The sequence below is a fragment of the Polypterus senegalus genome, chromosome 7 (genome assembly GCF_016835505.1).
Source record: "Polypterus senegalus isolate Bchr_013 chromosome 7, ASM1683550v1, whole genome shotgun sequence".
Classification (NCBI taxonomy): domain Eukaryota; kingdom Metazoa; phylum Chordata; class Cladistia; order Polypteriformes; family Polypteridae; genus Polypterus; species Polypterus senegalus.
This window is the reverse complement of record NC_053160.1, coordinates 82,388,472-82,460,560: the sequence shown is the minus strand read 5'-3', so window position 1 is coordinate 82,460,560 and position 72,089 is coordinate 82,388,472. Positions and strand designations below refer to the sequence as shown.

Sequence of the window (72,089 nt, the reverse complement as noted above, 5' to 3'; positions counted from 1 at the left end):
GATGCATTGTGAACTTGAAAAAACATGGTCATTTTTTTTAGTATAGAGGTTATCGACAGGTTACAGTGTACCAACTGTTTTCTTTCTCGAGTACTTACCTTTGTTAGCCAATATAACTATATATCTATAAAAGAGCCAGAGTTATAGCCTATGACATTGAAGTTTCATTCGTTTATTGTTTATTGTAAGTCAATAATGATTAGATATCACCAACACACACTCACAAGTGCAAGGATCCATATCAGCTTGTTACAAGAGACTCTTTGTTTATTCTACTTTATTCACCCAATCAAATCCAGCAAGACCTGCAACGCATTAAAAAAATAAAAGTGTTCCAGATAAAAAGCCATCTCAGAAAATATCTCTGAATGTAGGCTTAGCACAATTTATCTTGTGCTATTACTAACCAAATTCTATTCTGTGCTCTTTATTCTTATGAGTTTTGGTCAAACTAAAAATCTAAGTGGACAACCTTGGAAATCTTTGAATAGGTCAGTTTTGGAAAATAATCTACCATCAAATGGCACAATGGAGTTACTTTCATGATGAGACCCACTTTCACAAATAGTGGGCTTATTTTAATTTTTCTTCTCTGAAGTACAACTTTGATGGTTTTCTGTCTTCAGGTTCTTGGAACAAAAGCACACCAAGAAACCTGGAGTTAAATACAACTATGACTGCCTGTCTATCTCCAAACTGATATCTTTTTCGATCTTTGTCCTGATTTGACTTTCCTTTTCACTTTTTTCATTCTAGATGTTGGCCACTACTCTCTTCTTAAACCACAAACCACAAAGTCATCACCTCAGATCACCAAAGTACCCCTATTAATAGATTTATATTCCTTAGTATTCTACTTCCACAAAAATCTCCCCAGAGTACAATCTGCAGATTAAATACATAAAATAGGTACATTATATAGCTTTTTTTTATATGGATTTGTCTATGTTGTGAATGTAATATGTGGTTTGATTAGTTCATGGACTGATAGACACTACATGCTACATCATAACACACCCAAAACTGGCATGGAATAGGAAGAGTGTTGTTTAAAGAAAAAGTTGAAGCTACCATTTAGTGCCTAGTTATATTTACAATGCCTTCAGAAAATATTTGAACCCCTTCACTTTATGCACATTTTGTTATATTGCAAGCTTATACTAAAATCATTAAATAATTTTTTTTCTTCATCAAGATTTTATTAAAATTTAAAAAAAAAAAAACAGAAACATCAGTTCACGCAAGTTTTCAAACCCATTACTTAATATTTTGTGGAAGCAATTTTGGCAGCGATAAAAGCTACATACATCTGTGATTTGGGGATTTTCTATCATTCTTCTCTACATATCCGCTCTGTCAGGTTGGTGTGAGACTGTCAGTAGACAATTACTGTATTTTCAGGTGTCTCCAGAGATTGTCTGGGTTTTGGCTGGGCTACTCAAGGACATTCAAAGTGTTGTTCCTAAGCCACTCCTGGGTTGTCTTTAATTTGTGCTTAGGGTCATTGTCCTGTTGGAAGATGAACCAGTCTGGTGTCCAGAGTGCTCCTGAGCAGGTTTTCATTAAAGATGTCTCTGTACTTTGCTCCATTCAGCTTCTCCTCAACCCTGACTAGTCAGTCCCTGCTGCTGATAAAACAACCTACAGCATGATGCTGCCACCACCATCCTTCACTGTTGGAATGTTACTGTACAAGTGATGAGCACTGCCTGGTTTCCTCTGGACCAAGTGCCTAGAACTGAGACCAAACACTTCAATCTCGCTTTCATCTTGCATTTCTCATACTCTGATGGTCATTTAGATGCCTTTTTGCAAACTTAAACCTAGTTTTCATGTGGCCACTCTACCTTAAAGCCTACATTAGTGGAGTACTACAGCTGTTATTGTTCTTCTGGAAGTTTCTCCCATCTCCACACAGGTTCTCTGGAACTCCGTCAGAGTTACTGTCTGGTTCTTGGTTACCACTTTTACCAAGGCTCTTCTTCTTCAGTTTCTCAGTTTGAGTGGATAGCCAGCTCCAGGAAGATCCATGGCTGTTCCAAATATATTCCATTTAAGAATTATGGAGGCTGTTATGAATTTTTTGTGTCCTTCTCCAGATCTGTGCCTCGACACAATTCTTCTCTAAGATCTGCAGGGAATTTCGTCAACCTCATGGCTTGGTTTTTGTTCTGATACAAATTGCCAGCTGTGGGAACCTCTATAGATAGTTGTGTGCTTTTTATAATCATGTCCAATCAACTGAATTTTCCACAAGTGGACTGCAAAGAAGGTGTAGAAACATCTCAGTGATCATCAATAGAATGCGATGCAGCTCTGTTCATTTTCAAGTGTCACAGCAAAGGGTCTGAATACTTGTGTCAATGTGATATTTCAGTTTCATAGTTTTAATAAATTTGCATAAATTCATAAAATCCTTTTTTAGCTTTTTCATTCTAGTTTATTGAGTATTGTTTGTTGAGAAAAAAAATGAAAAGATTTTAGAATAAGGCTATAACATAACAAAATGTGAAAAAAGTGAAGGGGATGGAATAGTTTCTGAAGGCAAGATGTTGTGACCGCTGCTGCAGGGGGACATGGCAGCCTTACAAAAAACCCCTCTTAAACAGTTTTTCAATGGGAAACAAACTCAATCTTACAGCTCCTCTTCACGGGATCAGCTGCAAGCTTGGTGCATGACGTGTTCCTCGCGCAGGGCTTCGAACATTCAAAAGGCCAATCTGCAGCCAACCTGAGGTCTCACTTTCCTGTCTCTCTTCCCCTTGGCTCTCTCAGCTCTAGCCGCTGCTACCAAGCTACTGTACCCCTTTGATGAAGAAGACTTTGTGTTCTTTTGAGCAGGAGTTGGGGCTGATGCATCAAGTTTGACAGCTGTTTCTTGTAAAGCCGGACTGCCTCTGAAAGAAACTTGTGTTTGTATCTGCCAGAACCACAATAAAGTTTCTACTCCTTGGAAAACCTGCTGTACCCTCCTGTGCAACTTTATGAACCAAGCTTGACAATATTTATGGTTCTAAGAGTATGTTGTGAGAAAAACAGCAACCACTTTGCCACTTAAAACTAAAACACTGCAAGTCACATACCTCAGCTCAATCAAGCACTTCAGGTACATTACAGCTTGACACAAAACAGCCTTACAACTTTCACCTTCACAAAAAATAGAACCTTTGAAACAGTGCAAACAAAAGGGTGGTGATTTCCAGTATTTCATGATAATTAATAGCTTCAAGACATGCTTCAGATCTCCTTAAGTGAGTTCCGTGTTGTGTACAAAGAGAGAATTGTTCTCTAAACAATTTCAGTTTCTCTTTCAGGGCCTTGCTTGAAGTTGTCTGGAAGAGTCAAGGCAGAAACACTAGGTTAGTATTTTACCGACTGCTGTCCTGCCAAAGAAGATGTTGCTGTGGAGTCTGTTGCATTTGCCATGCCAACTACAAAAGTAATAAAGAGAATTCTTTTCTTTATTATCAAGTAAAGGTAGAAACAAAGTGCAACAAGTTAACAAAGTGAGATATTTAAGCACAACTACAATTGTAGTTATTTTATAGTTCAGAATCTTGATTTTTATACCAAGGTTCTGAGCCATCTAATAGATGTTCTTCTTTTTTCTTTATAATTAGCCATTATTTCATTTAAATCCTTCATGAGATTTTAGCTCTGCCTTTAACAACATCATTCCCAAAACACTGAAGAACAAACTGTCCCTTCTTGGATTAAACTCATTACTTTGCATCTGGATTTTGGATTTCCTAACAAACAGGCCCCAGTCAGTCAGAATCCATGGCATTACATCTTCTATGAGTATTTTCAACACTGGCACCCCGCAGGGTTGTGTTTTGAGCCTGACCGTATACTCTGATGACCTATGACTGCCTGTCTCACTGTCCGAATAATCACATAGTGAAATCTGCAGATGACAAAGCGGTGGTAGAACGTGTCACTCATAATGATCAGTCTGCATGCAGGATGGAAATGGCTAAACTGGAGGCTTGGTGTAAGGATAACAACATTAACATCAATATCAAGAAAACTAAGGAAATGATTGTGGACTTTCGGTGGACTGGCACTCTCCCTCCTCTCCCTCTTTACATCAGCGGAGAAGATGTTGAAACGCTCACCTGCTTCAAATACCTAGTTGTGCATATTACAGATTACCTCTATTGGTGCTACAATTTGGCCTGTCTGGTAAAGAAAGCCCACCAACGCCTCTGCTTCTTGAGGAGGCTGAAGCAGGCTGGTTTGTGCCCCTCTATTCTGACCTCCTTTTACAAGTGTGTGGTAGGGAGCATCCTTACTTTCTGTATTATGGTATGGTACAGCAGCTACTCAGCTACAGACAGGAGAGCACTGCAATGGATGGTTAAGTCTACACAGTGGATCATCGGCAGCTGCCTACCCAGTCCTGAGGACATTTATAGCAGAAGGTGATTAAATAAAGCCTCTTCCCTTATGGAAGATGTCACTCATTCTGCACATGGACTGTTTGCCTCTGTCCCATTGGGCAGGAGATTGCGAAGCTTACGGGCTAGCGCTACCAGGTTGAGGAACAGCTTCTTCCTGGATGCTATTAGACTAATGAATACAATCACTAAATTTGACTGTACGCTCTGTGTGATTTATACTACACTTTGCATTTTGTTTCAGTAGTCTCATGTACTAAACTATTGCTACTACCTTTTGTACTTGCTGCTAATTACATGGCATACTGCAATAATATTTATTTTAGCCACAGTTATCTTATTGTATTTATGTATTAATGTCATTTTGTTCTATTTATCATTGATCTGTAATGTACCTTTATCACAAAGTGGGGTTATCGTGGGCACTGTTTAATTACCGGGACCTGAGTACTGAATTTTGTTTCTACACATGGATGCTGGAATGACAATAAAAGATCCTTGATGTTGTTTGTCAGTGTATATCCATTTATATAAAATATATTTTTAAACATTAGAATACTTCCTTTTAAAGACTCAAACAAAAAAAACATCTTTAGAAGTAATGTCCCAATATATGTGAGAATTGGGTAGCAGAATTTAGTGTCATATGTACATCTAAAATGTTTTCAGCTTAACAATAAAATAGTAATAAATGGTCTGATCACATCATTACTGTTAAATTCCCTTGGTTTGTGATTCAAGTGGCTATGCATTTCAGCCCATGCAACCAAGCATTGGAGAACCACTCAACCAGTGCTTCAAAGGTCCACAGAGAGTTCACAGCAGACTGCAGATGATATGCCAGAATATCTCATTCTTACTCTTTCAGAGAGAGAAAAAAGGTAGAGGAGAAAGCAAGTGTGTGTTGGAAAATAGTAGCAGACAGGCCTTCCACAAAAAAATTTGACAAAGAAGGATACAACATGATCTGCTGGGTTTACTGCCAAACTGAAACTAATGAACAGTAGACATAATCATCTAAGAATTTCACTGTAACCTGTACATAGAACAATATCAGTACTACTACTACTATTTAAAGTGATGACAACCTAAACTGTGACCCTTGCCTTTCTGCCTGTGTTCTCATTAAGAATGTTGTACAGATTGCTGTGTTGGCACCATGTGCATACCCAAAGGTCATTCCCACTAAAGTAGAAAAAGGGCTGCTTTCTGCAGATGACTTTCTATTCCGCAGCTGTCCTGGCCATTCAACCCAGCATCATTCTATGTGCATTGGTGACGACAAATGGGAAATTTGCCAAAGTGTTTTTTGCAGTGAATTTACTGGGTTCACTGGTGATCTTGCTTGCCAATTTTTTCCCTGAAAATTCATACTGTGGCCATTATAGGCACACCTTTTATCTGTGCTTCTCATGATGCTTTGTGTGGCCAGAGTGACATTATAGAGATATAGCGGCTAAATTCTGATGCACCACCTCTATCCCATCCTTACCAATGACCTGGTCCAGGCCAAGAGCATCCCTTCCATTCTTCACATACCCATCAGAGAGCTGTCAAGCAGCAATAACAGCCATGGTAGTGGAAATCTGATGGATGTGTGGAGAGATTTTCCTCCTGTCTCATCTCAGCCAGCAGCTGAAATACATGATGAGTGACAACCTGGTGTGCATTGGTGCACATGAGTCCATCCTCATCCTGAATCATGAGGCTGGATGTAAGTTGCAAACTCTTTTGGTATTTGCTGGAAGTGCTGTGTTGTTTGATTTTAATCTTACAATTCGAGCTGCCTTTTAGTGCTTCATAAAAGTGAATGAGTACTAGATCAGCATAGATTTCCAGCTACTTACTGCTAATTCCAGGAATGGATGGATCCCTTGTCTGTCCCACTTTATTGCTCCCCCTTTGGTTTTCTGTAACTCTTACGTGCAATTGGCTTGTATGGACCAAGCCTCAGTGAATTCACACTTACTGCTCCTGTTGCCTGCATTTACTTTTACCATTCTGATATTAAATTCTACCACTGTTGTCTCAGATGCATCAGTAAATCCATGCCTTCTTCTCATGTTGTTGCTGTTGGTAAGAAATGTTGCTGTCCTGATATTTATTTCTATTAATTTTATCTTAGAGAGGCATGATGGCAGAGTGGTTGGCAATACTGCCTCACAGCTCAGGTCACATTTTTGTCCACAGTAATCAGTCCAGCATAGTTGGCATATACTTCCCAAGCCCTAAGGGGCACAAGTCCATTGCACTATTATAATCTAAAACTAGTTTAATTTCTCCTTCTCTAATGTGGAAAATAATTTTAGGGTAACATAGCTTTCATCTTAAAGAAATAGCATAAAGGGTTAATAAATGTCAGAAACCTTTGCAGGCATGTCAGAAGCCAGATAGGGGTCAAGTGAACAAAAAAATGTACTGAAAGATGACTAAGAAATCAGCAGATGTACTGTAAACAACCAGAATGGACACTTGGTATATGCAAAGAAATTTCAAGGGTGGTAGCACATCTCAAAAGGTATAAGAAGAACCAGAATATCTTGTATATAAACTTCTACACGTGGAAGTATGTGTGTCTGTCCAGCCCGGAAATGAGAGGTGGTGTCGGGGTAAGGGCTACACCTCAGAAGATACGTAAGCGAGGCCAGCTCATTGGCAAAATGAAACCTCCGAAGAAAGTGACTCGCTTAGCCACTAATACAGAAGCGAGGAGAGCACATCAACAAAAAAAACCTCCGAAGAAAGACAAAGTCACTTAGCCGCAAATACACAAGTGATGCGAGCACGTCGGCAAAATGAAACCTTCTAGAAGAGAGATGCCCAGAGTAGTTCCTTTCAATTACCTGACAGCTCTACATTTCAGGTTTTTTTTCTGACGATTTCAATAGTTTCTAGGACCCCGGAATTTTTACAGTATGGGCTTACACAGCTAGTATAAATAGAATTTTATTTTATATAATTCATTTGGGTGTAAACCAATGAACCAACCAGAGTAAACATATGCATTGATTGACACTTCATGTAAATTCAAAAGGTTATAAAATGAACCTCTATTCTTTGTTTCTCTGATCATTCTAACCATGCTGTAATGGACTGCTTTTGAAGAAGGCTCCCTTCTAATGCATTTTGCCAGGGAGTAATTAAAAGAAACAATCAACAGCTGATTACTGATTTGTCCTGTTATGGGATGTTTCTTTCTTTAATAAGATGTTAAACTTCTACCACGCTAATGACATGATGCATTTTGCCAGACAAAAATTCTTGACCCATTCTGCATTTTAACTAAACTCGAAGCAAAGCAAATTCAGCGAGGCACCTGTCTGATCTCTCACCAGAATAGCAAAACCTCTAAGATGTTTAAGCACTGTCTTGATTTTACCCTATATTTCTTCTATAAATTTCTTTCCCTCTTTGCTAAGATGAGTCAGATAATCCAGGAGATGAGTAATTTAGGTTTCTTCCCCCACAAGAGAAGACAAAAAGAGAAAGAGAAAGTATTGAACAGACAGATCTTCCCTCAAGCTTCAGCTAATAGGAAGCCTGCTGGCAACCTATTGTTTTTGCCTTTCCTGAAGTCTGCCCTACAGGAAAGGTTTTGTGTTTGGTTCACATTTATTTCCTGGGTATTGTAAATGGAGAATATAAAAACACAATGAGGTCAAGTTAAGACACGAATAGTGCATTCATAATCAAATACAGATGGACATAATTACAATGTGACAACAATATAAAAAGGTGAGCACAAGATAAATATGAAACTTCAGTTTCCCCCCAGGTCCATAAGGGTGTTTATCTGTCAGCAACCACTCTCTATTTCAATCTCTTTCTTTGTTTCACCCAGCTCTTGTGCCTTTTCTCCTTGTCACTAAACACTCAATTAAGTGTCCTATTGGCTCTACACTCAAATATACTCTGGTTTGGACCTGTTGTTAAATATCATCTGGGTTTCATTTCTGAGGTCATGGGCGGACTTTTACAGCTTATGGTTAGAAGACCCATCTGGCGTTCAGACAATCACAGACTCTTAGAGACGAAGGGGGGTAGGAAATGTAACATAGTCAAAAATGACGAATTTCTTAACCAGAAAATCAAATACTCAAACTTGTAGTCAAGAAGATTTAGAACAATTAGTCTAAAGCCGAGTACTCAAACAACATAGAAAGCATGAGAGAATTGTTTTAGATATTCACAATCCTGGACAACCAGAATGTTCATGGGGCTGACCAGTATAACTTTGTCCATGTAATGTCACGCAGCATATAACCAGCAGCTGATCTTACCTAGCAACATCGTAGAAATGAGAGACAAATTAACATAAAATGGCAGCATTCTTCAAAAAGCAGTAAGAGGTGAATCAATTTCCACTACTTGAAAATGAAAGTGAAACTAATAAATATTAGAAAACGATTCTGTACCTTGGAAAAAGTCATACTGAATAAGAAAAACTGACTGTTGTTTAAAACAGGGATCACAGAAATAATTTTGAGGCATTACCTGTTGTAATGTGTACGACACAGTTTTGAACACTGAGCAGTCTTTAAAGGGTCAGCATTTTGGGCATTTGGTTGGATATATTCCTTACTTACCTGCCTTTAAAATACAACCTATTGTGTCTGCCTAAAAAAATAAACCAACGTGAAAGGTGAATCTGAATAGTCCTAAAAGTTGTTAATGTAGATAACAACTTGAAAAGATTAAAAACAGGAATAGTGCAAAAACAAAAGACATTTTCCCTGTAAATTTTAATTGTCACTTATGAGGGAAAATAAGAAACTATTTTCTTGGGTTTAACTATGGGCTTCGCAATGCATGTGGATGATTCCCTGTTTGTCACATGGAAGTGGCTATAAAGTGAATTTTTATATTTTAAAGTAGCACAAATAATTATTTATTCTTGTGGCAGGATTGGCACTCCAGCCACTGTAAAAAAACCTCACACTTTTCCAGTGTGGTGCTGAGGTGTCACCTGCCGCACTCAGGTCCAGGTAGTTCATTTTGTGGCATGCTCCAAACCTCATTGTCCTTTTAACCCTTCAAGCCACTACTTTTCCAGCCACTTGAGCCTTTGCCACTCACTCCATTCTTGTAATCGGCAATATGGTCTTTGAAGTCATGGCCTGAAACTCTATGTGGAAGTAAATTTTGGATTCAGGGTTGAGCAGGTTCCCTGCAATCCTAGAACCCAGAATATAAATGGAAATGTGGTCTGAATTTTAAAGCATATGTCCAGTGTGAGGAGAAAAGAGACAGTAAAGAGTGAAATGTTGGGGTCCCATCAAGATCCTTGTTTAATACACTAATTTGAAAAAAAGAACACAACCAAAGGAGATGAACAACCAACGTTCACTGATTGTAAGAGATTACATAATCCACGTTTACGCAGGCATCTGGTTCCAACAGTTACGGTCAATGTCTTCTGGTTGCATTATATCTTTAATAGCAGGGTGACCAGAAGTATTGGGTGAAATGGAAGGGATATCACTTGTCTTTGGAGGGCTTCTCCTTCATGCTAGGGTTGGAAGAGGAAGAAAGGTTAGCAGCTGCATCTCACCCTCATCTCTCTCCAGCTTAACTCGTGAGCTGAGCCTTACACATACTCCAATGGCACACATGCATGACACCAGTTAAATTAAAAAATTAAAAATGAGTCAATAAACCATTCACAAATACTATGTTATATATTATTATGGGTAATATAACTTAATGGAAATTAAGTAGCATGGTGGTGAATTGGCTCTGCTGCCTCATAAGTCCTGCATGTTGGGTTAAAATTTCATGCTATATGTTCTCCTTTTCAAATTTGCATGTTCTCTTTGTGTCTGCATATGTTTTTCTCCAAGTACTTCAGCTTTCCTCTTACAGTCTTGAAGATGTCCTTCTCAGGCTATTTGGTGATTCTATATTAGCCCTGTGTGAGTGGTTTTCTATACAAGGGAGCCCTACAATGGGCCGTTCAATTTGGACAGGCCCCCATGACCCTGAATTGTTTGGAAAATATTAATGTTAATGTTAACATAACTGTTTCACGGGAATGACGTAGCTTAAAGTGTGAGGAGTCAAGATCACCACCTCTCTGGACAAGATCATCAAACTCTGCTGTTATTTTTGATATGTGCAATCTTATGACAATATATAACTGATGAATCTGACCTGTTAAGGGATTCCATTGAGAGTGTTTGCTTGCAAACATATGTGGAGTCAAATATAACCAATCATGCCTTCTTGAATTAGGACATTGTTTTTCCTTTAGTAACCTGGAATTAAAATAAGGTCATCATCCCTTGTATTTGATGTAAAAAGCAACAAAAGGAGGCTTTAGTTGGGCATCTTACCTTAACAATTTCTGCACCGATAACCTCTTGATGATGACATAAAAAGATGAGAGTTACAAACTATTGGTGAGGTACAAGCCATATTATCTTTTGGGTTTCCCTACCTTCCTCTGTCAAACAGAAAGATGGGGAACCTTTCTGAACCACAGATGGGATAAACCTGATTCATGGTGTTCATAGATACCTGATGCACAATTAAGTGGCTGATTTGGTGGTAAGGAAGATGCCGAGATGGAAAAAAGTAAGAGTTGTGAAGAACAGAGTATAAGGATTGTAACTTATTATATTCTAAGTACTTTGTATAACAGGAAAATTAAGAGGAGCTGAACAGGAGAGTAGATGTGTTCTGAATAGGGATATGAGGAAGAAAGGTAAAGGTGGAAGAATTCTTATTGATGAACAGTTGAAGGTATAACTTTCTCTTTTAGAGGAGACGTAATGGTAATGTGGGGGCTGGTGCACTAGTGTCTGAAAAGTAGATTGATGCAGTGTTTGAGGCAAATAGGGTCACTAAACATATTGTGGTTATAAATAATATGTTGTAATTGACTGTAGTCTTAGTATGTGCTCCACAAGCTGGCAGATAGGATGAAAAGAAAGATACATGTTGGGAAAAATTAGTGGAGGTAATGTCTGAGAATGAGGAATGTAACTGTAAAGGGTAGGGAATTGCATGAGCATTCTGAAATCAGTACTGATAGTTTTGAGAGTCCATAGGGATTTCATCATTGGTACCAAAAATTTAAGGGTTAGAAGCTTCCTGAGCTTGGTGATTAGAACCTTACAATTTTCAAGAAAACAAGCCATTTAATCCAACTAGCTGACCAATTCCTATTCGCTTAGATCCTTCAAAACAACACTTAGTCGAGATTACAAGGGGTCTATAAAATCTTACTCTATACCGCTCTACTTAGTAGTATATTCTAAGGTTCATTTTAACATGTGTGCTAAATTTGCCCTTAATAAGTTTACAGCTCTGTTGTTCCCATGTTCCCGTTGAAGAATGTATTTTAAAGTAACAGCCTCGATTGTATTAATTTCCTTCATAATTTTGCAAATTTCATTTATGTCACCTCTTATTCAGTTTGCTTTTACTGAAAAGATTCAACTGCTTTGATTGATTCTCATAGTTCATTCTTTCCTGTAAAGGGAAAGGTTTGTGTGTAACACCATTTTGAAGAAGGATGAATACCAGTTGGTGATATATGAATGTGGTGATGTATGGAGCAGGATAAGAGTATTGTTTTGTGAGGAGAGTTGGTCATGATATGATGATATTGTGAAGGATATTTCTGGTGAAGTGTATGTATATCACAGCATCATTTGGTTGTAGGAGGTTTTTTGGTTAGAGGCATGAAGAAAAGTAAAAGATTGTATACACCAAGGGTGAAGGTCTGGAAGTTAGAGGCAGAGTGTGAAAAGTATATTTGAACCAGAGGTTGCAAGAGATTTTTAGAAGCAAAAGGTGGAAAATGATGAAGAATGTCTGGTTTAAAACAATGGAGAATGTCTACTGCAGGACAAAAGGGACTTTCAAAACACAAGACAACATGGTGATGGATAACTGAAGTAGGGAAGAGAGAGAGATTGGGAGCAAACACTGATACAGTGCGTTTCTGCACCCAGCACATGACAAACCATCTCAGGATCCCAAATTAGAACATGAGTGTAGCCATATGTTGGGTGACACGTGACACCTCCACACCACACTAGTTCAAATGGAATGGAACAGTGTGAGGTTTTTTAACAGTGGCTGGAATGCCAGTCCTGCCACCAGCCCCCTGAGTTTTCCCTGTAAGGTGGAAGACCTACTTGCAGGACTGGATACAAGTTAACGTCATACCCAGGATGGAGCAATTGCAGTTAAAGAGCCGTTCCTGCCTTGTGCCCTGTGTTGGCTGGGATTGGCTCCAGCAGACCCCCGTGACCCTGTGTTCGGATTCAGCGGGTTAGAAAATGGATGGATGGATGGATGGATGGAGCCTTGCTCAAGGGCACAATGGAGTAGAACTGAGGAAAATGGGAAATGTGTAGAATTATGGAAGAAAGTGTAAGGGCATTTTAAAAGAAAACAAAAAAAAAAAAATACAAAAGCAGTTGTGAGGGTGAAAGAAGCTAAAACTATAACACACTCACACTATAACACTGGACTTAATGGTATTCTTAACTCTGTCGCTCCATTAAAAACTAAATCTGTTTTTTTCTTCTTTTCTGATCCCTGGTTCATGCCTGAACTTCAGCTTTTGAAAGCCAAAGGCCAGCAACTTGAACAGTTGTATAAAAAAGCTGAACTGTTTGTTCACAAAGAGATGTACAAAAACCATATACTTTATTACAAGGACTGTATTGCCCAAACTAAATCTAACTATTATACTCACATTTTTTCTTCCAATGAAGGCAACACTAAGTAATTGTTTTCACTACTTAACAATATCACACAACCCCCGGATTCTTTACCTTCTCACCTTTACTCAACTGAATTTTGCAATTCCCTTATGTCCTTTTTTAATGAAAAAATCCAGAAGATTGATCAGTCTCTCTGTACGGATTCCTCCAGTACTTCATTTGAATTTCACCCACCAACTCACTCATTTTCCTCTTTTCAGCTTCCTACCTTCTCAGAAATCTATCTTGTCTGTAAGTCTACACCATCGACATGTCCACTGTCCACCCCTCTCTACAGTACTAGTCAAAGCCTGCCTCCCCTCTCTGGTCCCACTTATCTCTACTATAATCAACTCTTCTCTCACTACTGGTACTGTTCCTTCATCTTTTAAAACTGCTGCAATAACCCCAATGCTGAAAAAACCTGGTGCTGATCCGACTTATTTCAGCAATTTTCGTCCTATTTCTAATCTACCCATCATTTCCAAAATTCTTGAAAAAATAGTGGCTATTCAACTTCATTCTCATTTATCTCAAAATAATCTGTATGAACAGTTCCAGTCTGGTTTTCGGCCCCTCCACAGTACAGAAAGAGCACTTATTACTACAAATTTACACAAAATTACTAATGACCTCCTTGTGGCAGCTGATTCTGGTTTAATTACTATTCTCATCCTCCTTGATCTGTGTGCAGCCTTTGACACTATTTGTCACACTACTAATCTCAATAGATTATCTTCGATTGGCATTACCCACACTCCACTAGATTGGTTCAGATCCCACCTCTCACGCCGCACTCAGTTTGTTCAGCTTAAAACTTTCACATCCCAACCCACCGCTGTTACTTCAGGTGTGCCCCAGGGCTCTGTCCTGGGGCCCCTCCTTTTAATTATTTACCTCCTTCTCCTTGGTAATATCTTTCATAAATATAACATTAGCTTCTACTGTTATGCTGATGACACACAGCTCTATCTCACTAGCAAACCTATTGCTTCCTTTGCACCCTCCTCACTTATTGATTGCATAGAAGAAATCAAATCCTGGTTTTCTTCAAATTATCTTGAATTAAATAGTGTCAAAACTGAGGTTCTCCTCATTGGTACAAAATCAACATTATCCAAAACTCATCATTTTTCATTTGTTATTGATAATTCCTCTTGTCTCCCCTTCCCCACAGGTTAAGAGTCAGGGTGTCATCCTTGAAAGTACTTTATCCTTTCAGTCCCACATCAATAACAACTCCTGGTCTGCATATTTCCACTTGCGTAACATTAATTGTATTCGCCCCTCCCTCACTCCCCATACCACTGCCATCCTTGTTCATCGCCTTGTCACTTCTCGTCTGGATTATTGCAATTCCCTTTTCTTTGGTCTTTCTCACAATTCTCTTTATAAGCTTCAGCTGGTCCAGAATTCAGCTGCTTACATCATTACTAGAACCCCCTCTATTCACCATATCACTTGCAGCTGCTTCATTGGCTTCCAGTTTAGTTCTCAATTCAATTCAAAATTCTCCTACTAACTTTCAAGGCTATCCACAACCTTGCCCCTCCATATCTGTCTGACCTCCTCCATGTTGACATTCCTTCCTGTACCCTTAGATCCTCTTCCTCCGTCCACTTGACTGTCTCCTTCGTCGGTCTTACCACTATGGGGAGCAGAGCATTCAGTTGCTGTTCTCCCCAGCTTTGGAACTCACTGCCACCTGAGCTTAGAAATATCGGATCATTTTCACTTTTCAAATCTAAACTTAAAACTTATTTGTTTAAGACTGCTTTTTCTCTTTGATCACAATTGCTCTGTCTGATTTTAACTTTTGTATTTTACTTTTGTTTATAATCTGTATTTTATCTATTGTTCGGTGCCCTTGAGTGTTTAGAAAGGCTCCTACAAATAAATAAAATGTATTATTAAAGGATGGGAGTTTGCAAGTGAGGAGCGGAATGAGGAAGGAAAGAAAAATGTGATCAGAATTACAAAGGAGATTGCAGAAGAAAACAAAGGATACAAGTGTGAATTGTTTGAAAAATACTGGAGAGAACTTCATTAGTAATAGATTTAAGGATGCCTGAAAAATGTTTGTGAAGAAGTTGCTGTATGAGGAAAACAAATAGGATAATCATATTTATTATGAGAATGTAGAAGGGTTGCTGTAAGGATTTGAAAGAGGAGGTCTCAAAGGCATTGAAAGAGCTGTGCAACATGATTGTGTGAGAGAAGGAAGATTGGTAATGTGTGCTAATTCCAGTATGTAAAGGAAAGGCTGACCCTTTGGAGTGTGGGTCATATGGAGCAACCAAGTTTTGGAAGCAAGTAATGAATGGTTGAGACTGAGAGCTAAGAAAAAGAATCAGGGATCAAACAAATATCAGCAAAGTGCAGTTTAGTATCTTACCATGGAATGAAACCACAGATGCTACCTTTATTGTCAGGCAAATCAAGATGTGTGGAAGAAATTCCAGGAGTTGTCCCTCATTCTGATTTCTGAAGGAGCCTATCTGGCATTGAGAGAGAAATTATTATGAAGGCTGTGTGAGGAGATGTATGCTTTATGGTAGTAAAATGTGGCCAATGAAGGTGGAACATAAAGCAGACCCTGAAAGAACTCAGATTAAAATGATCATGTAGATGTGTGGGCTTTCACAGAGTGAAAGGAAGATGAATGGCAAATTAAGAGAAAGACTTGGTGTGGAGGTGATGGTCATATGGAGAAAAAACAGACTGAGGTAGTTTGGGCATGTGGAGAAGGCAGAGGATGATTGGGTGAGAATTGCGCTAAAAAGGAAATGGAAGAGGAAGGCTAAGAAGAATGCCAATGAAGATATGGGTGTAGGTGTTGTCAGATGATATGAAAAGAGAAGGTCTTACCTTGAAGGATGCCCAAGACAGTGGGTAGTTGAGGAAATTTAGGATTTAGAGGGTGTAAGGTTTCTGAACTCTTTTGGGACTCCCCCCACGGAATGACATGCCGAAGAGCATCCCAAGGTGTGATTGCTGCATCAGCGGAAGACAGTTTATCAGTGGCCGGGGCAACCACATGCTCCCAAAGCTGCAGGGGCTCACAGCTAAAGCAGGTATGAGTTGATCGCAGTTGCGCTATAATTGCTTATTGTCGATAGGTGATGCAAGGAACATTATAAATGCTGGAAACAGGATTACTTGGCCACTAACCTGGCCATGACCCTGCCTGACTGCTGTGTCTGTGTATAGGAGAGTAGTAGATCCCGCTACAATAAATAACTGTGATGTTCCTGTTACAAGCTGAATAAAGTTGATTTTGATAAAGTACTGAGACTTAGCCTTGTGTTTTGAGGTGCAAGACATCACAGGGGTAACTGGCAAACCATTATAAATCAGGAAAAAACCATTAAACTGGAGATGAAGATGATGAACAGTGATGATGAACACTTAAGGTATTTACAGTGGTTACTTAAGAACTTTATTGTAGTTTAACTGTTCTTTGATTGGTGTATTGAACTTTGTTTTGGGCAAATACAGAATTTAGTATCAACCAACAAGCTTTTAAATTTGATATTTTTGGTAATGTCTATCTTCCAGTCTGTGTTAAAATCCATTTTTTGCCTTTTCTTCTTCTAGTCACAACAAAAAGGAGTCTGAGAGGTGTACTTTATGCAAGAGTCCCATATTATTTGGAACCAACCAGTGTTGTTGCCCTGGCTCAGATGTATTTCTTGTTTAATAGTCTTTAAAACATTTTATTAAAATAGAATAAGTTGTTTTAAGATAATCTGCTGGTTATCCTATATCAAATCTTTTCTCGATAATTCTCGATTCATATGTCAAAGCATCATGTCTGGATTTTTCTTCAACTTTTAATAACATCCAGCTTCACATACTGATTTCGAGACTGAAGAATATGAATGTTAACATATTATTACATTTTGGTTCAGGGCTTTCTTTTAAGTCTTTTGACAGACGGTAAAAGTTCATGATACTTTTTCAAAAGTCTCCCTCTCCAATACATGGGCTCCTCAAGAATGTTTTTGTCTTCATTACTATTTACACTGTACACAAGTAACCTGAGACAGAACAATAACCATTGTTTCATTAGCAATTATGCTGAAGACGCCTTGCTGATGGAATTTATATATGCGGAGGATGAAAGCCATTATTTAAATCACATGAACTGTTTTGTAAATTGTTGTAATAACCATCTCACTCTAAATGTCAAAAAGACCAAAGCAATTATATCTAAGTTTGAGGTACAACCTGCATGTTCCTATCATTGTCACCTATCATTGTTCTTGGAAGGAAGTGGAAATAGTGGCTAAATATAAATACTTAGGAACTGCTCTGGGTAATAATATTATTTGGGATATTAATGCAAAAACATATGCTCTAAATGCACTCGGCACTAATTTCTCCTCTGTAAACTCAGACTGTTCTTGTTATAATTTTTATTTATATAAATTATGTGTGCTAATATTTGTATAATGTTGCATTATGTTAACATTGAATTTATTAGTTTGCTTTGTTTTTTCCAGTTGCTCTATCTCCTGTATGAAGAGCCCAAGGAGGTGGAGCCACATGATTATAATGACCCAGGAGGATAAAAGAAGAATCTGTTGTTCTCACAGTGGCTTCAGCATTACTAGTGGTTAGCTTTGATCATTGCATGTATTCCTTAGCTTTTGATCTTTGGATGTCCTGGATTTTGACCCCTGCTTTATTAAAAGAACTGTGTTTGAGTTGTGTTTCTTGCTTTTTGTTCATCTTCTTGTCTTTTTAAGCAAACATTTTTTCCTTCATTCTGGTTATATTTCCTCTGGTTTCAGAGGCAGACTGGCCATTAGGGCATTTGGGCAATGTCCTGTGGGCCACGGACTCTGGTCTGGTCATGGGCCGGCTGTTTAATGAAATAAATTTTATGTACTGGTTACTATTTGACATTAAAATTAATTGCCTAAACTATTAAACTACTAAACATTATTGTGAGGTACTGCGATTTATATAGTCCTATATAATATACCATATTACGTCATCAAGTAGTTTTAGCTGTCAGTACACAACGCTGCAGCGAAACATTTGGTCAAAACTGCCTTTTGCCGATTTCTGTTTCGATACCGCTACATTTTGGTTAGCATATACATTATTGCAATTTATTTCATCTCATATCTAGTATTTAAATTCTTCTGTGCTAATAATTAGTTTAGATTATGTATTATGCATTTTTATTGTTCTCTGGTCATCGGCATGAGCGATAATTAGTGGTTTTCAGCAGCGATTATTAGTATGATGAAATAAAGTTATAAAGCAGAGGATAGCGAACATTTATAGTTTATCATTAAGTTAATGGAATGTTTCAATCATGTGAGGTTTTCATTATAACCTCAGTTATAATTTATTCCATTGTAAATGAGCAGCTACTAGCCTACTAGGGTACTGGCACTTGGACATGACATTGACATTTGAAATATACTATAATAATGTGTAAGCCGTGTTTCTAAATTTTTATTTTTCATTACATTTTATTTCTAAGCATGTTGTCAAATTTTAAGTTGTGTCTAAACAACAGTGTACAGATTAAGTTTGGCAACAGTTTAGATCATAGCTAGCTCATAGCAAGTAGCGAGCCGCATACTCATCACAAATTTTAAGAAAATTACAATGAATAATAGGCCGAGTGGGTCGACCTCGTCACCTCATTCGTTGAAGGATGCCCAAGCCAGTTTTGAGACCCAGTCCGCTCCTGTCTGGTATTCTTTTATTAATTCTTTATAATAAATAGTTTAACTTTTTAGGAGCTTTGTTTTCATTTTGTTAGAGGGTTTTATGTTTTTCCCTCTCTCTGTTGGACTTTTGAAAGTTTAAAGCCTCAACCCTATTTTTCAGCAACAAAACCCTACATTTTGAGTTTGGGGCCAGGCTGCCAGTGGTGAGGACTACTATGTGGAGCCAGATAAAGGTGAATTGCAGGTCTGGCTTGTAGTAACCAGCACACTTTTGCCTTGTTTTTTTTTTTTTGTTACAGTATCATTATAACATGGTGTTAGTCAGTCATTTTCTACCCTGATTAGTCATGAACAGGATCACAGAGTTTGCTGGAGCCTGTCACAGCTATCATGAGGTGCAAGGCAAGAACAAATCCTGGGCAGGGCACGAGTCCATTACAGGGCAAACACACATAAACACACACCAATCATACACTATGGTCAGTTTAGTATCACCACTCCACATAACCTTCATGTCTTTGGATTGTGGGAGGAAATTGGAGCACCCAGAGGAAACCTACACATGGGGAGACATGGGGAAAACATGCAAACTCCATGCAGGGAGAACTCGGGACGTGAACCCTGGTCTCCTTGCTCCAAATTAAATACAAACCCTGTAACAAAACAACAACAATATTGTTAATATAGCATAATAACATAATATAGCTTAGCAATCTCATATCAAGTTACTGTATGTTATGTACAGCACTCTCTAGCTTTAATATTGGAAATATTATCATTTGAGCAAGCAGAGAGAACCAAAGTGTGATTGTCCAAAGTATTCAAGAAACGTTAAATCTGTATCATAGCCACAATAAAGTGTGCCATTTGCTGAGTTTTGCTTCTCTCTCCTCACGTGCAGTATAAGCTTTGAAACATATATCTTAAGTAATTCGTAGAATAATGATGGAATGAGTAGGATGGATGTCAGTTATTACTTTAAAATCCATTCTTTAACAAGAGCAGGTGAGCAGATGTTAAAGTAGGCTAAAGGTGAATTTCACACTAACACTAAGGAATGTTTTTTTACACAGAAGCCTTACAGAACAAGTTATATCGTGAAGACCAACACCTTGTAGACCTTTAGATCCCAACTCAGCAATATTTCACAAATGTTAGATGAACAGGAAACTGAATGACCTGGGGCGTCATGCATAATGCCGTGCGTAGAATTCACGCTATAACATGGCGTAAGCACAAAAGCGGAAATGTTCATATGCACAAAAAAAAAAACCAGATGCATAAATCTGTGCGAACGCCAACTTCCACGTTCTTCCGCTACATAAGTAGGAAAAAAGTACGTGAAAAGTAACGCCCATGCACACGCCTGCTGTACTGCCTCAACTCTTCCCAGAATTATGCCTCTTTGAATATACAAATCAATATAAATAGCCCTTAAACTCAGCCTTCTGTGAAAAGACAATGGCAAAAGCATGAGGAAAATAGAAGAATTTCAGAGAATACCAAGTGGAGGCAATGAAAAACATACTATTTGTTGGTTTAAAAAGTGGTATAAACAACAAAAGGAAGTTGATCGAGTGACATAGAGTGTCGGAGAAGCTCTAAAACTCAAGTTCACAAAGTTGCACAATGCCCGAAATAAAAAAGAAGTTGTCAGATATCTCAGCCACCGTCTGAGTGTCATATGAAAGTTATTATATGAAATTATTAGGGTACAAAGAAAAAAAATAGGCACACAGTGGGAAAAAAAGCATGAAATGTCAACTTTAATCTTGAAATTTCCACTTTAATCACTTATTTTGTCATTAAAGTAGACCATCATAAACTTAATCTTAAAATCATTTAATTCACTAGTTTCTCAAATCCCATCATAACTAAAGTAGCACATTAAATGCTTTGTTTTGTATTTGATCTTCTGTGTGCTCTATGTGTGTGAATCACTATGTGCTTCTTAAACCGGCTTTCTCTTCCTCCGACAGGACACAGAATCCATTACATTCATAATATTACAGCTCTCTGAATAATTAAAATACTGAGATTTATATGTGATGTCATTTTCATAATGATAGGAATTAAAGCACTTATTAAACATGGGAATACAGTGGCGTAGTGATTGTTTATGCTTGACGTAAGATGCTTGCTTTACCGTGTGTGATCTTCAATGAAATAATTTATTGTAGCAGTACTGTCTCTTTCAAACGTACTAACTTCCAATTCCTGTCCTTCCTTTTCTTTCTCCAAATACCCAATCGCCACACAATCAGCTCTGTAATAGACGTTAAGCCATCTGTAAGTTAGAATGCAGATTCTTCAAAACTTTTAAGGAACATTGAAATAACTTTGTAATACATGTTTAGAAGAATACAGCGTGAGGTAGGAACAATCCGTGAACAGAGCACCAGGGGCCTCATGTATAAACAGTGCGTACGCACAGAAATGTTGCGTAAGAACTTTTCCACGTTCAAATCGCAATGTATAAAACCTACACTTGGCGTAAAGCCACGCACTTTTCCACGGTACCTCATGCCTTGTCGTACGCAAGTTCTCCGCTCGGTTTTGCAAACTGGCGGCACCCAGCATCAAAGCAGTGCTACTGTTCTTGTGTGATTACTCATTATTTTCATGACGCGGCTTTATAAATACACAGAAACTAACCGCATATTGTTTATTAGTGTAATGCATCTGATTGTAATTAACTCGTAACAATATAATGGTTCAGGGAACAGCCATAGTATTCCAAATACCATAACTGCTTTAGCGTTGTTACTCTCACTTCTCCTTCTTCTTCTTCTTCTTCTTCTTTCAGCTCCTCCCGTTAGGAGTTGCCACAGCGGATCATCTTTTTCCATATTACTCTCACTGCACGACTCGGAGTATTTATATCACTGTATCTGAGTGTGAATCACAGCAGCAGCTGATCGGAAAGAGAATTATCGGTATACAGCTTTAAGGACACGCTGTCTCAGCCACTGCAAAACGTTTTAAAGCCTTTCCTGTACAGACCTCGCGCTCAGAAACAGTTTCATCCCAAGAACTTTAAATGCACTCAATCAATTGCTCCTTGTAGAACTGTTTGTACTTATAAGTACAATCACCCCACTGTAAACTTGCACTACAGTTATAATATCTCACAACCTGAGCCACTTTATAAAGCGCGTATTTACATATGATGACAATATCATTTTTAAGGTGAAATGCAGCAAAATATGTTTGTTAAATTATACACATAAAACTTTAACTTCATTTAAATAATCTATATTCTTCACTGGGAGTGTCGTGAAGGATAGAATAATTAAAGATGTACTACGAAGATATTTCAATGTTCTTTAAACGTTTTGAAGAATCGGCGCTAAGCTTACAGATGGCTTAACGTCTATTACACAGCTGATTGTGTGGTGATCGGATACTTGGGGAAAGAAAAGCACTGACTGCAGTGACGGCTACGCCAATATATATTGAATATAAAACAGAAAGAGAAAATAACAACACAGCTAAAAACGCAGCGACAAATTTCGACAATAAATTATTTCATCGAAGTGAAACACATGTTTAATAACGTGCTTTAACTCCTATCATCATGAAAATGACATCACGTATACATCTCAGTATTTTAGTTATTCAGAGAGCTGTAATATCACGAATGTAATGGATTCTGTGTCCAGTTGGAGGAAGAGAGCCAGTTTAAGAAGCAAGTAGTGATTCACACACATAGAGCACATACGAGTAGAAGATCAAATACAAAACAAAGCATTTAACATGCTACTTTAATTACGATGTGATTTGAGAAATTGGTTAATTAAACGATTTTAAGATGAAGTTTATAATGTTCTACTAAATGACAAAGTAAACTACGTGATTAAAGTGGAAATTTCGAGATTGAAGTTGACATTTCATGCTTTTTCCCCACCGTGTGCCTTTTTTCTCTGTACCCTAATAAACTTTCATATGACACTCAGACAGTGGGCTTACAACTCTTCTTTTCACGGCAACTTTGATATGTGACTTCTTTTTTATTTCCGGCACTGTGCGATTTTGTGAATGTGAGCTTTCAAGTTTCTCCAACACGCTATGTCACTCGATCAACTTCATTTTGTTGATTATACCACGGTTTATTTGAACAAATAGTATGTTTTTCCTTTACCTCCACTTGGTATTCGCTGAAATTCTTATATTTTCCCCGTGCTTTTCCCATTGTCTTTTCACAGAAGGCTGCGCTTAAGGGCGATTTATATTGATTTGCATATTCAAATAGGCGCAATTCTGGGAGGATTTGGGGCTACATAATGCGCGTGCACGAGCGTTAGTTTTCACGCTGATCGGGATTTATGTAACGGAAGAACGTGGAAGTTGGAGTACGCACAGATTCCTGCATCTGAATTTTTCTGTGCGTAAGCACATTTCGGCTTTTGTGCTTACGCCATGTTATAGTGTGAGTTCTACGCACGCCGTTATATATGAGGCCCCAGCTCTGTTAATTATGAACAATATAGATTATTTAAATGAAGTTTAAGTTTTATCTGTATAATATAATAAACATATTTTGCTGCATTTCATCTGAAAAATGATATAGTAATCGTATGTAAATACGCGCAAGTTTACAGTGAGGTAATTGTACTTATAGGTACAAACAGTTCTACAAGGAGCACTTAATAGTCTGATTGAGTGCGTTTATAGTTCTTGGGATGAAACTGTTTCTGAACTGCGAGGAAAGGCTCTGAACCGCATGCTGTATGAGAGCAGTTCAATAGGCAGCATGGCTGAGGCAGCGTGTGCTTGATGCTGTATCCCGATAATTCTCTTTCTAGTCAGCTGCTAAGCTGTGATTCCCCGCTCAGATATAGTGATATGAATACTCTGAGTGGTGCAGCATGAGTAATTTGGAGAAAGATGATCTGCTGTGGCAATCCCTAACATGAGCAGCTGAAAGAAGAAAAAGAAGGTGCAGTGAAAGTAACAACGCTAAAGCAGCTATGGTATTTAGAATAGTTTGGCTATTCCTTGGACCATTATATTGTTACAGGTTAATTACAATCAGATGCCTTAAACTAATAAACAATATGCAGTTAGTTTCAGTGTATATGATAAAGCCACATCAGGGATGTGGATCTAAAAAAGAAAGAGTTACCACACAGGAACAGTAGCACTGCTTGGGTGTCGCCAGTTTGCAAAACTGAGCGGAGAACTTGCATACGCCAGGGTTGGAGCTACCATGAAAATGTGCGTGGCTTTACGTCAAGCTTAGGTTTTATACACCGCGATTTGAGTGTGGAAACGTTCATACGCAACATTTTTGTGCGTATGCACCATTTATACATGAGGCCCCTAATCTTTTCAAAATTATTATTATGTATGCTGTAATACCAGGCTGGAATCATAAAAGGACAAACCAGCAATCTGTAAGTGAAGTAGACAATCTCAAAGTGGATAATTATTTACAGAAAGACAGAATGTAATTCAGAATGAAAATAGTTTTCAAAAGTGTAAACATTAAAATTATTGTGACAAAAATCAGTGTTGGCAGCTTCCTATTGGAGAAGATCTGATACGGCAGTCATCCTTTTGGACAAATGAATTCATTAATGAATGTCAAGACACCAATCTATATTTATATCTATTGCTTGTACAAAAAGTACAATTTTAAAAGCTTAACGTATTCTTGTTCATTCAAAGTTTTTTGAGTGAGTGTTTTTTTTTTTAACTGGGATCTGTTCACAACGGTACCGTATCTGAAACAAGTTGCTACAACTGAACATCAGGGATGCAAACTCAGTCCCAACCTTCTGTTTGGTAAAGCAAAAGGAAAACTCTGTTGGCTCAAGTGTCTCTTCAGGCATTTTTTAAACAAAAAGTTTGTCTTTTTCTCTAATGGACACGCTCCACTTGAGCTCTGTTACACTGACATGAAGCTGACACAGCTTTTCTCATGAACTATTTCAATAGTTTAAAATTTAGTAATGTTTTCTTTTCACTACATTTTAAACTGCAAGGTGAAATGGTACTGTATATCGTTGTTCAGCTTCCTCTGCAGATAAGTAAGCTGGCTTCTTGATTCCTGGTTTGAATGCCAATGATAATAATTGTTGTTTGTTTGATCTCTTTGTTAGCATGAATGGAACACTAAAGAAAATGTGGCTGACTTTGACATTCAGTATTTTTTTCCTTTTTGTATGTAATGCCTAGATTTAATAAACTGTCAATAGAAGAGGCAATTAGTAAGCTTTTTCCTGTACTTGTAGAAAAAAACAAAAATAATTTAAAGTCAGTTATTGTGGGTAGAAGTAATTAGTATGCTGAGAAGGCTGTACTGTAAACTGCATATTCAAATATCTATAACCTTAGGACATTGTGAAGAACCTTTCATATTGGCATTATCACATTTCCATTTTTTTCCTTGACAGAGTTACTTTACAGTAAATCTCTGTACTTCTCCATACTAATAATAATAATATTCTTAAAATAACACATTATACTGTACTACGAGTACTACAAGTTCATAGTTAAATGTTAAAAAACTTAAGATAAAAAATGCAGATGTTAGTTGATTGTGTTTGAAGGAAAGGGTGACTCAACATATTTCAATACCCCAACATTAGAGTCTGACCTGCTTGCTTATCCATCCATCCATTATCCAGCCCGATATATATCAACTACAGGGTCACGGGGGTATGCAGGAGCCAATCCCAGCCAACACAGGGCGCAAGGCAGGAAACAAACTCTGGGCAGGGCGCCAGCCCACCGCAGGGTTGCTTGCTTATGCCCACCTTAAGTTCGGATGTAACCGAGTGTGAGAGCAAGCCAGTTTCATTGACCTCGTATTCAAAGAAACTTGTATTTTGTACCATCTGTACTTTGCCATTTGCTTCACGCAGAGTCACGACACACTAAAAGTAAAAAATTAACAGCTTTAACTAAATTAGGCATTAAATGCAGGTAGATTGCAAAATGATTGTTATGCTTCATCACATCTCATCACATATGATTTAAATATCCCCTTTGGGTTTTAGCTAATTTGAATGAAATACCCTTATTGTTATTTTGCATATTTCCATCATTTTGTGCACAATTTCTGCCTATAAGGCATCTAGTAGTCATGTACTGTTTGTATCAAGACATTAGCAGACTTCTTTTGGACACATGACACTTACAAATACATTTTTAAAGTGGTCCTTTATCTCTGTGCAATGTGGCATGTTAAGACAACTGTAATTTGGTGGCTTAAGTGGGTGATAATGTCTATCAATACTTCAATGTCAGGCCTATGAATAATTAAGGCTGAATAAGACCAAAAGACGTTTTTCATATTCACTCACAAGTACTTTTATCAGCATATCACAAAGTTCTTAATGTGCCACACTGAACAAGGATGAAGAATCACTTTATAGATGTTTTGCAGGTGTTACTAAGACCAAAATAAACCTTTGTTAAGTCTTATTATATAGAACAGTATTTGTGACATATAGGTAATACCTAATCTAAAGTGTTACCAAAATTACATTGATACATTTTCCTACTTAAAATTTGAATAACAGCACAAGGTATACTTTATGAACCTAACGTAATTTAATGAAACAAACAATGTTATTTTCCTAACAACATTTCCAAGTATTGCTACCTGACCTCAGCAGCAGGAGTGTGCCATTTTAAACGTGTTTACTTCTCTTTTTTTATGATTTGCTGACATCTAGTGGCATAATTGGAAATGTATTTTATTTCATTTACAAAAAATTTTTTTTTGCAGCCTGAAATTATTTTTAAGGTGACTGGCCAATTTCAATGTATTAAAAAGAAAAAAATGTCATGAAATAGCTTTATTGAGGTTTTTTAAATTAGTTTGGGGAAGTGAAACCATTAACCCTACCTCTAACTTATCCCGTACCCTAACACCTAACCCTAATTTTAGTCCTCCTTGGTCTTGCAGATTCAGAGGTTTCAGACCTTAATTCTTCAACATAGTGAATCAACAATCCAGCTGTTATGAGCTGGTTTAACAGTTTTTTGTACCAGAGGTGATTCTAGAAACTCTGGGGACCCCTTGGCAAAACATTCCATGAGACCAACTAACTCACCTTGTCCGGAGTCCCAATATGGTAAAATGTATTACCATTGTCTTAGCACAAAGTCTAAATTAATGAGATCAACAGGGACAAGTTAATAAACACAAATAATTTATTTTGTAAATAAAACACTACAATAAATACAATTGGATAGAAAATGGAAAAACAATAAGAATAGAACAAAGTACATTTTACAAATCTAAGTAAGCAGAGAAAGTTTACAAAAATGCAAATAAATGTAAGGTGCACATGGTGTAGGTGTCCGGTGCTGCTAAGATTCACACTGTCGATAAGATGATTTATTTTTTCGATTGGGATTCCAGGAACGCACCCAGAAATGGCCCGACCCGCACACCCTCACAGGCAGGGACACAAAACCAACAAATGAATAAATAATATATTAGATGGAAAACCCAACACAAAATAACAACAATCAGACAAACCTCCCCTTTCCCCTACGACAACACAATTTTAACATAACAATTAAACCCAACAATAAACACTCAAAACAAAGTCCTTATACAGTCCAATGCGGCAAAAGCGGATGAAATGGTTTGGTGTGAAGACGACAATCCTGGGAACAGCGTCCGTAAAAATTAATGAAATAGTTTTACCGGTAGTCCTGAATGGTGAGGGATGAGATTTTCAGGAGTGCTTCTTCTGAAGATGCATGACGATTAATCCACCACCATACAAACGAAAGGCACGCACGAGAGAGTCCATTCATCCTAACGGGAAACGATCCAGGGCACAATTAACTTTTCAGAAGACACGTCGGACACACAAAAACACAGATCTCCCATTGCTCTGCCAGGCCCCCTCTTTCAACTTTCTCTCTGGCCTGTCTCATCCCCAGCAGCCCCTACTTCCATTTCAGTCATCCAATGAGGGAAATCCCCCTTTGGGCTGCAGGGAAATGGAGTTCTTTCGACAGTAGCACTGCTTCAATGGTACATTATAATATTTCAAAAATAAAGTAAAAATGCAGATAATATAAATAAAAAAAGACTAATAAAATTATTACGTTATCTTTCAAAATCTCTGTTTGTAGGCTTTAGCTACAGCAAATGCAGCCACTGCATCCTCCATTGCGCTCTGTTGAAGTTAGAGCTCTCCTGGCACATGGTAGATCGCAAATAAGATTTAATCAGCTTTAAAGATGAGAAACATCTCTCACCAGAGGCAATACTGATAGGAAGAGTCAGTACTACCAAGGAACTAAATTGTCTAAAATGTTTTAGACCCCTTTCTCATCCAGGGGCTGATCTGGTGCCACTGATTTTGACTGCAGGCTGAGTACTGCAGCTTCTCTGGTAGCAGTGCGCTATGCCACTGTTCTGCTTACCCTTTAATAACAATTCATAAGGCTTATCCATATAAGAGAAAGGTATCTAATTAAAAATAAAAGATTATAACAAGAAAGAAATGTCATCTGAATGGTAAACAACAATAGATCAAAATAATAATGATATTGGTGTGGTTGGTTAAGATCTTTAGACTTCAAGCCCTGAGGTCATGCTTTCAAATTCCACAATGGACACTGTGTGACCATGAGCAAGTCACTTGACCTGCTTGTGATACAATTGGAAAACCAAAAGTAATGCAACCAATTGTATCATAGATGTTGAAAGTTGCCTTGGATAAAGGCGTCAGCCAAATAAGTAAAGGTAAATGTACTGAACAAATTATGGAGTGAACTGAAAATGCTTATTAGAGATGCCTTGAAAAAGTCATTGCGCTTACATATTATATAGTAAGTTTCCTACACCTAGAAAAAGATGATAATCATAATGACTTAACACACAGCAAGAGAGAAATTGCTTGTTTTGAATGTAGTAATGATCGAACATGACATGTCAGAATAAAATGAAATAACTGGTAATCTGGAGTGGCTGAATTGCAGCCTCCAGTGGCAAATGATGGTATTGCAGTTTTAGTTTGTTTCTCCTTTGGAGCAGAGGGAGCAGTAGGTTCAGAGACATGGCACTGTGAGCCATTTAATGTACCTGTTTCAATTACTATCCTGGCTAAAATGAACAGTGACCTTGTCACAATTATTAATCTGAAGACCATAAGCTGTTTATAACAAATGATATAAAAAAATAGTTTCTTTCTGTTTGTACTTTTGGCCAAACTTTCTTGTTCCTAGCAACAATGTCTACCACCTCCTGGAAAATTGCAAAATATCCTCATCAGTTTATCAGTGGTTCTTCTGCAAGGTTTTTCATTATTATTAGATAGATAGGTATGAACGAACAAACAAAATTTGTCCCCAGGGGGAATTTGGAAATTTTGTTGCACCTTTTCCTGTAACAGAGAGCATGAGGTAGCTCAGAGTATTCTTGCAGTCATCAGTCAGAGCTTGTGCCTGTCCTAATCTGGTTTATGTTCATTGCACATTCTTTTTATTATGAATTAATCATTGTGATTTATTTTTAGTGTTATTATAGTTATTTGTCATCGCGGTACTAACATTATTGTATCACCATTTTGTTTGGGTGTTTCTTGCAGTTGCTGCCATTTTGTGGCTTCCTCAGCATGGACACTGCCATATTGTTGTTAGCAGTTGACCCCCTTTGCGATTGACATAATCATTATCATATAACATATGATGTCATCAAGGCATCACTATGTAAGATTCAGGCATGCTCCTCACAGTGTGCATGTATGGGATTAAATCTCTGTTGATTTTATTTTCTTCCCAACATTCTGAACTTTGACAATCAGTTTATTTTGATGTATTTGCTGTCTGTTATGAGTGGTACAGGTCAAAAGCACTTAATTCCTGTTCAATTCCAAAAATGCCCATTAGTAGGGGGAATCTCGTCAGAAACCCCAGCTAGTATCACAGAGGGCAATGGAGAATGTTTATAAAGGAAAGATTTACTTTCGAAAAAAGGCTCTGTTACACAGTGAAGCTACTAAGACAACAAAAGGCAGGAGGGGATGTTGGCAAAGGCAAGGCAATTAAAGGTAAACAAGTCACAAACACAAAACCAGCAAAGTCAAAAAACAGAGTACAGGTCAAAAAAATCCAGAAATTCACAGAATAATTAAAAGCACAGAATAGAAAACTCACCAACACCCAAGCGCATTCCAATGAACTGTGGGTTACCTTGGCCTTTGTAGGGCTAAGGGCAGTCACTTATGGTGATGAACAGGAGGCTCTGTCTCTTGGGGAACCATCTATAAACACAAGAACATAACAGAAGTATCATGAATAAGGAAAATAACAAACAAAAGCAACATTAACATAAATCAAAGACTCAACAATAATCAAAAAGGACATAAAATAAGAATTTGAACCCCAGCCAGAGGAGAAACCCTGGCTGAAATACAACACTTGACTTGTAGCATTTCCTCTGACTATTCCTGTGCTTAGCCCTTTACATTTATTGGTCTCTTCCACCAATAAATTGTAATTCTAGATGAGCTTTTCCACTCTGCTTCTTACATTGACAGTACTGAAGAAAGGGGAGACAACTTCACACTTTGAAAACAAGGTATGAGTTAAGTTGTATGTCATTGAGCCTGTCAAGACACAACATTATATAGAGTTTGCATCTCAGTATACAGCCACTATAGACAAAGTAATGACTGACTGACCATTTCTCATTGCTGCCATCCAGTGGATAGCCATAGATTTTTTTTTGTAGCAACAGCTTGCAGAAAACTGCTATAACTAGACAGTCTGTAGTTATTGTATGTTATTGTGGAAAAGTTATAAAACTGCTATTGTTTTAAAACAGCTTGATTTGTTGAAACAAATATTTTGAAGGTAATGAGAGTGACGGAGATAGTCACAATTAATTGAGTAATGTGGAACCTGTAGGCTCTGACACTAAAGCAGATAGCCGCCCCAAAGGCATTTCTTCATCATAAGATGTCTGAGTTGCCACTAGAGAGCACTACTTGATTTGGCTCTTATTACAACATCATTCGGTTTAATATTTCCTTTATACACACTGGTGAGCAAACCTCAGAGACACTTAATTTCTTCTTCTTGGAGCATTGTTCTTGTACTTGTAAGGATGCTGCTAAATGTTAAATGTTAAAGTCTCCATTATTATTTTATGTACTGATGAAAGTAATTATTCTTCTTTGTATTGATCTTGAGTGTGGTTTATGCAATAACATTGGTAATCAAATGTGTCTTTGTTTATCTATTGAAAATCTGTAACAACATCTGTTTTTGTACTTTCCTGCTGCAAATTTCTCTCTAGTATAATAAAGTCTGCCTAACCTAAACCTTCATTCAAATGTGTGTGTTTACCCGTGTTCTTTTCTGCCTACGCACACTATATATTGCCTTGTCGTACAACAGTCAATTCAATTCTTTTTGTAAAACTCATTCACATCACCATGAAGGAACTGAATGCATTTTTTAAAAATTGTGATATGCTGCATATTTTAAATACAGTGTCATAACAAAATGACCCATTGTGCTTTCTCCGTATGAAAATCTCACTAAACAGGAAGCCCCTACCTCCATCAGCAGTACCAAGAAACTGCCCTTCAAGTTTTTCTTGATTCCTGCAGAAGTAGTGGATGGAGGATTTGCACTCTCCAAACTCCATGGAACTACAGGTTTCTTTTCTGTCTTCTTTATGGTGATTTTTGTCCCATATTAGAGATCTTTATTTAAATGCTAAATGGCAGGCAGACAAATGCAGAAGCCACGCATGTAAATACTTCCACACAGAAACTAAATGCCTTCTTCTTTTCCTCAATCCCATGAATTTCACCTGAAGCAAAACACAATTTGTTTTGCAAAATGAAACATTGAGTTATACTGAAAATTAAATTCCACTTGAAACATTTAATTCGTCACTAAAGCAGTTCGCTTTTTGGCTCTTCTGCTGACTGGGAAGTCTTCATCTTACTTTGGTTAAGACAGTTTGAACGCCACATTTTGAAAATCTGGTGTATTTATCCATTTCCTTGTTGATATAAAACTATAATTTTATGTCTGTTAAAGTGTTTACGGTGGTCAAAATAAATATTTACTGCCCAGAAAACTAGACTTTAAACATGTTTTTTGATGACCTAAGACTAGAGGAAAGTATTGTAAAGTTGTTTTTTTTTTACTGTTTAAATAATTGGGCCCATAATGTGTGTTACTTTTAAAACATTACTAAAACAAGATTGTGCCTCTGAGCTTAGGACAGTTTCAGCTTGCCAATACCATTTTAGCAATTTCTAAATTATTGGGACAGCTAGTAGAAGGAATAATGCAGTGACCTGAGCATTTGCCTTAAAGAAATGTATCTTTTTGGATGCTTCCAACGTTGCTGCTAGATGCATGCATAAAGCAAAGACTTGTGGCCACGGACACGGACAACCGAGTGCAACAGACATGTGCTGACTACAAGTGTAACCCAGTTAAAGGTTGGTATGGCTGCAAATCTACATGAGTTAACCTGGTTTCTCAGAGACCTAAAGCTCGATATCTCTAACTAGAATAAGGGTATACATGGGCATTTTGAAATCGGGTTATTAAAGCACAGGTAAACATACTCATGGTTGGAGGTTCCTGTTAAGACTCTTCTTTGTCCTTTTTTATCATGGTACATTTGTCCAATTTAATCCCTTGCTAATCTGGCAATTTCTAATATTATTCCTTCTTTTCTTTGTGGTTTTAGATAGCTGTTCTTGCATTTTTCTGCCTTTTTATCAGTTTTGTTCACTTTTTCTGAATTTTCCATTTCTCCTTGATGTAAGAGATGAAGCAGTCCTCTTTCGTTGAACTTTATCAGCTGTGATTTTTTTTTTTTTGTTAAAACAGTGGGCCTTAGTACAAGAGAGCACTCTTGGCAGATCACCAGAAACCTGTCCTTGAATCACTAGTCATCCTTACCCTCTGAGTCTTAGGTTTCGTAGTTGTGCAACATTTCAGCCCTAACCTCCTTCAGCAGTTGAGATCCTCCACATTCAGAGCTTCATTCTCTTTAGCTAGCAAAGTGGAGCTTTATTGATGCTCATATTAATGAAGTATTAAAGTCTCTAGCAGTCGGGAGCAGCTGCAGTACTCATTTATCTTTGTGTTTAATAAATGACGGTCTCAATGCCTGCAGGAACAGTGAGGGAGTATTTTTTGTCTTCTCATATTCTGTGGTGTGCAATACCTCCAGAAAGCACTAACACGACATTCATCGGAGAGACGTCACATCTTCACTTGATGTTCCATCTGTTTCCTTTAGATGAATTTGGCACTCTCTCTTTAGGATTCATAACTTTAATATGTATGTCATGGGATACATTTTGCTTTCAGTTTGATTAGAAGAAGCACATACTAGTTTCCTGTTAATCTCCCACTGAAAAGAAGGTTTGTAACTATTTGCCTTTTTTGGAGAAATGTATTATTATCTAAGCGACTTCTTATCTACATTTACCCAAGAAATGTACTGCTTTCACTAATAAGTCAATATAATTTCCAGCAAAAGCAAAGCTGCTCTGATGCTATACAGTTCACGTGGAAGCAATACCATGGCTTTCTACCTGACTACATGTAACAAGGTCGCTTTACAGATTTTGGATTCACAACTGAATGTGTGTGAGGCAAGGCATCTCCTTTGAGCTATGCAATTCAGTAAGGTCACTTGTCCTGTACACAAATCTCCAGATCTCAATATCAGTCATGATATTTCTTCTTCCACTACTGCTAGCAATAGACTAATGACTTAATTTGGTAAATGATCAGATCAGGAACAAGACTTGTATCTTTTTTAACCAAAGCAAGCCCACTCTTCTTTTACTCATCTTTTTTTAATTAAATTTTTATCATTTTTTTGGTATTGAATAGTAAATAATAGTCATTCCATGAAAGACATACTGGGTATTGACATTTCTCCTTCCTTAACTGCTATAGTTATATCCAACTATCAATGAATTTTTAAAAAGTTCAAGGATTCTCTTGCATTTCAGTTATGCAGTTATTAAAATGTTTTACCTTGGTTTAACTTTGTAAGTGCCTCTTCCACCTACTATAATATTTTGATCTAATGTTAAATCTCTGCTATCCTATTTTTATGGACCTAGCCTTAACCATAATAATCTGACCAGGTATAGGCCTGAGGGAGGAATGCCTCTACCTAATATAATTCAAGCATTGGGCTTTTGCTGTGTGACCAATCTGAACCTGGCTTGCTCCACCAATCCCCCATCCTTGCTTGTTATAACATCCAGCATTGCAGCCACTATATCCTCACCTAATCTTCCTTTTATCCAACTTCAGTCTAAAGGCCTGACATCAAAATTTGTGGCCTTGAATAGAGTATGCCCTAGAAATTAGGTGTAAAGATGAAAAAAAATGTCTAGGCCTTTGCCATTCATGGCATTTGCACACCCCAGTCTTCCATAATTTGAGTTTATGTATTGGGGCAATCCCATTTCTTTTCAGTCTTTATCTTCTTGTGGCATCCAGACATTAGGAGATCTTTTTGATGAGCCAGGACTCTGCACATTCTGATATTTGAGAATTCGCCGTTCCACCTTCCTCCTTTTTCATTTACACCTACTGTAGCTACGATCCATTCTTAAAGTGTCTGGTGTCTTTGACCTACCCTCTACCTCATCACCTTTGTTATACATTTGCACATTTTCACTTTTAAATCATTTGTTGCACTGTCCTCTATCCTAAATCAGGCTTCCTGTTGTCTCATACCATCCATTTCAATGTGGTGACATGACCTTCCTCAAATTATGTCCATTTCATAGAGAAATGTTTTTTAAAAATATTCCTGCATCTTCCAAAAATCTAGGCTTGGAGTTTATACAATTCAAGTTTGTACATTGTTTATATATTATCCACAGAAAGCAGTTTGCCTGGGGCTTGCCTACATTAGAACAATCTAGACGAGAACAGGCCATTCAGCCCTAAAAAGCTTGCCAGTCCTATCCACTTAATTATTCTAAAAAAACATCAAGTCAAGTTTTGAAAGTCTCTAAAATCCTAGTTTACCATACTGCTTAGTAACTTTGTGAGAGCTTTGTGAGAGATTTACCCTGAAAAGGTTTCCTGTGTTCTTGATGAACTAATTTTAAAATAACAGTCTCGATCTACTGTACTATTCCCTTTATAATTTTAACACTTCAGTCATGTCTCCTCTTGATCTTCTTTTGCTTAAACTGAAAAGGCACAGCTCTTTAAATCTTTCTTCATAATTCATCCCTTTTAGCCCTGGAATCAGCCTTGTCACTCTTCTCTGGACGTTTTCTAGTGCCACTGTGTCCTTTCTGTAGCCTAAAGACCAAAACTGTACTGTATTACTACAGATGAGTTCTAACCGGTGCATTATAAAGCTTCAGGATATCCTCCTTGGACTTTTACAATACACATCATGTTATATAACCTAACATTCTGTTAGCCTTCTTAATGGCTTCTGAACACTGTCTACAAGTTGATAGTGTAGGGTCCACTATGACTCCTAAATCCTTCTCATAAGGTGTACTTTCAATTTTCAAACCGCCTATTGTGTATTCAAACCTAACATTTTTACTTCTTATGTGTAATAATTCACATCTATTGATATTAAATTTCATCTGCCACAAATCTACCCAATCATGTATGCTGTCCAAGTCCCTGAGTAGTGATTCAATGGATTCAAGATTATCAGCCAATCCACCTAGCTTGCTATCATCTGCAAACTTAACCATGTTATTATTTACATTTCAGTCCAAATTATTTATATATATATTAAAAATAGCAGCAGTCCTAACACTGACCCCTGTGGAACACCAATCTTAACATCAGACAATTTTGATAAGGTTCCTCTCATCATAACCCTCTGCTTCCTGTGTCTAAGTCAATTTTCCAACTTCTTTTAGTTTAATGCCCAGCCTCTCATGTGGCATCTTATCAAATGCTTTTTGAAAGTCCATATAAATAATACCATATGCTCCACTTTGATCACACCCTTTTGTTGCTTCCTCTTAGAATTCCAGCATGTTAGTAAAACATGACCTCCCTCTTCTGTACCCATTCTGACTGTTCAGTAAAACTCCTGCTCTTGCCATATGTTGCTGAATGTTCTCCTTAAGAATTCCTTCCATTAATTTTCCTCTAATACACATTAATATTAGTGACCTATAGTTGCTTAGATCTGCCAGGTCACCCTTTTAATATAATGGGATAATATTTGCCATAATATTTGATATAATGGGATAATATTTGCCAATTTCCATTCCTCTGGAATTTCCCCAGTGAGCAGTGGCCTACTAAAATTATGTGCCAAGGGTTTATATATTTACTCGCTAACCTCCAAAAGAACTCAAGGGTTAATATTATTTGGTCCTGGAGATTTGTTTGAGTTCAGTCTATTTAATCTAAGCAGTAATTCTCCCTCTACAATTTCTAAATCATTCAGTACCTCCTTAGTAGTCCCTTTTACCACTGGGAGGTTATCTACTTTCTCACTTGTGAAGACCGCAGAAAAATACAAGTTCAGAGCATGCACTATTTCACTGTCTGTATTTTTAAATTTTCCTTCACTATTCCTGATGCACTTCACCTCCTCCTTGACTGTTCTTTTACTACTAAAACACTGAAAGAATCTCTTAGGGTAATATTTTGCCTTATCTGGTATATTCCTCTCCAACTTCTTTTAGCTTCTCTTATATCCTTCTTAATGATTCCCGTTATGTTCTCATATACCCTATGATTCACACTGGACTTATTAATATTATACGCCTTATACAGCTGTTTTCCTTTGCAGCTTCTTTTTACTTTTTCTTAACCCAATGCAGGGTTTTTTAAATTCCCTACTAGGTCCAAATTTAGGTATTACATGTAGAATGTTTTTAAACCTGTCCCACTGCTCCATGGCTGTCTTCACACTTAAAAGCTTATCCCAGTCTGTCTTCCGTAGACTTTTCCTCATCTTCTCAAAATTTGGTCTACCAAAGTTAAACTTAACAGTTTTAGTCTTTGCATCTGCATTCTTCTAAAAACACTGAGTAGTGTATTACATTATGGTCACTTGAACCTAGTGGTTCAATCACCTGTACACCCTCAATTCTATCCTGATTATTGCAAAATACTAAATCCAGAGAGACTTTACTCCACATTGGTGCTTTAACATACTATTTTAAAAAACAGTCACTGATTAATTCTAAAAACTCCTTGTGCTCCACTATTTGTAAGGTTATCCTGGTTACTATTCTAGTAGTTAGAGCCCCCCATGACTATAATATCCTCCTGTAAACTTGACTTTTTATTATTACTAAAAAGATGTGAACTTAAATTACAGTCTGCATTGGGCGATCTAATAACAAACTCCTAAAATGAGACCTCTTTCCAGAATGCTTTCCAGGCAAAGCCACATCTCCTCACTAAGATGGAGTTCATTGTCCAACTGAAGAGGATTTACATTTAAATTCTGATTTACATAAACAGCAACCCAACCTCATTTTCTGTTCTGTAAATCCTCCCTAATAAATGTCCATCCCTCTATGATATAGTCATACCCATCTTTTTTATTTAGCCAGGTTTGTGTTATTGCTATAATATCATAAATTATGCTCTGCAACTTACAACTCCAACTCACTTTTTATTTTTGATACTTCAACCTTTAAGGCAAGCTATTTACATTTAAACATTGGGTTAGAATTTACATTACTATGCATTTTTTATTTTTACACTGTTGTTTGTTTTTCCATGTATAGTTCTAAACCAGACCTGTCCTAAACTCCCTGCCCGATTCCCTAGTTTAAACAATCCTTGACTAACGTACTCATATGCCTCCCCAACACATGTCCCCCACCTGTTTAGATGTATCCCGTTGTGGTGGAACAGGTCCCATCTGTTCCAAAAGGTGTCCTAATGCCCCATAACCCTATACCCTTCTACCCTACACAAAGATTTGAGCCATGTATTAAGCCTTCTAATCTCCCCAAACTTACCTGGAATAGCACATGGCGCAGGCCGAATTTAAGATAAGACTACCTTGTGAGTTCTGCTCCTCAACCTGGCACATAACTCTTTATCTACCCTTCCAGGGAAGTCTCCCACTTGTGCATCCATAAGGCAACACATCATGTTAGACTCTCTGTCTCTGGTACAAACCTGTGCTTCAATCTCCCTAATGATTGAGTCCCCAACTATCACTACCTCTATCTTTATGGAAACTGTTTATGAGTTGGCCCATTGGGGCTCCTCGTGCCTGCCTACCACCTCAAGTATGTTCAGAGACATCATCCAGCTCCGCAAGGACCTGAAAATGGTTTGACACTTTCAATTCTGGGGTTGATGCCCCTGGACATTGTGAACCCTTTACCATGCATCTTGTGACTGTAACATCCTCCACTAACCTACCTACCTCTAAATGAGGGTATGTAATCTCATCTTTCAAATCCTTAGGGGTGCACATTATCTCTCTAAAAGACACCTGGTCCATGTCTGCCAATTCTCTACTGCTAAGGATTCAATTGTCATCACTGGTTATTAATATTCTTAATTGTAATATCTGTTTGTTTAATACTGCAGGTACCTTTCCACATATGTTCTATGACTGCTCATTATTATCTAGCTTCTGGATCTATATAGCTGCTCATCTCACAGGTGGCGCAGTGGTAGTGCTGCTGAGGAGACTGTGGAAGAATGTGAGTTCGCTTCCCGGTTCCTTCCTGTGTGGATAGTGCTTTGAGTACTGAGAAAAGTGCTATATAAATGTAATGAATAATTATTATTATCTATCCTCCATATTATTTCTTCCCTCCAGCAGAGGCTTCTCACATTGGGAACTATTACTGCTAAGAAAGCCTTACCCATCTGTTGGAGAATTGATGACTCTCGATCTTCTCTAATCTGGAAAGTTTGTTTCTGTTGTGTTATTCTTTTTGAACTCTCAGTGACAAAGGTCAATAGCTCATCTGGCTCAAACATCCAAAAGTGGTCCTGTTATGTTAAGATGGTAGGGGATCCTTAACTCCCTTTACATATTCAGCTGTGCATGGGGGTGGTGGTTTCCTCTCCCAGTCTGTTTAGGCATCTCAAGTCTGTGTTGTGTTCCAGTTACTCTCAGGGAAAACTCATTTTGTGGGTGGGTATGTTCAGGTGGCATGCTTTAGCACTGTTATTATTCGTTTTATGATTTTTATCTTAAACTCAAATTTCAGAAACGTCATAACTGTTTCTTTGTGAATTCTACTCAATAAAAATTTCATCACAAAAATAAAACATACAGTGCCACACATTTATACCTACTGAAACATTGAAACAATTCATGATGTTGATCTCCTCCTCATAAAATGGCGGACTAACGTTCTTCCAGACTAATTAATGTTTCTGTAAAAATGTTTAGATTAACTCTTTACGCATATGAACACCTCGGATTCATATGCTGCAAATGACATTTGAAAACCAGAAAGCCCTGTATACATAAGGAAGTAATATGGAATTTTAATCATTAAAAGCTGTTTTTAAATTCTAAATAATTATTATTAAATCTAAAAATTGCTAAGTGACTGAAAAAATTAATTAGATTTAGATTATCAGATGTTTAAGCAAGAATAATATTGCATTGTATTCATTGTGGGCTCAAAATAGCAAAGAAACATGATGTTTGGAAAGGAGCAACACTTCAATTGAATTATCATAAACACACCATAGACAACAACCCTTGCACTCATTCTCTGACTCCCACTACAGTTTCCTGTAGATAAATTCATTCAGACATCACTATCATCTCTGAAGTTCCCAGATCAACATAACTTATCGTTACATCTTCCTTTCTTTACAAGCTCAAAAGATTCTTATATCTTTAAATTGGTATCAATATGTGTAACAGCATTCTGAAGGTCACAATTTCAAACTATATACTGGAGCTGACACCTAAAAATCTTCGTATTCTTTGTTTTGTTTTAACATGACTCAATCATTGTCTTCGGGACATTTCCTCTAACAAGCAGATTTCCTGAGTGGTACTTGTTGCCATTCATTTAATCTTTCTTCAACAACATTCTCCTGCTCATTATTAGAATATTCTTCTTGATTAAAAATTTGTTAAAAGTTGTTTCCTTCTGGAGATGCTGACGATTTCTCCATAATACAGTACCCTCTTCTGTACGTATATGGAACGATCTTGATTGCACTTGTTTTCAGACGGTAAATTTTTGTGTCCAGGGGCCTCATGTATAAACGGTGGGTACGCACAGAAATGTTGCATATGAACGTTTCCACGTTCAAATTGCGATGTATAAAACCTAAACTTGGCGTAAAGCCACGCACATTTCCACAGTAGCTCATATCCTGTTGTACGCAAGTTCTACGCTTGGTTTTGCAGACTGGTGGCACCCAGTGTCAAAGCAATGCTACTGTTCCTGTGTGGTTTATCTTTCTTTTTCAGATCCACATTACTGACGCGGCTTTATAAATACACTGGAATATTGTTTTATTAGTTTAAGGCATCTGATTGTAATTAACCTGTAACAATATAATGGTCCACAGAATGGTCAAACTATTCTAAATACCATAGCTGCTTTAGCATTGTTACTCTCACTGTACCTTCTTTTTCTTCTTTCAGCTGCTCCCGTTAGGGGTTGTCACAGCGGATCATCTTTTTCCATATTACTATCACTGCACCACTCGGAGAAGCTGATCGGAAAGAGAATTATCGCAAACACTTCAAAACCTTTCCTGTATGGACCTAACGGTTCAGAAAAAGTTTTATCCCAAGAGCTCCAAATGCAATCAATCAGTCCATCAACTGCTCCTTGTAGAACTGTTTGTACTTATAAGTACAATTACCTTACTGTAAACTTCCGATACAGTTGTAATATTGCACAACCTGAGCCACTTTATAAAGCGCGTATTTACATATGATGACAATATCATTAAGATGAAATGCAGCAAAATATGTTTATTATATTATAGAGATAAAACTTTAACTTTATTTAAATAATCTATATTGTTAATAATTAAAGGACACGGTGTCGCTACGCTAGCAAGGATCTGGCGCTCCGTTCACGGATTGTTCCTGCCTCGCACTGTATGCTTCACTGGGACTGGCGTGAAGGATAGAATAATTAAATATGTACTATGAAGAGATTTCAATGTTCCTTAAAAATTCTGAAGAATCGGCATTATAAGCTTACAGATGGCTTAATGTTTATTACAGAGCTGACTGTGTGGCGATTGGGTATTTGGAGAAAGAAAAGGAAGGACAGGAATTGGAGGTTAGTACATTTGAAAGAGACGTACTGCTGCAATAAATTATTTCATCGAAGGTCGCGCACAATCACTGCGCCACCATGTTCCCATGTTTAATAACATGCTTTAACTCCTATCATCATAAAAATGATATCACTTATACATCTCAGTATTTTAGTTATTCAGAGAACTATAATATCACAAATGTAATGGATTCTGTGTCCTGTCGGAGGATGAGAAAGCCAGTTTAAGAAGCACGTACTAATTCACACACACAGAGCGCATAGATGATCAAATACAAAACAAAGCATTTAACGTACTACTTTATTTACGATGGGATTTGAGAAACTAGTAAATTAAACGATTTTAAGATTAAGTTTATGATGTTCTACTTTAATGAAAAAATAAACTACGTGATTAAAGTGGAAATTTCAAGATTAAAGTTGACATTTCGTGCTTTTTCCCCACTGTATGCCTTTTTTTTCCCTCTGTACCCTAATAAGCTTTCACATGACACTCAGACGGTGGGTTACTACTCGCCTTTTCACGGCGACTTTAATATGCGACTTCTTTTTTATTTCGGGCACTGTGCGACTTTGTGAACTTGAGCTTTCGAGTTTCTCCGACACGCTATGTCACTCGATCAGCTTCCTTTTCTTGTTTATTGCACTGTTTAATCCAACAAATAATACGTTTTTCCTTACCTCTATATGGTATTCACTGAAATTGTTCTATTTTTCCTCGTGGTTTTGCCATTGTCTTTTCACAGAACGCTGAGCTTAAGGGCTATTTATATTGATTTACATATTCAAAGAGGCGTAATTCTGGGAGGAGTTGGGGCGGGACTGCAGGCGCGTGCGCTACTTTTCAGGCTGATCGGGATTTATGTAGCAGAAGAACGAAGATCTTTGCGTATGCGCAGATTCCTGCATCTGGATTTTTCTGTGCGTACACACATTCCTGCTTTTGTGCTTACACCAGATTATAGTGTGAGGTCTACGCACAGCGTTATACATGAGGCCACAGGTGTTTGTGTTGTCTTTGACCCTTACTCTATCCCTTTCACATAGCTTGAGTATATGTTGTATTCCTCTGTCAAAACATATTGTACAGAGTGAGGCAGAAAGGACGGACATTTTTTACAAAATCACAAAATTGTTAATTGTTTCTTACAAAGAAATTTATTGAAAGATTTGAGCTCATATTGAAATAGCATTTGACAAAATCAGGTGTGGAAAACAACATCTCCCATGTTGTGTCCGTTATCACTGATGCATTTTTAAAGACGTTCATGGAAGTTGGCCTCCACTCTTTTCAACATCGCTCTGTCCATAGCGCACCAAACCAACACTTTCGGGCTGTGCAGTGGTCTTTCGTGTAATTTTTTTGGATTTTCAGAAGCCCAATAACGGCAATTCTGTTGATTCACCAAGCCATTGAGTTGAAAATGAGCTTCTTCACTCATGAACAAAATGAGGTTGTCATTTTACTCAAAAATTGCTTCCATTTCATGTGCTAAGTTCAGTCGCTGTGCATAATCCCTGGCCTTCAACTGTTGCACAACGGCCAATTTGTAAGGATGGAAATGCAGGTCTAAATGCAAAATACGCCTTACCAAATGATTACTGAGGCCAAGTTCAGAAGAATGCTTACGAGCAGATCGACTTGGACTGCGCAGCAGGGCTAGTTGTACGCGTTCCACATTTTCAGGGGTACGTACCATTCGTGTAGCCCCCGGCGGTCTGTTATTCATTAGTGTACCTCGTGTACGAAGTGCTTTAACGCAACATAGGATAGTATTACGAGTGGTGACAGCTTTATTTCTGTGGATATTGAAATGGCAACGAAACTCACGCTGAACTGCGGTAATAGATTGTTGTTCTTGACAAAACAGTCGTACGCAAAAATGCGGTGTTCTATCGTCCACGGCTCCATGGCTTCAACTAAAAAGAAAATAGAAAAATGTTGAGACTTTTTGAACCTAACGCCACCTAGTGGTGAGTTCTAGCCATTTCAAAGACGTCAGTCCTTTCTGCCTCACCCTGTATGTTCAGTTTTTTGTTTATCTTTGAATTGTCTCACTTTCTGCAGACTGTCTAATGTTACTTGACTCAAAATATTTTTTCCAAGTTCACACTTCTCACACCATGGATTGTTATAATTGTGAGTTCAAATAACAGTGACACACTGTTTTTAAAAGTGACACACTGTTTCTGAAGAAGCAACACAATACTTATCTGTCATAGATATGATATATTCAACAACTTCAAGCTTCCTGTAGGTAAATTAATTGAGACATCACTATTTATTCTCAAGTTCACAGATGAACATTATCATCATTACAATTACACAGCAGAGCTTAAAATGTTTACAATTTTAAGAGAAAACAGCATCAAGAATACATTTTATTTATAAGACATATAATGAACAGCATACAAGTAGCAATCCATGTATATAAGATTTAAAAAAAAATAAATTTTATTTAACATGTCTGATTTTGATTTTTTTCTTTCTTTCATTCATGTTATGAAGACACAATAATTGAGTCTGATTTCAAAGTCTAATGGAAGGAAACTGTGGTTAATTTCTTCATTGTCTTACTTTCAGCTCCCGACTCATCTGACAAAGTGCACAATGAGGAATGCAGCACAACATAAACCAGTCCTCTGCAATCGACCCCTGGAAAAATATATTTTTAAGTTAGGAAACATCATTTAATTGACTTTAGCAGTAAGAACTATTGAACAAAGTGATTAGTTAATATTGCCATTACAGTAAAGGCCATGTTCAATTTGAAGCTAAAAGTCACTCAGTTCCAATTTGTGTCTAATATCTATGTCTCAATTTGTGTCTCTTATTTTTTATTTGACTGTTCAAATTATTGTTCAAAGTGTGTCACATATGAGTGAAAAAAAAATAAAATTCAATCTCTTAGTGGAAGTGTGTCATGATCGCTAGGAATTTTCATAGATGTACAAACAGATAGTATTTAATAATCAAGTGCAGATATTTTGGATGCCAAACATATTGAAATGGTACATGTCACCAAATTGCTCATCAAGTTTTAAGAATGTTCACTAAATTCAAAAGACAAAACAGACAATCATATGCTGCACACCCTGTCCATCACCATACAGTATTTTTCTTCCTTAAGAGTGTTCATCACTCAATTTTCAGCAGAGTTATGTTAAGAAATGTGACTGGGGCTCCTTCACACATATAGCAATATGCCTTCATAAAGCCCCATTGACTCCTCTTATCTTAGCCAAGTCAGAAGCTTTTCCTTCCTTTTGTAATATTTTTGTGTATTTGAGGGGCATTGTTGTTGTTTGTTATGACGTTTTTTGAGCTTCTTTAGAAAGCTAAATTTTCTCTTAGGTAGAAATGATGATCTATCTATCATATAGTGCTTTTCTTTATCTATCTATCTATCTATCTATCTATCTATCTATCTATCTATCTATCTATCTATCTATCTATCTAATCTATATACAGTATATAAAACAGTTCCATGACTGACTAACAGACAACGCACAGACCAAACCGCTGGACCTAAAGGGCTGAAATTTTGACAGTGCATTCCTATAATGACATGGATAACCGCTAAGAAAGATTTTTTTGAATTTCCATCCCTAAGAGGGTGAATTGGAAGGCGTCAACTACATCCGTTCTCTTGCCACTGAGAAGAGGGGCGAATGACACTGCGCGCATGCGTCGAATGAGGAAGGGGATGTTTCTGTTTCTGCCTGATGGTAAAGTGAACGACAGCCGTGCATCATTTGCGCGAGTGACCTGATGCTACACACTTCGGTCTGTAAATGATGACTGATAGATCACATTTATGCAGGCATTGCTCAAATCCTTCTATATAAAAGCGGTCGGGATTGTCCTTCCGTCTGTTTCACACATGTCCTGTCCATTTTGCAATGCACGATGGGATTTGTAGTTTCTTTTTTCCAGGTAAAAGATGATTTTGTACTCCAGACTGTGCGATATCTTCTTCTTCTTTCTTACTATATAAAAGCGGTCGGGATTGTCCTTCCATCCCGTCAGTGGAAAGCGTAGCGGTATTCCGCTTATCACAGACTTACTACTTGCAGCTTGCGGTATGAAGCGACATGATGTGAGCAGAGTTCTGGTGCTCCCATCATTCCCTTGCTTTTATGCGCGATGCGCTGGAAAAATAGATAAAATTATGTCTCTGGAAATAATTAATGTTGATGGAGTACAAATTTCTCACCGCATAGTAAATATCAGGGGGGTTCAAAAGGGTGACTTAAATATAGAAAAAAAGTTTTAATTTCATCACAAAAATAACAGAAACTACGAGTATTAAAGTAATACTGCTCAAATGCAATATAACCAAATTAATGAGTTTGTATAAAATATCAAATTGATCTGCATATTGAATTGCCTTAAGAAGTGGTCAACTTAAAAGTCGGTCGCCTTAAATGGCGGGTCAGCCTAGTACACAATAAGCCTGTAGAATAGTTTTGTGAACGGGCCATTTTGACTCCAAAAAACGATCAAGCTGTGTTCATTAATGACATGTTGCTGAAGTCCTTTGACGGAGAAGAAATGGTCTACAAGTCGATAGACACTGTCTGTAATGCAGATGAAGCCGTTAACAATCCGGCAGAGTTTTTAAATCCCTTTAAACCACCGGGTCTTCCATACCATAAGCTTACTCTGTGGAAGGGCACACCCGTAATGCTCCTTCAGAATTTAAAACCACCAAAACTGTGTAATGGCACTAGACTGCAAGTCAAAGCCCTGCATAAAAATTTAATCGAAGCCATTATTTTTACCGGGTGTGCTCAAGGAGAAAAAGTGTTCATGCCGCACATTCCTCTAATATCCAATGACCTCCCCTTTGACTTTAAGAGACTGCAATTTCCCCTCAAAGCATGCTTCGCCATGACGATAAATAAGTCTCAGGGCCGAACTTTCAAATACGCTGGCGTAGATTTAAGGGAAGATTGTTTCTCCCACGGTCAGTTTTACGTAGCTTGCTTACGCGTAAGTTCGCCCACGAGCCTGGTAATATTAGTGCCGCCCAATACAGAAACAAAAAATATTGTTTATAAGAAAATCCTCTAAAAAGCAATTAAATATTTACACTCACATGGCGTCAGAAGTTCCATGCGAAGAAAGTCACGGGCAATAACTATAACTTCATATATATATATTTCCGAAAAAAACGTATATTAAAACAGAGTCCCGCGCGGACGAAGTCGCGGGTAAAAGCTAGTTAATAATATTCTAGTTAACACTACATGTTAAAGAGTAATTTGTTTTTAAAACTTTTAGATATACTTTTATATACATTTTTTTGTTTGATGCGGTACTTGTCACATTTAAGTCATGATAGCTGTCAATGTTTTCAAGCTCACAATTAATCGAGTATCACAAGCAATGAAATGATAAACTGAGTTTTCTAAGGATATCAAATGAATCTGCATCTGAAGCTTCATTAAACACTAGGTATATTGTATAAAAATGTGCTCTAGAAATAAATGTTATTGCTGTTGTAGGTGGAAGACAGTTTAAATATTTCTGAAAAAGAAGTTAAGAAGATATTAAGGCTTAAAGTATTACATATATTCAAGCAGTCATTTTGCTTGCTTTGAACAAGTTTTGTGACTGTGCTCACTTTAAAAAAAAAGTGATTCTACTTCTTAAGTTTTTTTTTTTACTGAAGGCACACCACTGAGTTATGAAACTAACAACCATGAGAACAATAAAGTGACAATCTGTTTTATTACATTGAATCCCAATATAAACATAGATCTACAGTACATTCTGCTTAATGCCTTACTGCCATTGATTTCCATTGGTAGACAGATGAGATCGTAACACAACCCTTCCATATGGCATACAGTACCTGCAAGTGATGTCTCTCTCTTATTCCTGTTCTCAAGGACATCAAGGTTCCTGGAAGTAAAGGCAAGCAGAGACACTCTCCATATTGTTGAGATACAATGCATGCAAGCACACATGGCACAAAGGTACCCAGAAGACCTGAAACAGGGAAACAAGACATCAGTGGATTTGAATATATAGGCAGTTCTTGTTATTTGCATTCTACATGACTGAATTATTAAAAAGTTAATTCCTTATAAGAGTAAAATTGTTCCAGGTAAACCAATGGTACAAATCAATTTTATTAAAACTGTGTGATACAATAATGGTATGAATGTGCATTGGGCTGTGGTTAGCATGGAAATTAAGCAAGCATTAAGCAGCACAGTGGGTAGCGCTGCTGCCTCGCAGTTAGGAGACCCGGGTTTGCTTCCCGGATCCTCCCTGCGTGAAGTTTGCATGTTCTCCCCATGTCTGCGTGGGTTTCCTCCGGGTGCTCCGGTTTCCTCCCACAGTCCAAAGACATGCAGGTTGGGTGCATTGGTGATTCTAAATTGTGCTTGGTGTATGGGTGTGAGTGTGTGCGCCCTGCCCCGGGTTTGTTTCCTGCCTTGTGCTCTGTGTTGCCTGGGATTGGATCCAGCAGACCCCCGTAAACCTGTAATTAGGATATAATGGGTTTGATAATGGATGGATGGATGAAATAATTGAAAATAATCATGGTGGCATCACCACGTTAATATTTTATATTATTGTTTTCTTGAATGCTCTACTAAATCTTGTGTTTTTTATGTAGCAATGAGCATGTTATTTATAGATATGATACCACGTAAACACTGTCATTGTACACTATGAATCTTAAGATAGCAGCACAATAGCAAAATTATTCATACAGTATATGGCATCCGTTTCATTGAAAACTGTGGAAGAAACTATTATGGAAGATCAGGAGATGAAACATAAGACACAGTTCAAGCACAGGTTAAAAGAGTGAATCTTAACTGTCTGTCGCTGCGGCCAAATCACTAAACAAAGACATAGTCAAAATAACTTTGCACAAATTGTGACATCAAGAAGACTCTCAAAGTTATAGATTTCTAACCAATCTCAGATAAACAGGAAGTAAATGACCCCTGACTTTTATACCCACTATTCAGTTACTTCATGGGTCATGGCTGTTGTGAATTACCAATTTGTTAAATCTATTTGTTGACCCTCTTGTGGTTAATATTAATTTTGTTTTGTGAAAAGTTGCTTTTTTTCTTTTGCCTGAGTTTGGCAAATTTTTTATTTTGCCTCTTGGGAAAAGTGTATTATTATTGTAATATTTATTTAGCACGTCGCCATTTTGTGTTTCCGGCCTTGATGCCTCTGCTAGTTACAGGACCTCAAGGCCCCGTGGGGCATGACAGCTTACGTCACTGGTGCAACACTATAAACACACTGGCACAATGTAGCTGCTGGTATCCATGATTGGATTTAAATGTTTTATTTCTTGTTCTTCTAGTATCCAGAAGTGTTGCATGACTTTTTTGACTATGAATTTCTTTTGCATTTTGGCTAAAGCTGTTCAGTTATTCTCTTCTTCTTGGTTACAATCCTCCTTCTGTCTATGACTCATTTCCTGATGCTGTTACGGTCTCATCTTTTTCAGTGTTAGATTCAGATCAGTACAGTGTCCTCTGGTTGCCCCGCATAGCCACATGGCTGGCAGCTATACACCAGCCATCCCTAACCCAAACCCTAATGTCAAGATAAGAGAGCCAATATTTTTTAACAATTTTAACAACTGCCTTTAGTGTAAAATGAAACTTACATATAAATTCTCTTTATTCCAACCCACCTCCTCCAAAAGATACAACATAAAATAAACACTATAAAAATCCATAAAATTTTAAAGAAAAAACAGGATCATAACATTAAAAAGATATTGGTGTTGAAACTTTTGCTGTTTTTCTGTTTTGTGCATTGGATTTTGCTGTTTGGTATTTTCTCGTTCTCCGTATTTTGATTCCTTGCCTGTCTTTCATTATGACTAATTTCTTCCTCCTTTTCCTGGTCATACATCTCTGTTTTGGTTTTTGACAGATACCGTATATACTCGCGGATAAGTTCTCCCACGGATAAGTTGGGACTTGATTTTACAGTAAAATTTCTGGTATTTTCTAATGTCGTTGTATAAATTGAATGTGAAAAACTCATGCTATTGGTACAAGGGATTATGATATACTAACGTCCACCTGAGAGAGTAACCACGGAGCACACTGCCTTTTTTTCTACGCGGGTGCTGTAATGCGCTGTATCAGCGTGTGTTCCTAACCTCTCACTCTCTCACTCCGCTCTCTATTATGTCTATGTGACCACACGGTAATACCCAAAATATTCCGAAACAACGTTTGCACTGATTTGTGTTTTTGTATCTCACACCCTCATACACCTTTATTGTAAGAGCATCCCTTATTTACGATGGAGCGTTCGATCAGAAGAAAATATGAATCTGGTTTTAAATTGAACATCGTTGAAGTAGTGAAAGAAATTGGTAATTGCGCTGCTGCAACAAAATTTGATGCGTCTGAGAAACTGATGCAAGATTGGAGAAGGCAAGAAGATGTAAAAAAAAAAAAAAATTAAGTGTTGCATTTTTGAATGGACGTATAAGTCGGGGTCTAATTTTATGATCGATTTTTCGGGTTTTAAGACACAACTTATATGTGAGCATATATGGCATTTACAGAACACATACAGGATTTTTTTCAAAGTAAGACTTGAGATCATTTACTCAAATAAAAGTAAAGTTTTAAATAACAAGGTACTCTTTCCTTCATATTGTTACCCCTATTCCGACCCCAACTACCATTGCACACCTCAAGTTCTGTAACTTTTTTTATAATGTTTGTCTGGCACAGTTTTGTATTAAGTTATGTCCACACTAATAAGTTTTCATTTTAAAACAGGATTTTTAAATAATAACATTCTCTGTCCACAATAGTATTTTTAAATCATTTATGAAAGTGTCTCCATCTACATTAAAATGATCAAAGACGTATATGATGTAGCCATTCACCTACACTGGATGGGCATACATCATCAAAAAAATCATTGAAGGAATTGTAACAACACAAGAGCTATTGCAAAGCTCTTGTATTCTAAATTATTTGCCTTTTGCGCATTTATGCAGCATTCAAACTGTACAAAATACAATTTTGATGCTTACAAGTAAGCAGCACAACAAGCGTCATTAAAAGCGACTGTGTCCGCCATGTTGGAATATGGTTTTCTTTCATAAATGGTGACCAATCAGAGAATGAGACATTGTTATCAGCAGGCTCCATACAGTGACTGCATAATAAGGACACACAAATCAGACAAACAAATTAGAGTCTGCACTTTCTAAGATCTGTGTTTTTAAACTTCCACATTGCGATTATGAGCTGGCATTTTCAGATGTACATGGCTCTGAGGAGCATTTTCAAAGGTCTTCATTATCCTGGTTTAATAACGCAGGGTTAGTGCAGACAAATGGTGAAAACAGGGACCAATGCCCGCATTTTTTCAAATAAAACATAATAATATGGGTGTAACCTTGTCCCACGCAAACAATGGTGCAACATTTGCTGACTATAAAGGCATTTTTGTTGTTCATTTTGGTCAGATTAAAGGAGAGCTTCAGAAACTATTAGTTAATTCAACTGTAAAGTGCTATGACTTTTATGCTGAAACTCTCAATAAAAAATGAGCAATTCAAAAACATTTCCCAAAAATATGAAATTACTTACAGACAGGCAAGTCATCAAAGCACTCACAGACACCCGTGGTCCAGTCTGTTGTTCTGGGTACATTCATAGACTGTGGCTGTTTGTTTACAACATCCATGATGATAATCCTAAGAAACAGATTAAAGTTAACATACTTTTCTTTTTCTAAGTGTCAACACTTTCTTCAAAATGCTAAGATAAAATTAAGTAGATGATGTATTTATTAACATAGTTGTACATACATTTTCAGTACCCACTATTGTATCTAAGAGAGCCAATCAAACTGTAAAAATTAACACTTTGGGTAAGAACCGGAAATACAGTTTTTGGGAGGCTAAGTTAACAAATTTCAAACAGAAATTGTTATTGCATCATATTCTTCTTTTGGCTGCTCTTGTTAGGGGTTGCCACAGCAGATCATTTTTTTTCATATCTTCCTGTCTTCTGCATCTTGCTCTGTCACACCCACCAACTGCATGTCCTCTCTCACTACATCCATAAACCTTCTCTTAGGCCTTCCTATTTTCCTCTTGCCTGGCAGCTCTATCTTTAACATCCTTTTTCCTAATATACCCAGTATCTCTCCTCTGCACATGTCCAAACCAACTCAACCTCACCTCTATAACTTTGTCTCCCAACCGTCCAACCTGAGCCGACCCTCTAATGTACTCATTTCTAATCCTGTTCATCCTCGTCACACCCAATGCAAATCTTAGCATCTTTAACTCAGCCACCTCCAGTTGTCTCCTGCTTTCTGGTTAGTGCCACCGTCTCCAACCCAGATAACAAAGCTGGTCTCACTACTGTCCTTCAGATCTTCCCTTTCACTCTTGCTGATACCCGTCTATCACATATTACTCCTGACACTCTTCTCCACCCATTCCATCCTGCCTGCACTCTCTTTTTCACCTTTTTTCCACAATCCCCATTACTCTACACTGTTGAGCCCAAGTATTTCAACTAATCCACCTTCGCCAACTCTACTCCCTGCACACTCACCATTCCACTGACCTTCCTCTCATTCATACACATGTATTCTGTCTTGTTCTAACTGACCTTCATTCCTCTCCTCTCTAGAGCATATCTCCACCACTCCAGGGCCTCTTCAATCTGCTCTCTACTCTCGCTACAGATCACAGTGTCATCAGCAAACATCATAGTCCAAGGGGAGTCCTGTCTAATCTTATCTGTCAACCTGTCCATCACCACTGCAAATAAGAAAGATCTCAGAGCCAATCCCGGATGTAATCCCACCTCCACATTGAATGCATCCATCACTCCTACCACAGATCTCACTACGGTCACACTTCCCTTGTACATATCCTGTACAACTCTTACATACTTCTCTGCCACTTCCGACTTCCTCATACAATGCCACAACTCCTTTCAAGGCACCCTGTCATATGGTTTCTCCAGGTCCACCAAGACACAATGCAATTCCTTCTGGCCTTGTCTATACTTCTCCATCAACACCCTCAGAACAAACATCACATCTGTGGTGCTCTTTCTTGGCATGAAACCATACTGCTGCTCACTACTCCCTTCTTAACCGAGCTTCCACTACTCTTTCCCATGACTTCATGCTGTGGCTCATCAATTTTATCTCTCTGTAGTTACTACAGCTCTGTATGTCCCCCGTATTCTTAAAAATCAGTACCAGTACACTTTTTCTCCACTCCTCAGGCATCCTCTCACTTTCCAAGATTCCACTGATTGCATAATCAGTTAAAAAATTCATCCATTGAGTTATTGCCAGCATTTGAAACAATGACACACACACACAGTATGAAATTAAAATCCCAGTTAAATCTCATCTTGTCTCATCCTCTGAAACTGCATTTCCTGGTGAGGGTCACTGTTCAAGTTAAATCTAAAAATATAACTAGCTTCATTGTGATTCATCATATAGTCAACAGCCACAGAAAATGTCTGGGAAAATGTTTAGGCCGTTAAAGTCCTACCCTTCAGGAAATTACTTTAGGGACCTTCAAATCTCAGCCTGATATTATTCTGGACAATTTAGAGGAATTGGATGGACAAGCTTGTCAGGCTGAATGGATTATTCTTGTCACGACTGCTCTAATGTTCTAAGTAATCGGGATCCTGGATCCAGTTCTGAATTGTAAAGGGCCAGAGCTCATCTTAGAAATACTAGGTGAAAGGTAGAAGCAGACTCATGCTCAATCATCAGTTGGGTTATGGTAGTGAAACCAGGGGTAATGTCCATTCAGACTTGAGCATAAAGTTTATGCAGACAGTGCCAATGGCTTCAACCACAGAACTTTCTGTGAGGCAACAATGATAACTGCTGCACCACCCAAACATAAAAGTAGGCATTTACGATCCATTCAGAAGAATTTTGCCTTTTGAAATGGTGTGACCTTTCCACTGTTAGAAAAGGGATCGGCGTGATTTAGTTAGATTATAGTATTTAATCTGTACTTAGGTGGGAAGGACATGGCTCCAAGATAGACTCAAGTGACAATGTGAAATGCAGATAATATTCTACTGTATAGTCTCTTTCATATTTCTACTGCTACTTAAGTGGTAGTTACACAAGTATGAAAAATAATTGGTATGTTGCAACCAAAACGCCTGCAGCGCTGTACAAATAACTTAGTAGGTACAGAGAATGATGTCAAGTGCATTTCAAGATAGCACATCTTCAGTTTAACTCTGAAGTGTTGATGGGAAATATTTAAGACAAGAGCTAACAATCAGGTCTATCTTGTTTACATTCAAGGCACAATCACAGTAAAATATGTACCCTGGCTAATGCTTTTAGAAAACAGATGTGTGGGGAAATCTGTTGTGGTGACGTCAAGTACCATCATTTTTTTTAGCCATATGAATCAGTTATTGCAAACCTGAAAAATACACTGGTTTCCATTCAGAAATCTTAAAAGGCAGTGCACATTCTCCTATTTTTTTCAGTTACTATTTGTTCATCATTGTAAAACAAACTTTGACCTCTAAGCCCAACATGCTTACAATATGATAGGTTACAAGATGTCACAGAACACTGAATACTATATTTATAACTGCCTTGTGTTAAAAATTGAACTTTGTGTAACTTAAATGTAGGTGATTATAATTGCATGATATGGTCTTATAATTTACATATGAAGAATAATTAGAATTTACATCTTTCATATACTGAAATTGCATAGAAAGATCCAATTTTCTACTCTGAATTATCTTCCTTTTAATACAGCAGATGTGCGCTCCATTAGTTTCTGCTACAAAAAGCTATGTTAGCATTCTGGGGGGATTTTTGGAGCTACCATTTGTGATGTCAGACGTTCCTAGTCTGATTTTCATGCCGAGTTTTGGGAAAAATGCAAGGCACTTCTGGCTGACCAGGCTATTATTTTTTACTTGTATATAGTATAGTATATAGCATTACATTATAATGTAGCAAATTTCAGCATCAAATTTATTTTTGAGTTACTGCACAATTTATCATTTTGAAGACCTTTTCTGCAATATTTTCTATAGCATGTACAATATATGGCTGTAGAACAGTAGTTTGATTTTAGAACTTATTTTCGGAATTTCAGGTTTATGAAGTTTTCAGGTTTAACCTGTTAGGTTAGGTATAGTAAGTTAATGTAGATTTTTTATTTTATTCAAATTATCATAATGAAATTCTTCAAAAGATAAACTGGATGGTTTTGCAGTGTTTAATATAGAAGAATATTTTGTCCTACATGATGGGTGCCTAACAGATGCTTCGCCACTACGCCCCGTAAACTCCTTATTTATATGGAACATTTTACAAGGGTCAGAGACGAAAGTAATAGGAAAGTGAAGTAAGCAGTCGCTCTACTTCACCGCTCATCTCCTTTTGTCATTTTTCAGAAGAAAACATACCCAACCCACCTTTAGATTTTAGTGATGCTAATCGGGTTCCTTTCATTCCTGAAATAATTTGCCTTGTGCTTTGTTAGATATCCAGTAGCATGATGGGTATCATGAATGTAAGGTGTGGCAATATCTTTACATAACAGGTGAAGTGCATAACATATTTAATGGGTCACTCTTCCACACATTGTTAGCAATGTCAGCTTTTTTATCTGGATGCACGGGGAAGCAAACAATATAGGCTTAGCAGTTAAAATACACTTTTGAAATAAAACACAGAAGCCTTTGCTGTCATAATCATTCTCTGGCTTGTTTCTTAAAATTCCATATACTGTATTATCTAATATGTTTGTTAAGGGAGGCACAGTTACTAGTTCCCTGCCCTGGTCACAGCAACAATGCTGCATTTTCTTCTCATAATCCTTTTGCTTCAATGTTCCCCACTTTCCTCTCCCATCCCTAACATGTCTACAGTATATTGGTTTTACTGGCAGCTCTAAATTCACCTAGCATGATGGAGTATGGATATAGATTTGGGTGAAATAAACAGTTCTAGATGCTGGAAGAACCCTTGGATATATGTTATATGAAGGGTTTTTTAGAATATTAGAAAAATTTTGTTGAGAACAGGGCAGTCATCCCAACAAAGCTCCACCAAACTTATCCAACTAATTGCTGCAAAACATCAAGTTGAGTTTTAAATGTCCCTAAAGACCCACTCTTTACCACACTACTAGCTAATTTAATAATAATTCTTTACATTTATATAGCACTTTCCTTACTACTCAAAGCACTCTCCAAACAAGGAAGACCCGGAACACAAATTCACAGTCTCCTTATTGTGAGGCAGCAGCTCTATCACTGCGTTACCTGTGAAGATATGAAGTAAAATGACACCTTTTATTGGCTAACTAAAAATATTAAAATATGCAAGCTTTTGAGGCAACACAGGCCTCTTCTTCAGGCAAGATGTACATTTGATTAGGGGGCCTGAGTTACCTCAAAAGCTTGCATATTGTAATCTTTTCAGTTAGCCAATAAAAGTTGTCATTTTGCTTGACTTCACTACATGCATAATGGCTAACACAGTACAACACCCTAGTACTGTGAAGATATCATATTAGCTGTACTACTCATCTAAGATAGGTTAAAATCTATGCAATCAATGCAAACCTCATTTTTTTATTTGATACATGGGTTGTCCAATTGGTCTGGTATAATAATATGCAACTGCTCCCTTTCTCTTAAGACAGCCTTTTCTTTTACCTTCTACTCTTCCTGTTTCTCTCGGCATTACTCGTTGAACCGACACCTCTTACAGTTGAAGCGTTTTGCCGAGAAAATGTGGCAGTGGTCGCTACAGCATCGGCCCAGTTTATAGACTCTAGGCTCTAAACTCAGGCTTTGGTTTCCCAACACGTGTGTCAAAGTTAGCAGTCCTTAGCATTACCACTATAAACCTTGTCCACATTGCCCAAGTGGGTCCAAGAAAGTCTCCACCATGCTGCTCTTCCTGGGATATAACACTGGACAACAGAATAGGCCAATAAGGCCAATTTTCTTATTTTTAGTCCTTTATTTGGTATCATCATAATATTTGATTTCTTTATCCCTTCTTTTTCAATTTTTAAATCTAGCAACTGGACAGACTCACTTTTCTCTATGAAGAAAAACTTTCTATAGTTTGAGTGAAAAAAACCCTTAAGAAGTTTCCAACTGTGTCTCTCCATGTTGTTAGTATGTATTTTTCCTGGAAATCTGGCAGTTGTAGTTGGGCTCATTTTATTCACAATACTCAGTGATAACCATTGCAGCCAAAATATAAAAACGTTCATTTAAGATCTGTTCAGAATTATTTGGTCTTTTGTAAGTGATAAGATTTTTCCATTGTTACAAAGGGATCAGCTTGATTTAGTAGAATAGAATGTAATACTCAGCCTGTAGCCTGGTGCACAGGACAGGGCTCCAACATACATTGAAGTGCTATCTGTTTCTCTACTGTAAAAGCTCTTTTACATTAACACTACTATTTAAGCAGTAGTCACACAAGTATGAAAACTAATGGTTATGTTGTCAGCAAAATGCCTATCCCTAAGGTGATTTCCAAGTTATATTATTAGAGTGATCCGCTCTGCATTTTTCAGTAAAGATGAGACTCAGCTCAATTCCCAACTGCTTTAAAGCAAAGCAAAGCTTAACTCAGATGGATGTGTAAACTTACAGTACCTGCTTACAGGCAGGAACAGAAATGGTGAGAACAGTAAACAGACCTAATGATGGTTTTACATATTTTTTAATGTAAAGATGAGTATTGCAGTTCTTATGTCCATCTGTTTGTGAGTGAAACAACTTGGTTTCTAGAGGAGTGATTCTATTGCTGTTTGAGGAAATTATTCCTCAAGGAAATTTGCCAAACAATATCAGTTATTATTGGCAGGTCTGGAATTTTGTATGAATTTAAAAAAATGTAAATTAAAAAATGTAAACTTTAAAAATCATCTTTAACCAGAAACATTCTGTGCAACCTCAGTTACTGATTAATTTACTAATTCAAATTTAACTCAAAAAAGGTTACATTCGCTCATATATTTCCCTCTTTTACATGTCTTGATGGCAAATAAATTCTCAATACAAGTTACCCAAATGTCAGCAGAGTCATATGTGTGGCTGGGAACTCATCTTAATCTGCTTGATGATTTTAACTCTCCATTAGGTTTTCTTGTTTATAACACTAGGGGGCTCTGCCCCCTGCTCGCTTCCCTCGCCATCTCCCAAACGGGTGCTACGTTCTAGCCACTTTGTGGATCTGCCGCTCGTTTATGGGGAAGCAAATGTACAATTTAAGCAGATTATTGTTTTGATGGGAATTGTTACATATGCATAATAGAACTAACTATTTTACATTACAGTGAGTAATTAACCGTAGTAAAAAATAGTAAAACATAATAAACTGAAAGAAGATTATGTTTCAAGTTATGTTAGAGGCATTTTAGAGGCATGCGTTATACGGTTTCATTCTGTTTGGCTCTGAAATTAACACGCAAATACTTTTTAAACTTACACTTTTACTGTAAAACTTCATTAAAAACACATTTGTGAATGAACTTTTCTTCAATATCGCATTGAATTTTGATTCAGTGTTTGGACTTAAATCGTGACAACGCAACGTTAACTGCACGTGAGTAAATATCATTTCTTTCTCTCTAACAAATAATAGGACTTTTTCGAATGTTTGTCCATGTGATTTGTTAATCGTCATAGCAATATCTATTCTAACATGAAACTGTAAATGTTTTAATATGAATGGCATATCAAGATCTCCTTTGGTGTCTAATGTTATCTGCAGAAGATGTACTACATTACCTTTCTTGTCACCTGTTAAAATTTTACATGTCAGAATTGTTCGACAACATAGTCTATTGATACGCATTTAACCAATTTGCCGTGTAACCGATTGACAATTTTTGCGTTAATTTGTGTGACTTCATTGTTTCTCATTGCTAGGAATACCTGTGTATTCATTTCTTCTGTTGATAACCCTTTGGGATGAAATTCTTCAATGCAATTAGGACATAATAAGTCTTCTTTTATTGGGAACAAAGTGAGGAAAACGTAATAATTTATAAGAGCTGAGAGGGCAGGAACTGTGTCTGACAAAAGCATTCACATGAATGAGAGGTGAGAGGACCGTGGGTGTGGTTCAAAATAGTCGAGAGGAGACCGTGGCTTGAAAAAATCTCTTGCCGATAGTCTTCTCTCAAGATTTTCTTTTTTAATAGAGAGATGTATTTATAAAGTAGGAAACACAATTATCTATAGACCCTACACAACCAAGAACTAATGAAAGTACATGACATTGACATCTGATGTCTATTAAAGATATGTCAACAGCAACAACAACATGCATCTATACAGAGCCTTCCAATACAAAATATATTTCAGGGTGCTTTACAAATGGTATTCAGTGAAAAAAAAAAACAATAATCAAATAGGATCAGATGATCAATGGGGAGAGGGGAAAAAGCAAAAATGGAGTAAAACCTCTGGAGCTCTATGATCAAATGCCTACCCAGGCCACCCTGGGCATTCTGTTGTATATCTAAGATACAAAAAAAAAAAGAAAAGAATAAAAAACAGAGTCAGCCAGCACAGACATCATCAAGGACATGACTTCAGTGTTCCACCAGTGAGAGCCTTTTAATCTTGGTTTTTAATTGCACAATATTATAAGACTAGCATGGCGAAACATCCTCTTAGTACAACAGGCACAACGTTTTTCTGTTTTGATCATGTCATGCATTTAGCAACCTCTGTTCACCAGATATGGCAACCCTTAAATTCATCTTCCTTTGTGCTTCTTGTTGCTTTATTCATTGGACATTGCAGCCCTCTAGTAGCCAACTAAAGATTCAATTTTTGTCCACATATTAAGAACCATTTCAGATCCTGGCAAACTAATTTCACATGCAAAGAATCTTTCTCAGAATAAAATGGTTGTTTGTCAAGCAAGTGTTCTACAAGGGATTATATAACTCAATAAAGTGCCATTTTATAAACTTTGTTTTGGGAATTGTAAGGGCAGTAGTAACACTTTCCCCAACTATGGGAGCAAACTGAATGATAGAATCCTACACTAAAACTTCCAGACAAATGGACATAAGCAGAGGAGATGAGTCTTCAAAGTGCTTATCACTAAGTGCTCTACACTGGCTTCTTTATTCCTGATTCTCCAGGTAGGTCCTCCACCCATTCTGAGAGTCTTTAGGATACATAAGAAACTCAAGTTTGATCCGCAGATGTTACATTATACTCTACTAGCACATGAAAATACATTTTATTATCACTGTTATCTTTAATTGTTACTAAAATAGTAAATAAATACAAATAAATAACTTTGTCCTTGATGAATTAAATGTACAAAATGAAAAATCAAATACTCTGATTGTCCAAACACTTTGATAAATCCTCAGCTACACCTAAATGTTATGCTGGTCCTAACATTGCATGTCAGTTTGATCGTTCTCTACTTCTTTGTGTGTGTTTTTCCACCAATTGACTTCTCCTTTATGCTTCACAATGGCATGCCTTTTAGCTTAATTCTATATTCCAGACTGTCCCAAAGTGTGGGTGTTTCATGAGGATACCACTGTTAGTTTTTAATTTGTGTGTCTGATGTTGCCAGAACAAGCTCCAACCTGGCGTTCCTGACCCCAATCAAGCAGAGGGATAGATGGTTACCGTTAGTTTGTTATTGTTTCTCATTGGTTCATTCAGCTAATGCAGTGGTTCCCAACTTTTTCAATGCCCAGCACCCCTAGAAAATGTTTCATGTTCTCACTTTTATTATAAGTTATATCACTTTTGAAGATAAAGGAGTCCATTTTCTCATTTTTGAACCATAAATTGAACCTTATACAGTACTATGGGTAAATAAGTTGAATTAAAAAAAATAAGCTTTTAAGTCAGTGCATAAAATTTAAATATAAATTGACCAACTTACCTTTATAAATCTGAAAAATTTTGTAAATGTGTCCCCTGAATTGATCAGCCAGGGATTGGAGTTCACCCGCTAAGCATTAAGCACGGCAAGGAATGAGCCAACGATCAACAATCAAGGAGTTTGGGGGATTAGAAATCCCTGTGAAGTAACGGGTACTGGCATGCCACTAAGCAATGAAACACAGCCAACGAACTTTGTCTCACTGCATTTCACTGCACAGTTAAAACTGCTGCACTACTGCTGGGATCGCCAGCAGGAGAGATGAGCTGAGAATAAGCAGCATCAAATTCAGTCCCCCTTGTACTACCCAAAAATGCCTATCAAACCTTGAAATCATTGGCACTTCTTGATCAGGGCTTGCACAGAAATTAATACCAGCCCTACTGTACCTATTACTGCAAATTACAAATTCTGTTTTCTTAAACAAAGTTATTCACATTTTCAGACACCCCAACTGCAGGTTCCTCATGAGAATCCACATTTCTGCGGCTCATTCACAGGTGACAATTGCACGCACAATGTTTGATTCTTTTCATATCATAGAACAGGAGCACCAATCAATACACAACCTACAGTACACATGATGGCACACTGCAAGACACCGATTAAACCATTGCCTTGGCAAATCACAATACACCCTTACTCTTTGTCACAACCCTTGGAGGTGTGGGCATCTAAGGTTGGAAACCCCTGTACTAATTGAAACCGGAGATTCCAGAAAATAATTCATGTAATGTCAGTCATTTTCTAAATTCTGAACAGGGTCATGGCGGGTGATGGAGCTTATCCCAGGTAGTATAGGGCGTAAGGTAGGAACAAATTCTGGACAAGATGGAAGTGCATTGCAGGGCAACACACATACACACCATACACACACACCATCCACTCACTAGGACCAATTTAGTATTGCCAATAAACCTAACTTGCATGTCTTTGGACTGAACAGTAGGAGGAAACCGGAGCACTTGGAGGAAACCCACACACACAGGAAGAACATGCAGACTGCTCACTGGGAGGACCAAGAACGCAAATCCTAGTCAACTTACTCCGAGGCAGCAGTGTGGGGCGCCCATAGTTATCTAATTCTTCAAGGCAAACCGCTAATATCACTTTCCAGTTTACAGAGGCTAAGCATTATCTGTTGTGACACAACTTACTGACGTAAGAAAATGATGCATTAATAGAAAATACTTGAGAGGCACCTTAAAAATAGAAAATGTGAGCAACAGGAGAAATTGTTCATGTATCCCAAAGTGCTTCCTTTAACACAATGTTTCCCATTAGCACATATTTCACATTAGAAATATCACAAGGCACACCCCCAAACAAAAATGTCACAAAAAGTGTATTTATTGAAATTTAATGAAAATCTAGTCTCAATTTACTTACTCAGTGTGAAACCTGGGCCTGTTTAATTGGACACAAAGCTGATATTTTCTCAGGAATTTAAGAAAGACACACACAAAGATCTTCCTCAACAGCTCCGAGTCTCTCTCTTTTTTCCGTCTTTATAGCAGTCATGCTTGACAAGCCCACCTCGCATAGATAGGTTGTGGAGAAAGGGAGCAGAACTGAAATAGCTTTGTTTGCAAGAATGGGGAACTCCTTGGCAGCAGTCAGCCAAAAACTGTCCAAAGGTAGATCAGCAAAGCTCAGTTTTAGACCACGATTTTGTCTCAGTTCAGTTATTTCTTCCTGCTCCTGCAAATACAATGTCGTTTCCAACTGCAGTTGAGCTGTATGGGTTCCTAACCCAGAAAAGGCAATCAGTGGAAAGCGAAGGGAAATAACACGACAACTTCTGCTCAAGACTTTGCAGATGTTTACCTATTGTCTCACATAGTGCAGCACTGTTGACACCCTGCCATTTCTGGGTGTGTGGGAACATGTTAAGGTTAGCACTTTCGACATGTTGTTTCCAGAGCTGCAACTTTGAAAAAAATCCCTTTATTTTATCTGTACTTGTAAGCAGGTTTTCATTTCCGCCTTGCATTCGTGTGTTCAGGTTATTCATATGTTGAAATATATGTGCCAGTCTTGCACACCACTCGTTACTTGAGAGCAACTTAGCGTTATCATACTTCTGATTTGTCAAAAATGCACTTTAAGTTCTTCCAGTAGATCATACACACGGGCTAAAACTTTGCCACGGGACAGCCACCGGACCTCTGTGTTTAGCAATAAGACTTTATGTTGCGCTCCCATTTCCTCACACAGTGATTCGAAAATGCGACTTTTTACAGATCTCGTCTTCACAAAGTTTATCACGCGTACAACATCGTCCAGTACAGCAGTTAGGTCTGCCGGCAATGTCTTGGCAACGGCTGTTTCCCGGTGCAGACAACAATGCGTCGCAATGACATCTGGATGTTGCTCTTTCACTCTGTTTAAAAATCCTTTGTGTGCCAGAGCATGGCAGCTGCTCCATCGGTGCAAACACCTACGCAGTTTTGCCACTGAAGTCCTTCTTGTTCAAGGCACTCTGACACAGCTCGAAAATTGTCCTCTTCTGTTGTTCTTTCTGGCAATTCCTCGCAAAACGGAAAGTTTTCTCTGATGATGTCTCCATGTACAAAGCGCACATTTGCCATAAGTTGTGCATGTCCACTGATATCCGTGGATTCATCGATTTGCAATGTAAATTTGCCACTAATACGCAACTTTTCCAAAACTATATTTTCAATGTCAGCAGACATGTCTTCATTACGAAATTGGATTATTTGAGAGAGGGACTTGGGCTATTTCTTTAACAGCGCCAGGGCCGATCATCTCTTTTAAGATAATTTTGCAGGCAGGCAGTATTAATGTCTCTGCTACGGTGTGTGGCTGTTTAGATTTAGCGATGGGTTGAGCAACTTGGTAGCTAGCTTTAAGTGCTTTCTCACTCGTGTTGGTTGTTTCCCATGTTAACGTTGCCTGTTTCTCAGTCTATTCACGCAGTTGAACAAAATAGATAGATAGATAGATACTTTATTAATCCCAAGGGGAAATTCACATTATCCAGCAGCAGTATACCGATACAAAAAACAATATTAAATTAAAGAGTGATAAAAATGCATGTAAAAGCAGACAACAACTTTGAATAATAGCATTTACTCCCCGGGTGGAACTTAGAGTCGCATAGTGTGGGGGACGAACGATCTCCTCAGTCTGTCAATGGAGCAGGACAGTGACAGGAGTCTGTCACTGAAGCTACTCCTCTGTCTGGAGATGATCCTGTTCAGTGGATGCAGTGGCTTCTCCATGATTGACAGGATCCTGCTCAGCGCCCGTCGCTCTGCCACAGATGTCAAACTGTCCAGCTCCCAGCCTACAATTGAGCCTGCTTTCCTCACCAGTTTGTCCAAGCGTGAGGCATCCCTCTTCTTTATGCTGCCTCCCCAGCACACCACCGAGTAGAAGACGGCACTCGCCACAACCGTCTGGTAGAACATCTGCACCATCTTATTGCAGATGTTGAAGGACGCCAACCTTCTAAGGAAGTATAGTCCGTGTTCTTGTTTTGAAGTGATGGGTGTTTTATCTGGAGATGGCGTTTAAGTTTACTTGGAACCATGGCACTGTTTGACATTTTTTCCCCGCACACCAGGCATTGCGGAATTGACTCGGTTGGTTCCCCAGTATAAGTGAATCCACTGGCAAGATAACTTTCATTGTATTGTCTTGAGCTCACTTTTTTTTTTTGTTTTCTTCTGACCACTAATCATGCTAGGGCCTTCATCTGTGTCGGAATTTTCTCCAAGACCCAAGTCAGATTGACTACTTTTTCTTTTCAAATATTTATCAATTGCTATTACCTGCGGCGTTGTCTCACTCGCAGCATGACAATGTACTTTCGTATTTCATCTTCGTCTTCTTCTGTTTTACTGGCGATTGGCAACCCACTTAATTGGAGCAAGAAGTTGTACTGCCCTCCAGTGACAGCAGAACAAACAGGCAGCCTTAGAGTAGCAATCAGGTAAAGTTGGATAATCTTCCACTGCACACACATATGACTTCTCACTCATGTGCCGCGGCACAGTGGTTGGGAAACACTGCTTTAACCAATCGATCCATCTGTCTATGGTTATTACTACTACAATTATTGCTACTAATAATCAAAATGTCGCTAGCTTTCTGCTGGCTGGTTATGTAGATCACTGAGAAATTTCTGGCTAACGGGCACCTTACCAGAAAGGCACTTAACATTTTTATTGAAGTCGACCTCAGACTCTCACTTTGATCGACTTCGAGTATCCTCAGAAGATTTAACACATCACATCTGGACATATGATTCGGTATATTGTACTTGAAGTCCTTTCCGTCTTTTTTTTATCAGTGTGTTTACGTTTTATGTGATTGTGGTAAATAAATGTAGGCTACTAGTACCAGCCCGATGTAAACTAAAGGCGTGGTTTAGGCCATGGATAAAAATCGCAGTCTCTGTTAACACAAGAACTAAACTCCGAAGGAAGTTTCCGCTGGGAATATATAAGCACTTAGTCTTCAGCGCTCTCCACCGTGTCATTACTATTGATAATTAATTCTGACTAAAAGAACGTGGGCTGCTGTTATCTATCGTAATAAAATGTCCCGATTTATTCAGAATTATTCTAATCTATTTGTTACACTTAAACAGATATAAAAACCGTCCATATTTCCAGTGACTTATTTTTAAATCAATCCATGAATTTTTGAAAACCACTTAATCCAGTTAGGCGTCGCGAGGACCGGGTGTCTTTTCAGTTTGTGCGGCAACAGGGAACCACGGGTTTGAAGCCATCGCAGGGTGTGGGTACATTCCCACACTCGCTTATTACTTAAACTCACGAGTGACGACTGCTTGAGTTAAACCGGTGCAGACTTTATTTCTAATGCTAACTGATTACGACACCGGGGAGCATCGTGACGGAGCCTGTCAGGACAGTTTCCAACCCAGAATAGGGATAAATCCAGGATGGAACGGCAGTGAACCAATTAATATACGGTATATACTGTAAATAAGTATAATGTTATAATGTGGTATAAAACACCTTGTAGAAACATTATTTGCACTAAATAAAATAAGAATCTATATATTAATCCTTCGATAATATTTACGCTTGTGTTATTTATTCATGGACTAATTTATGACCCGCATTAACGGAAAACTGTACATGGGAAGCCGAATAGCCATCCGTGCTAAACGTCTTATCCCCTTATTTCCATAATCTGTATTTAAACAATTGGTTTTACAAAGATTAACAATTAATGCAATATTATTATACTTATTAAAAAGTACCTTATTTGTAATTGATACCAAAATGGAAGAGCGAAAAAAAGATTTAACTGCATTATATTTTACAATTTAAATATAAAAATGCTAATCATGTTTTCTTCTGCACAAGCTTTTTTAAAAAAAAAAAAAGTGGTGCAATTATTTTAAAAATAATCCTGATTAACAAGTAAACAACAAAGTACATGCTTATAGTTACTAAAAACTCTCTTTTTTTAAAATACCCCATATGTCATTCGCTCTTACCTTCTTCTGTAAGTGGACTGAATCTCAATTGGGATTTGAAGGATACATCCATTTTATATTCAGAAATACAGTGACGTTGAACGTATCCATTCCAGTTTTTCTGGTTTGTCTTTTGATGGTGTAAAGATGTCAGGCACGTCGCTGTTTGTTTTCCTAGTATGCATTGTATTTTCTGGAACCCCTCCGAACTCAATCTAAATGCTGATTTTCCTCTTTTTAACAGAAGCGGCAGTTTGGTTGAATGATGTGGGTGGATGGATGCATGAGGTAGTTTGATGGTGTTGAACAACCTCATTGCAAAGAGAAAGACAACATCTTATATATATTATTTTAACAGGAAAAGAAAAATACAGTATTCCTTAAATGCACAGTAGCTTAGACGCTAGCACTTTCACATTCATAGCATAGGTGGAGTCTTGGAATTGGTGGGGCTTGGCTGCATTGTCTGGAATGCTTTCATGTAAACAGGGTGTGAAGTTCAGCTCTGATGGGGAAGCAGGGTGCCATATGTTAGACACAGGGCAGTGTTATATATTAAGGATAAACCCTTATGGAGATTCATGGACAACAGGCTCCACTAAGGGAGGATTTGCTCTAAAGACAGAGTAGCCCATTGGCATGGAACTACAGTAAGTTCAACATTATTGGCAATGACCTTCATACTGCTTACAGTTTGAGCTTAAAATTCCCTTCCACATTTTAAGTCGGTGAACTTGGAGTCAAGAAGAGAACTGGACATGGTTGGAGGAAAAGAGGCCAGTAATAGTGGTTGAAAGGAATGACATGTGAGATGGGAGTATTTGTGGTAATATTGCTACAGGAAAGTGCTTTAAAGACCCAATATGGTAATAAATCATTCCTTCCATTTATATAGCGCTTTTCTTACTACTCAAAGCACTCTCCACACAGGGAGGTCCCGAGAAGGAAACCTTGGTCTCCTAACTGCAAGGCAGCAGTGCCACCACTACGCCACTGTGCCGATGATAATGGTAGATAATAAACTGATACCAGAGAGTAAGAGACTAGAGTACAGGTGGATTTTTTTTTGTTAATTTCACTCTTAAAGATCTCCCCGTAATCATCCCTCCTTTTATTTACTGTTTGTATTAATACATTAACTTTTAGAGCCATGTTTGGTTCTTACAGGTTGTCAAGGTTTCCGCTTCAACTATATGGCTTGGTAGTTTGTTTTCAGAGTCCCACAACTCTGTGCGTAAAGATGTGCTTCCAGTTTTAAATGCACTTCTCCTTAATTTCCACCGATGTCCTCGAAAATGTGATTCACCCTTAAACTGAAAGAATGTTGCTAGACCTACTTTATCAATGGTTTTGAGGATTTTATATACAGTACCTGGATTAGGTGTCCATGCAGTCCCCTCTACTTGAGACTAAACAGGTTTAATTCTCTGAGTCTGTCAGAATAGGACATGTCCTTAAGTCCTGGGAAACACTTGGTTGTTCTCCTCTGCAGAGCTTCAAATGATGCTATGCCTTTCTTGTACTGTGGTGACTAGAATCACACAATATTCCAGTATTTACTAGTGCATTGCATATTGTAAATACTTGTAAAGTAATGAGTAATCTAAAGCAATATTTATTTTTTAGGTTTAAATACCTGTATTATTATTATTTTAGCAACACTGGGTGTAAGGCAAGAAAATGAGACAAATAACATCTGTGCAATCTTCTCTCCCCATACTTATCTCTCCCCTTTTAACATGTCACATGATGCCAAAAAATAAAGAAATCAAGCCACATCCTTGAACAAAAATCTAATTTCAGTGTTTAAACTCACATTGGATATGGATGATTGGAACTGAAACTGAATGTATGAACGTTGCCTGTGTCGGATCTCTGAAATTTGGCTACGATGTAGTTTTTAGGCGTTTAAGCCAAAATCCAATCAGTTTGAGATATATGAAAAAAATCAGAACCAGGTCAAATCAGAGCAGTGTATTTCTTTCTTTTTTATTTTACCTGTTTGCCCTCAGCTCTTTCCTGATGTATTAGCTGGCTTCCCACTTTCAATCATTATTCAGCTTCCGTTTTGTGCTTCCCGGTTCCTTGTTTAAGTTTTCTATCATTAGTTCCTTTCCTATTTGGGGATGCCATTTTATTGTGTCTTTTTTGTTCATTTTTTTTCCTTTCTTTATGTTAATAGTGTTGGTCATTTAGTTTTTATGTATATGTGTCTTTTTCTGTAGGCTATGTTTTGCCTGTTTTGTGGATGGTCCCCCAAGAGCCAACCCCACTTGCCCATCACCATCAAGGGTGGTGGCTTTTGAATTTTGGATTTGCCATTTGCTGTTATCTTAATTTGTATTTCCTTTGGCTCTTCTTTGTATTTTGGTTTCTCTTGCTAATTTACTATTTATTTTGTTAGGTTATATTTTGGATTTATCTTCTGTTGTAGAATATGTGTAGAAATGTAGAAATCTTAATATGTCGAGTTGTTTTTTTATTTATTTTGGAACTTTTTCTTTGTTAAAAGAAGTAAGTTTAAATGTAAATGTTTTGTTTATTTCGCTAAAGGGTTATATTAGTTCCCCTCTCCCTTACTGATCACACCCCTTTCTACAAAAACAGTTTCTGGTGCTTTCTTCAATAGCAGCGTGTTGTACCGTGTTAGCCATTATGGATTCAATGAGAAGTCAAGCAAAATGACACCTTTTGTTGGCTAACTAAAAAGCTTCTTTCTGCTTTCAACTACAGTCATATGAAAAAGTTTGGGAACCCCTCTCAGCCTGCATAGTAATTTACTCTACTTTGAACAAAAAAGATAACAGTGGTATGTATGTCTTTTAATTCCTAGAAACATCTGAGTACTGGGGTGTTTTCCAAACAAAGATTTTTAGTGAAGCAGTATTTAGTTGTATGAAATTAAATCAAATGTGAAAAACTGGCTGTGCAAAAATGTGGGTACCCTTGTAATTTTGCTGATTTGAATGCATGTAACTGCTCAATACAGATTACTTGCAACACCAAATTGGTTGGATTAGTTTGTTAAGCTTTGCACTTAATAGACAGGTGTGTCCAACCATGAGAAAAGGTATTTAAGGTGGTCAATTGCAAATTGTCCTTCCTTTTGACTCTCCTCTGAAGAGTGACAGCATGAGATCTCTCAAAAGATCTGAAAACAAAGACTGTTCAGTGTCATGGTTTAGGGGAAGGCTACAAAAAGCTATCTCAGAGGTTTAAACTGTCAGTTTCAACTGTAAGGAATGTAATCAGGAAATGGAAGGCCACAGGCACAGTTGCTGTTAAACCCAAGTCTGGCAGGCCAAGATAAATACCGGAGTGGCATATGCGCAGGATTGTGAGAATGGTTACAGACAACCCACAGATCACCACCAAAGACCTGCAAGAACATCTTGCTGCAGATGATGTGTCTGTACATCGTTCTACAATTCAGTGCAATTTGCACAAAGAACATCTGTATGGCAGTGTGATGAGAAAGAACCACTTTCTGTACTCACACCACAAACAGAATCGCTTGTTGTATGCAAATACTCATTTAGACAAGCCAGATTCATTTTGGAACAAAGTGCTTTGGACTGATGAGACAAAAATTGAGTTATTTTGTCATAACAAAAAAGCTCTTTGCATGGTGGAAGAAGAACACCGCCTTCCAAGAAAAACACTACCTATTACCTACTGTCAAATTTGGTGGAGGTTCCATCATGCTGTGGGGCTCTGTGGCTAGTTCAGGGACTGGGGCCCTTGTTAAAGTCGAGGGTCGGATGAATTCAACCCAATATCAACAGATTCTTCAGGATAATGTTCAAGCATCAGTCACAAAGTTGAAGTTACGCAGGGGTTGGATATTCCAACAAGACAATGACCCAAAACACAGTTTGAAATCTACAAAGGCATTCATGCAGAGGTAGAAGTACAATGTTCTGGAATGGCTGTCACAGTCCCCTGACTTGAATATCATCTAAAATCTATGGGATGATGTGAAGCAGACTGTCAATGCTCGGCAGCCGTCACATTTAACTGAACTGGAGAGATTTTGTATGGAAGAAAGGTCAAAATACCTCCATCCAGAATCCAGATACTCATCAAAGGCGTCTAGAGGCTGTTATATTTTCAAAAGGAGGCTCAACTAAGTATTGATGTAATATCTATGTTGGGTAGCCCAAAGTTATGCACCTGTCTAATTTTGTTATGATGCATATTGCAATATTCCAATAAACTTAATGTTACTGCTGAAATACTACTGTTTCCATAAGGCATGTCATATATTAAAAGGAAGTTGCTACTTTGAAAGCTCAGCCAATGATAAGAAAAAATCCAAAGAATTAAGAGGGGTTCCCAAATTTTAAATTATTGGCATGGCACTTAAAGACTTGCAGGCATATGCCAGTGCCCTTCCTTGTTCAATGACATGTGAATATTCACTTTTATTGACAGTGGAGGTGCTCATCTCTATGTTCTGTAGTACATATTAAGGAGAAACCCTGAGGCACTAAGCCATGTAGTGGCATCACCATCCACCCCAAGCACAAGTCACTGCACAAGTACAGGGGGGGGCTGGACTAAATTCTTGCTCCATGGGAAATGAGACTAAGGGACAAACCTGTTATTACTTAAATATACAAGATTACATTTCTCATAGGAAAATTATGAAACTATTTGGCAAATGGCGCCATACACTGAAATTCTTAGAGTATGCAGCTTTCAATTTAATTAAGTTTATTCTTGAATAAGAAAGGTTCAGCCTGTCTATAGAGATGTATAAAATAAACAAAACTAACAGAAATGCCCTCAATCTAAAAATTCACAGCCTCTGATTAAACAGTAAGACAAATTATGCAAGCAGAAGATTTAGGCAGTTGGTAAAGGAGGTGTTCTAACTCAAAAAGAAACAGAGATTTTTTAGTATAAAGGGATCTGAAGAAGAAAGCATGGTCAAAAGACAAACCAAACTTGTAAAAAAAATCAAACCACATAATCATCAAGTTTAAAATGCTAAGCAGAAATCAAAGCCCCAAATGCCAGAAAACATGTGTGGGTAACAAATAAAAATTTGAGTCCAAAAGTAAATCCTCTAATGGGATTTTTATCAAATACTTGGATAGTTTGAGACTTCTTATGCCAATCTTTATATGGCCGTGCTGATGACGTTACAGGGTGTGTGGTCCAGGAGCCCAAATCGACTTTGGGCAAAATGGCAGCACCTGTTAACAAACAAAATGGCATCACTAGGAGATGTTAAACATTTATGGCTTTGTCATGATGCATGTAAAAAAGAAACTAACATCAGAATTAAATTCCTGGGGTACCGAAACCCCAAAATAGATTTATAGATTGTGAAAATCTGTCCACAAAAAAAAAAAATAAATAAATGACAACATCAGATCACAACAATGGTAGAGGAAAACAAAAAACCCAGATGAATGCATTCTGGATGGCAGTAAACCTAAGGAAGGAAGCCTATGAAAAATATACCACCTATTTTAAAATATAATACGTTTTACTCTGCATTGGATATTTCCATCTATCTGATCTATTTTTGAGTATTTACTGTGTTTGATGAATCCCATCAGGCAGTGTGGCATAGTTCTAAGACTTTTGACTTCAAATTATGAGGTTGTGGATTCAAGCAAGTCACTTCACCTCTCTATGCCTGTGTATATACTGTAATTGCTCAAAAGATGCAAGAAGTCCACCAGGAACAGTTGTTCTGACAGCCGGGCAACACTTTTTAACAGAAAGAGAAAAGTAAACGGTGCACAAGACACAATATAAAACAGGCCAATTTAGACACTTAACACAGAATTTAGAACAAATAGGTTACGCAGGAGCTCAGTTCTCTACTGGCTCAGGTCCAAAATGAGACACCTTCTGAGCAGAAAGGACATGGCTTTCTCTGGGCACCATGGGTGGGGTCAAATGCCCTCACCAGGAGTCTTCTCTGAGCTATATATTATTATATGTTACCCATCATGCCCATCCTCCTCCACCCTCACTGGCTCCCTGTGATTTACAGGATTGAATTTAAAATTCTATCACTAACCTATAAAGCTCTACATGGCCTTGCACCAGACAACATTAGTAACCTCCTCCATCACTATGCTCCTGTCATACCACTAAGGTTGACACCATTCTGCCAATCTTGTTGTGCCCCAAACTAACCTGTGTTCTATGGGTGACAGAGGCTTCATCTCTATTGCTGCCACACTTTGGAACAACCTCCCAAAATTAATCAAATTAGCTGACTTAATTCTTTCATTCAGGAAAGAACTTGAAACTCATTTGTTTAGGACGGTGTTTAACTTACCCATACTTTCTGACTCTTCTGTCTACAAACTCTCTTTGTACAAATGCCCATGAAGATTTGTGTTTATACCACATATTATGTTACTTGTTCAGTTGTTTTTCTTTGTAGTATTTGTATTTTAGTATTACATACTGGTTTATTGTTGCTAATTCTATTTCATTGCTTTGTATATCATGTATTCATCTTCATTTAGTATTTATTCAGATATTATTTGTATGCAATGTTATGTACATCCTGTTGTTCTTTCTGAATTTTTGTGAAATGAGAAAGGTGCTATATAAATGTATTCTTTCTTCTTCTTCTTCTTCTTCTTCT

General features: G+C 37.7%; 1 protein-coding gene across 2 annotated transcripts; it reads right to left on the bottom strand.

The window, feature by feature from the left end:
- Positions 1 to 43,286: 43,286 nt before the first annotated feature.
- Positions 43,287 to 65,582, bottom strand: LOC120532684 (cornifelin-like). Of its 2 annotated transcripts, none has more exons than XR_005634341.1 (4): positions 61,381 to 62,281; positions 50,649 to 50,755; positions 46,895 to 47,031; positions 43,287 to 43,689 (listed from the first exon to the last, which is right to left on the bottom strand). XR_005634341.1 is itself a non-coding variant. In XM_039758954.1 (4 exons), the coding sequence occupies exons 2-4, from the start codon at positions 50,743 to 50,745 to the stop codon at positions 43,600 to 43,602; spliced, it is 324 nt and encodes a 107-aa protein (XP_039614888.1). In that variant the 5' UTR covers positions 50,746 to 50,755; positions 65,492 to 65,582; the 3' UTR covers positions 43,287 to 43,599. The 2 variants fall into 2 exon arrangements, 1 of the variants encoding a protein (XP_039614888.1); XM_039758954.1 differs by lacking the exon at positions 61,381 to 62,281 and adding an exon at positions 65,492 to 65,582.
- Positions 65,583 to 72,089: the final 6,507 nt, after the last annotated feature.

What these genes read in the sequence shown, in the direction of transcription:
- LOC120532684 (XM_039758954.1), bottom strand. Translation starts at nt 50,745, where the DNA reads ATGGATGTTGTAAACAAACAGCCACAGTCTATGAATGTACCCAGAACA. An exon ending in CTTTGATGACTTGCCTGTCT is followed by an intron (nt 47,032 to 50,648) that starts GTAAGTAATTTC and finishes TCCCTGTTTCAG; the next exon opens with GTCTTCTGGGTACCTTTGTG. An exon ending in GAGAGAGACATCACTTGCAG is followed by an intron (nt 43,690 to 46,894) that starts GTACTGTATGCC and finishes ATATTTTTCCAG; the next exon opens with GGGTCGATTGCAGAGGACTG.